Consider the following 70098-nt stretch of genomic DNA (forward strand, 5'->3'; position numbering starts at 1 on the left):
ATCACAGATGGTATAAGGAACTGGATGAGCTTTGCAAAACGAGTGCGGCATTTTCACTTAACACTATTTTACCCTTGACATGTTTGAGTTCTTCCAATGCCACCCTTGAATGCTGCTATGGTATCACCTAGTACCTTCCTTAATCCGCCTTCAGCTGACTTTACTACCGGGAATGTGGCATGCAAATGGTGGATGGACCTCCAATCGAGTTGTAGTTTTCTCTGCCATTCATGTCTCCACAATGCTTGCCCTCCTGTTTTTACCACATGCACGCCCAATGTGGCTTGTTGGTTGTTGTATTTCACTGTTATGGATATCATTCCCACAGGAGTTATTTTTTCTGTGGTACAAGTTCTTAGTTGGATATCTGCAGGCTTCAGTTCAGTATCTTTGAAATGACGTTCAAACTCATTTTGTGGAATGACTGAAACAACTGAGCCAGTGTCCAATTCTATTTTAATTAATTTGCCATTAATTTCTGGTGTAAGCCATATTGCTTATCTATTGTTAGTTTTCACATTGTAAATCTCAATGCTCTTCAGTCCTGTGTTATTCATCATTAGCAGATATTTCACAAATAGCATGCAGGTTAGTGCTCTTTTTTAAACTGCAACTTGACTTTTTATCTTTTTTGCTTCCCCATCCAGTCCATTTATTTTTGTCTGCCTGACACACCCCTTGTATGTGTCCTACTTTGTTGGATTTTCTGTAAGTTTTACCTTTAAACCTCCATTAATCTGCTGAATCTGAGCCCCTGCCACGAAGATAACACAATTTGTTTGACCAGGCACAGATCTGTTTATACATAGCAAGTTTATTCACACTCACTTTCACTCACTCACTTTGTAACTCAATTGCATTTCTGGCTGCTGTTTCCATTAATACCGCTTTTTCAACTGCTCTTTTTAATGTAAGTTCTGCTTCAGTTAGGAGCCATTTTTGGATGATTGCTTGTAAGATTCCACAAACTAAACAATCTCCATAAGATCATAAGACCATTGGACATAAGAGCAGAATTAGCCAATTTGAAATACCCATCAACTTCTCTGCCATTTCATCACAGCTGATCCTTTTCCCTCTCAACCCCATTCTCCTGCCTTTTCCCCATAACCTTTCACACCCTGATTAATCAAGAACTTATCAATCTCCACCTTAAATAAACCCAATGAACTGGCCTCCACAGCTGCCTATGACAATGAATTCCACAGATTCTCTATCCTCTGGCTAAAGAAATTCCTCCTTACCTCCGTTCTAAATAGATATCCATCTATTGCAAGGCTGTGCCCTCTGGACCTAGACTCCTCCACCATCGGAAACATCTTCTCCACATCCACGCAATCTAGGCCTTTCAACATTTGATAGGTTTCAATCAGAACCCACCCACCACCACCCCCCTGCAAATTCTTCTAAATTCCAGTGAGTAGAGGCCCAGAGCCATCAATAAATAGTCCTTATATGATAATCCTTTCATTCCTGAAATCATTCTTGTGAATCTTCTCTGAACCCTCTCCATGTCAGCACAACTTTCTAAGGGGCCCAAAACTGCTCACGATACTCCAAGTGAAGCCTCACCAGTGCTTTAAAAAGCCTAAAAACTACATCCTTGCTTTTATATTCTGGACCTCTTGAAATGAATGCTAACATTGCATTTGCCTTCCTCACCACCATCTCAATCTGCAAATTAACCTTTAAGGAATCCTACACGAGGCCTCCCAGTCCCTTTGCACCTGGAAATTTTGAATTTTCTCCCCATTTAGAAAATAGTCTACTCTTTTATTCCTTCTATGATAGCACATAATCATACACTTCCCAACACTGTATTCCATCTGCCACCTCTTGCCCCATTCTCCTAATCTATATCCTTCTGCCGCCTCTCTGTTTCCTCAACACTACCTGTCTCTTCATCTGTCTTTGTATTATCCACAAACTTGGCCACAAAGCCATCAATTTCATCATCCAAATCATTGACATATAACTTAAAAGGTAGTGGTCCCAACACAGATATCACTGTTTATGACCCCATGAATTCGTCCATTTCTAGCCTTTCTTTTTACGTGATTGACTTTACTTTTGCAAAGAAAATCTGCTGCTCCGAAGGAAAAGCTTGCTGCACTGTTTTTTTTTTTAACTCGACTGTTTCTTGCTGTGCTTGTTTTAAACCATCGTCTCGCTGTACAGGTAGGAAGTTGTCTTACATTCACTGAAAACCTCTTCTCCACCACTGTTATGTTATGTTATGTTATGGCTCCCCGTAGCTGTTTGCATGCGACAGCGGCCACACCCCGGGCAACAGCTTCGACAAGCCGGCTAAACCAGGTGAGGGTAGCTGACGGGTCTCAAACCCTCGGTGAGATAGGGAGTTGTCTATCCCAGCATGTGAAGACAGACTCTGGCGGATTGAGCGGACGAGACCAATGGAAGATCCAATGGTCAAGAAGGCGGTCTCTGTAAATGTCATGGAACGTGTAGAGCAGGACAAGACACAGAAGACGTCCTGGTCATCCACTGCGCCTAGTCCCATCTCCAGCCATCTCGTCTCTGTCTTGCCACTGGATCCAGATGGGAATTGGGAAGGGACAGTGAGGCTGACGCTGCGCAACTCTCTCTCACTTAAATCCAAATCCAGCGCTGGTCGCGACACCATCATAATGGTGCTGAAGTCCTCATCGACGTTGACGATGGACGAACACACATGTTTCCTACCTCCAAAACATAAAACTAATTGAAAGGAGAGTTAAAATAATTGGCAGGAGTCTGAAATGTGAGTCTAACTTTGCTTTTTTTCTTTAAGCAAGGTGCACATCTATCATGTGGTTGCACAATGACACATGCCAATTGTATACTTTTACATATAACCCACATAAACAACAAAGAAAGCTTAATTGAAAAATATATTTACAATATTACTGAAATACTAAATATGCAACAATAGATGAGGGTTCAATTGCAACATTTAAGAGAAGTTTAGATAGAATGGGAGGGGTTTGGAGAGATATGGCCCAGCTGCAAGTAGATGGGACTAGGCAGAATACCAGGTTGCATGGGCTGGATGGGCTGAAGGGCCTGTTTCTGTGCTGTAGTGTCCTATGACTATGGCTCCTAGAGAGGGTGGTGGATAGGTGGAATGGCCTTCCAAAGGAAGTGGCAGAAGCAGGTACAATTACAGCATTTGGACAGGCGCATGGATAGGAAAGGCATAGAGGAGTCGGGGTCAAATGCAGTGGACCCCAACCTTTTTCATGCCATGGATCCCTACCGTTAACCAAGAGGTCCATGGACCCCAGGTTTGGATCCCCTGGATGGATAGACATCTTATCGGCATGGTTGAGGTGGTGAACCTGGTGCTGTGCTGTACAATTCTATGATTCAATAAAGGATTGACCATGGCCTCATTGAACGCAAAGCAGTCTTAAGCTGTTTCTGCCAGTCTTAATAGTCTTGTAATCCTAGCTGGTTAAGGAAAGGTAAAATGGGCCACAAGGGTATTACTAAACTTCTAAGTGGTTCTTGAAATCTTTTCAAAATGTTTAAAGAGAAAATTCCAATGAATAGGTTTTTCTGTCTAAACAACTCTCTCTAACCCCTGCAGAATTAAGCAGAAATCCATTGCTGCCAAAAGGGATTGCCAAAGGAACCTTCAAAGGGCTGAAATCTCTGTATTACCTTCGGATTACCGGGACAGGGCTTGCTGAAATTCCAAAAGGTGAGCTCTGGTGTTTGCTTAACACAGAAATTCATTTAAAGCATGGATCGGACCAGACTTGGAATATGGTGACTAGTTTTGGGCCCCTTACCCAAGAAAGGATGTGTTGGCACTAGGGAGGGTTCGGAAGGGGTTCACAAAAATGATCCCAGGAATGAAAGGGTTAACATATAAGGAGCATTTGATGGCTCTGGGGCTGTACTCACTGAGAATTTAGAAGAATGAGGGGAGACCTCAGTGAAACCTATCAAGTATCAAAAGGCCTAGATAGAGTAAATGTGGAGAGGTTATTTCCTACAGTGGGGGAGTCTCAGGCCAGAGGGCACAGACTCAGAATAGAGGGACATAACTTTAGAACAAAGATGAGGAAGAATTTCTTTAGCCGGAGGATGGTGTATCTGTAGTATTCATTGCCGCAGATGGCAGTGGAGGCCAGGTCCTTTGGTGTATTTAAGACAGAGGTTTATAGATTCTTGATTAGTAAGGGTGTCAAAAGTTATAGGGAGAAGGCAGGAGAATGGGGTTGAGAGGGATTATAAATCAGCCATGAAATAAACGTGGAGCAGATGTGATGGGCTGAATGGCCTAATTCTGCTTCTATGTCTTAAGGTCTTATTATTGTCACATGTACTGAGTCAGAGGGTGGTGAGGTGAAGATATGTCTCTACTAAAGGAGGTGTAAGGCGCTCATTCCCTCTGCTAGCCTGCAGGTCACCCTTGGGCAAGGTGTAGCACCTGCTTAGCCCCCGATCAGGATCACATGAGGACATGGGAGCAAGTGGTGGATGGTCATATGAGCAGCTGGTGCAGATCACAATTCCTGGTTATGTGACACTGGTGCCATGCAGACAATCTCTGAAGAGTATTGATCATGTCTGGGGTCACCCGTCTTGTAAAGACACTGCCCAGAAGAAGGCAATAGCAAACCGTTTCTGCAGAAAAATTTGCCAAGAACAATCATGGTCACAGAAATACTTCACGGCACATAAGGAACAAGCTGAGACAGAGTGAAATTGTTTTTGCTTGTGTGCCATCAGACAGACCATTCCTCACAAAGGCACATCCAGGTAGCATCGAGAAAAGTAGAAGCAGAATATAGTGTTACAGTTACAGGGAAACTCCACTGCAGCTAGACAGTAAGGTGAAGGGTCACGTCAAGGCAGATTGAAAGTTCATGCAAGAGGCCCACTTTAGATTCTGAACACAGTGGGGTAGAAGCTGTCTTAAGCCTGGTGGTACCTGCATTCAAGGCTTCGTATCTCCTCCCCTATGGGAGGGGGTAGAAGTGAGAATGACTGGGGAGGGAGGGGTCCATGAGCTTGTTGGCTGCGTTCTCAATCAGTGGGAACTATAGAGTCAACAATAATTCCGCACAGAGGTTAAACCACTGGATAGACCCAGACTACTGAACTGGAAACAGTTGGTCTATATCACATTACAACAGTTGTGGGGGGTGGGGTTTATCCTGAAATAAAATCTGGAATACAGTATCTAAAGAACCTAATTCCACAAAATCAAACAAAACCACATTTGGTTCATGGAATGAAGTTTGCCTTCCTTAGTCATTTGGGCCAGTTTGATTTTAAACCTCTAACGATGTGGTAAGCTCGGAATTTCCTGTGAAAAGCACTTCTTAAGTCAAAGAATGATCAATAAACTAATCTGTCTCCAATCACTGAGTGGAATTAACTCTTCTATATTTATAGTTCTTTCCATATAATCACTGTTCCCATTAATTAAACATTGATATGCTCTCGGTTGTTTCAATGTTGTTTTCAAGACCTACCAAGTTCAATATCTGAGATACATCTTGACCGCAACAGAATTCTTAAAGTGGAAATGGATAATTTCAATAACCTCAGCAGTTTGATCAGGTACACCTTCAAAATCATCTCTGAAATCTGACTGGTCGAATGGAGTTGGTCAGGGATGGTGATGGTGGTAAGAGAAAGTTCAAAGTTCAAAGTGCACTTATTGTCAAAGCATGTATACATTATTCAACCTTGAGGTTCGTCTCCTTACAGGCAGCCACATTAAGATAAAAGAAGGCAGTCAAACACCCAATGTGCAGAGTGAGGATAAAAAATACATATTGTGCAAACAACAGAAGAATATTACGGGCCAGTGAACAAACTGTCAGTGAGACCCAGCAAGTCAAACAGTATCTGTGGAGGTGTAGGGAGCGGTCGAGGTTTCAGGTTGAGACCCTGCATCAGACCATTTTGGATAAATCCTCCCCTAGATGAGGCAAATCTAACCTGCCCTCCCTTCTCCCTCTCCCCACACAATTTATAAGAATCTGAGAGACAAACACAGAGTAGATGGCTGATATCTGGTCCCCAGGGTTGAAATGTCTAATACCAGAGGGCATACATTTCAGGGGGAAACATTAAAAATGGGAAACAATACAAGAAGGGCATAATGCTAGGTGTAAGCATAATGATAAGGAGTAACAATACCTAATACTGTATAATCATAATTGTGCATTAGTGATATTAGACAGGGCAGCATGATGACATAATGGTTACCACAATGTGTTACAGTAGCAGTTGTAATGTATTATGTGAGTATTCGTAGCGTCAGAGTGCGTATGACGTCAGGACATAGAGAAGTAAAATGGAAGTCTGGTGAATAAACGTGGTTGTTCAATCTACAGCGGTGTCCGAGTCACAACAACATTACATGGTGTCAGAAGAAATCGCGAAAAAAAAAGGAAGAGAAGACATGTAAGAGATGTCACAGTTACAGTCACCGTCAGGTTTAAGCCGACGAGGTAATCTTGCTGAAAACTGGAAAATATGGATCCAGAAGTCTGAGCTGTTCTGCACCGCTAGCGGCGTAGCTGAAAAGACGGAGAAAGTGCAATGTGCTACGTTTCTGCATGTGGCGGGAGAAGAGGCGATAAAGGTTTGCAACACGTTTGTCTTCCAAGATGATGAGCAAGAAAAAATTGAAGAGTTGAAGAAAAAGTTTCAAGCTTACTGCGAACCGAGAAAAAACCTACCGTACATCCCACACAAGTTTTTCCCGAGGGCTCAAGGACCAATAGAGACCATAGACGCCTATGTAACAGATTTGAAGAGCAAGGCAAAAAACTGTGAATTCAGACAACTGCATGACTCTTTAATACGTGATAGGATTGTATGCAGCATATGAGATGATCAAGTGAGAGGCAGGCTATTGAGAGAGGCAGATCTTACATGAGAAAAGGCAATTGATGTTTGCCGTGCCAGCGAGATCACATCAAGTCAGGTTAAAATGCTCAGTGAAGTGTACAAAATAAAAACTGTGAAAACTGACAAGAGTGGGACAAAGCCAGCTCCACAGGATGATCAAAAGGAAGTTAACTGCAACAGATGTGGTTATAACCATGGATACAGAAAATGTCCAGCCTTTGGTCAGACATGCAAGTTATGCCAGAAAAGAAATCACTTTGCAAAGATGTGCAGGTCAAAGGAGCACGCAAGGAAAATGCATGCTGTGGAACAGAGTGAGGGCAACAGTGAGATGTTCATTGGCACAGTTGAATTGGAACAGGAGGTATGCATCAAGAATATTGACAATGCAGAGATGGAGGATGAAGATGATCGGACTCAAGATCTGATAATAAACAGGAGGAATGTGACATTTAAGCTTGACACTTGGGCAAAGTGCAATGTAATGTCAGCAGAAACATTCAACTCACTGGACATCAGAGGAAGACTGAAAAAATCCACCTGCAAGCTTGTTGCATATTTCAGCCACAAGATGGCGCCACTGGGCAAAAAAGCACTCACCTGTGTGTACAAAGATCGACAATACAAGATTGAGTTTGAAATAGTACAGCAACATGTTCCAGCAATACTGGGCAAAGCAACATGCACAAAGCTAGGCCTGGTGAAGCGAATCTATGGTGTTGAAAAAGAAAATGACATTCTCAAAGACTTTTCTGGATGAGGATGTTTACCAGGGAAACACCATAACCAGATTGATCCAACTATTGCACCAGTCGTGCATGCCCCGAGAAAGATTCCAGTAGCTCTCAGGGATCAGGTAGTGGAGGAGCTACACAGAATGGAACAGATAGGAATCATAATAAGACAAATAGAGCCGACCGACTGGGTGAATAGTATGGTGACAGTGGTCACAAAAAAAAACGAGGATTTGCATGGATCCACAAGGTCTCAACCAAGCCATCAAAAGAGAGCACTATCCTCTCTCTTGGCGGGAGGAGAAGATGGCAGCGCGGCGCAGCGCGCGCAGCTCTCCAGTGAAATGATATCATATCTGTTAAATAGGGGCCATGGACAATTCTCATTTGATGAAGCCAGACGTGAGAAACAGAGGAACATCTGGAGAAATTTCTGGAATGCCTGGTTCGCTGCTGTTGTCACTGTGCGATCAAGAATTTCCGAAGGGTAGACCCCAAAATCCCCGGCTTTGCCTGCTGCTGGCGTCTGAGGCTGAGGTCGAAGCATTCGGATAGAGATGGTGCTCGGTACTCGGTGTCAGAGAGCTGATCAGAACTCGAAGTTTTCGGACGACTCAGAGTCGGACTGTGGTCGGACATGGCAGGGAGAATTTTCTTCCTTCTCCCGTCTGCATGAGATGTGGAACTTTCGAGAAACTTTGAACCTTTTTACTGTGCCATGGCCTGTTCTTCATCAAGTTATGGTATTGTTACACTGTTGTAACTATATGTTATAATTATGTGGTTTTGTTAGTTTTTCAGTCTTGGTCTGTCCTGTGTTTTTGTGATATCACACCGGAGGAATATTGTATCATTTCTTAATGCAAGCATTACTAAATGACAATAAAAGAGGACTGCGTGTCCTCATAATCTAATCTAATAATCTAACTATCTGCTGCTCACGGTTGAAGAGGTTGTCTCCTGCATGCCTAATGCGAAATACTTTTCAGTATTAGACGCAAATCAAGGTTTCTGGCAGATCAAGCTGGATGAAGAGAGTTCCAAATTATGCACTTTTAACACGCCCATCGAGTCCCAGGTCTCGGCCCGAAACGTCGACTGTACCTCTTCCTAGAGATGCTGCCTGGCCTGCTGTGTTCACCAGCCTTTTTTGTGTGTACAATACTCCAATGTAGTCTAAGCAGAGTTTTATAGAGGTGCAACATTGCCTCGTTGCTTTTAAACTCAGTCCCCCTACAAATGAAGACCAACACAACAAACACCTTCTTAATCACCTGAGCAACTTGTGCAAGAACTTCGAGGCACCTATCATATTTGGTATCAAATTTGGAACCTGGTTTATATTGTCCTGTCTCTCTATGGATGGAAAAATAAAATTGCAATGGAAAGATTGTAGTGAAGATTCACATAATTTATTATTGGGATAGGAAGAGCATTCTCCGAGAAGATTAAAAACAAGAAGCCTAATACCTTTGGTTCTGGGCTCACTATCCAAAGGAAGAACCTCTCAGCCCTTCACTATCTAATGAGTCAAACTTCCTCTGTAGTTTATACCTTTCCTTTCTCAATACGTCCAAGTCCCTAATAAGGCTGACATCCCAAAACATCCCCTGCTCCTGAATAATGCCAGTTGTACACAATAAAATACACAAAACAAAACATGTTGGCTTCCCTCCTGTCCCTAGTCTCCTTCTCACCTGCCCATCACCTCCCTCTGGTTTCTTTCCACTTTCATTTCATGGTCCTCTCTCCTCTCCTATCAGATTCCTCGTTCTTCATCTAGTTACCTCATCCACCTATCACCTCCCAGCTTCTTACTTCACCTCCCCACCCCCATCCACCCACCTTCCCCTCACCTGGTCTCACCTGTCACCTGTCACCTGTCAGCTTGTCCTCCTTCCCCTCCCTCACCTTCTTATTCTGGCTTCTGCCGCAACACCCCCCCCCCCAACTTTCCAGCCCTGATGAAGGGTCTTGGCCCAAATATTGACAGTTTATTCCCCTCCACAGATGATGCTGCCTGACCTGCTGAGTTCCTCCAGCATTTTGTGTGTGTTGCTCAAGAATTCTAGCATTTGCAGAATCTCTCGTGTCTTACACAGAAAGAATCCTTGAATCTCCCGCAGCCATGTTTTATCCCAAACAAAAGTCATCTAAAAAACCCATTTTGGAAAGATCTAATATTTTTATTGGGTGTTGCACTTATTTTCGTATTTTATAGTAATTTTATGTCCTTTTGTACAGCTGCCACGAACAACAAATTTCACAACATATAAGTCAGTGATAAAAACTCTGGCCCTGATTCCGATTTTGACATGGCTTGCATCTACTGTAGAGGAAATCCACTCAGACAGAAACCCTATTAATATCTAAACACAATAAGTTCTGCAGATGCTGGAAGTCCAAAGCACACAAAATGCTGGAGGAAGTCAGCAGATCAGACAGCATCCACAGAAATAAATCAACAGTCAATGTTTCAGGCCAAGAACCTTCTGTGGGACTGGAAAGGATTGGGAGAAGTTGCCAGAATAAAAATTTAGGGGAGGGGAAGGAGGATAGTTAAAAGGTGATAGGTGAAGTCAGATGTCGGGAAAGGTAAAGGGCTGGAGAAGAAAAAATCAGCTAAGAGAGGAGAAAGGGAAGGGGGGGGTACCAGGATAGGCGGGTGAGAAGAGGTAAGAGGCCAAAGTGGGGAATAGAAGAAAAGAGGAGGGAAAGGAAAATTCTTTTTGTACTGGAAGGAGAAATCAATATTTATGCCATCAGGTTGGAGGCTACCCAGAAGGAGGAGAAGATGGCGGCGCGATGCAGCATGCGCGGCCTGTCCGGTGAATGATATCTGTAATCTGTCAAGTAGGGGACCGTGCACAGTTCTGATTTGATGGAGACAGATGTGAGAGTACGGAGAAACATCTGGAAAACTTCTGGAATGCCCGCTTCGCTGCCGCTGCTACTGTGTGGTAACTGGAATCTCCGGAGCAGAAGGCCCCAGATCCTCAGCTTTACTTGTTTCAGTGGCCGGGGAGAGGTTGAAAGCGCTCGGCAGAGGATGGCGCTCGGGAGGGCTGTATCGGAGGGGCTGGTTGGAGGCTTGAAGTTTTCGGACGGATGGACTCAGTGTCGGCTGTGGTTCAGCTGCTTCCAAGGCATCGGCAAGTTGACGGTGCCCGGAGGTTTATGGCAGGGAGTTTCTCCTTTTTGCCGCCTGCTATCGGGGACTTGGGAGTCGATTGGAACTTTGAGACTTTTTTTTACCGTACCCATGGTCTGTTCTTTATCAAATTATGGTATTGTTTTGCACTGCTGTAACTATACATTATAATTATGTGGTTCTGTCAGTGTTAGTCTTTGGTTTGTCCTGTTTTCTGTGATACCACTCTGGAGGAACATTGTATCATTTCTTAATGCATGTATGCATTACTAAATGACAATAAACGAGGACTGAGTGTCCTCATAATCTAATCTAATAAAGTGTAGCTTCTCTATCCTAAGGATGGCCTCACCTTGGCTCAAAAGGTGGCCTTGGACTTGCATGCCGGAAGAGAACGGGAATCAGAATTAAAATTTTTGGCCACTGGGAAGTTCTGCTTTTGGTGGATGGAGTGGAAGTGCTCGACGAAGCGGTCCCCCAGTTTACGACAAGTCTCACCAATGTAGAGGAGGCTGCATCGGGAGCCCGGGTACAATAGGCGATCTCAGCAGGTTCGCAGGCGAAGCACTGCCTCCTGTGTTACTTCTCAATCTCTCATGAAGTATCAGGGCCATATCTTCAAAGGATGAAAAGTCATTAAACTTGTATAAAACTTCCTTTTAAACAGAAAGGCAATGTCATGTGAAGCTATGCAAAACAAATGAACTCTTTGCTCGCTACATGTGGTGCTTACAAGTTCAGAGATACTGCACTTCAGGGGAACTAGAATCAGAATCAAATTAAATATCATGGGCTTTTATCGTGAAATTTGTGGTTTTGCAGGAACAGTACTGTGCAATACATAAAAAACAATAAATCACAGTAAGAAATATACAGTATATATATTAAAAGATTAAATTAAATAAATAATGCAAAAAGAGAGCAAAAAACAGTAAGGTAGTGTTCATGGGTTGGTTCATTGTCCATTCATCACCAGAGTGAAAAATAAGAGCTGAAAAAATTACTGCTGATCCCACACAACTAGCAGTCACCAATTCACCAAATTGCCATCAAGGAGATACTACAAGTCCATCACCACTGGGGCTAACCTCATCTCCAAAGCTTCTTCTCAATAAATCTCACTGAGGTTATACCCTAACTGTCCCTTCAAAACATCCATTACCTGGCCTTTCCTGCTCTCCTTGTTTTGTTGATAATTATAATTATTATAATTATAACTCAATTATTATTGAGTCTGTTCATATGATCACATTTATTTAAGTTTGACTTTTGACGTTTGCACATGAGACCATTCTGCTGATTGTTGATTGCTCATGGCTGTTTGCCCTATTGTCTTGTAAATTGTTGCTGCTATCGTGTTGTCTGTTATGGTAAAAAGGGGTGTATGGGGTGTCAGAGAGGGGTAGCACCCCTGGTGGGGGAACATGTCACGTCCTTTTCAAGGCGGTTAGTCCACCTTTGGTCCCCACCTGGTACTCAGCTCTCACCTTTGGCTCCCCGTAGCTGTTTGCATGCAACAGCGGCCACACCCCGGGCAATGGCTTCGACAAGCCGGCTAAACCAGGTGAGGGTAGCCGACGGGTCTCAAACCCTCGGTGAGATAGGGAGTTGTCTATCCCAGCATGTGAAGACAGACTCCGGCGGATTGAGCGGACGAGACCAATGGAAGTTCCAACGGTCAAGAAGGCAGTCTCTGCAAGCGTCGTGGAATGTGTAGAGCAGGACAAGACATAGAAGACGTCCTAGTCATTCACTGCGCCTAGTCCCATCTCCAGCCATCTCGACTTTGTCTTGCCACTGGATCCAGATGGGAATTGGGATGAGAGAGTGAGGCTGATGCTGCGCAACTCTCCCTCACTTAAATCCAACTCACGCACTAGTCTCGGCACCATCATCATCATCACCCTCAGCCGGCTGGTGGCGCAGTGACATCAGCGCCGGACTCCGGGAGCAAGTTCGAACCCAGTCGAGCCGCACCTGGGCATGCTTTCTATCCGTGCTGGGTTGAGTGTCGAGCTAGCAGCTCGATCTTGTGAAAAGTACTAATGGTGTCGAGGTCTTCATCAGTGACGATGGACAAACCTTTTTTTTAGAAGCATAGAAAACATTATCACTTTGCAGGCCCTTCAGCCCATAATGTTGTGCTGACAATGTAACCTACTCTAGAAACTGCCTAGAATTATCCTACCACACAGCCCTCTGTTTTCCTAAGCTCCATGTAACTATCTAAGTCTCTTAAAAGACCCTATTGTATCTGCCTCTACCACTTTCACTGGCAGTGCATTCCACACACCCACCACTCTCTGTGTGAAAAACTTACCTCTGACGTCCCCCTTGTACCTACTTCTGAGCACCTCAAAACTGTGCCCCCTCGTATTAGTCATTTCAGACCTGGGAAAAAACACTTAAAAAGTGCCCCTGGCTATCCACATGATCAATGCCTCTCATCATCTTATAATCTTATACACCTCCATCAGGTCACCTTTCATCCTCTGTCTGATGAAGGGTCTCAGCCCGAAGCGTCGGCTGTTTATTCCGCTCCATTGATGCTGCCTGACCTGCTGAGTTTCTCCAGCAATCTGTGTGCATTGCTTTGGATTTCCAACATCTGCAGAATCTCTTGTGTCTATGATTGTCCTGTGTTTTACGTTCGGCACTGAACCACAATCAATTTTGGGATGTTTCACAGACTGGCAATAAAGTGATTCCAATGCTGATTCTGGCTCAGAAATCTGGTGGCAGAGGGGAAGAAGCTGTTCCTAAAATGTTGAGTGTGTGTCTTCAGGCTCCTGTGCCTCTCTGCGATCGTAGCATTGAGAAGAAGACATGCCATGGGTGATGTGTGTTCACTAGAATGATACCAGGAATGAGAGGGTTAACATATGAGGAACGTTTGTCCGCTCTTGGACTGTATTCCTTGGAGTTTAGAAGAATGATGGGAGACCTCATAGAAACATTTCGAATGTTAAAAGGCATGGACAGAGTGGATGTGGCAAAGTTGTTTCCCATGATGGGGGAGTCTAGTACGAGAGGGCATGACTTAAGGATTGAAGGGCGCCCTTTCAGAACAGAAATGCGAAGAAATTTTTTTAGTCAGAGGGTGGTGAATCTATGGAATTTGTTGCCACGGGCAGCAGTGGAGGCCAAGTCATTGGGTGTATTTAAGGCAGAGATTGATAGGTATCTGAGTAGCCAGGGCATCAAAGGTTATGGTGAGAAGATGGGGGAGTGGGACTAAATAGGAGAAAATGGATCAGCTCATGATAAAATGGCGGAGCAGACTCGATGGGCTGAATGGCCTACTTCTGTTCCTTTGTCTTATGGTCTTATGGTCTTAATGATGGATGCCACTTCTTTGAGGCATCACCTTTTGAAGATGTCCTTATTGTCCAGAGCAGGTGTGACCATCAACACAAGTGTGCAGGGAGAAGGAGAAGATAGCTGAAAAGTGGAAAACTCAGTCAAACAGGGATTTCCTGAAAGCCTGGGTTAGTCTGCTCTGTCTGTGACTGCAAGAAACTGCAGAGTTGTGGACACAGATCGGACATTTAAGGGACTCTTAGAGGAGAACATGGAGAAAAGAAAAGTGGAAGTTTGAGGGCTATTTAGGAGGAAAAGTTTAAAGTTTGACACTGCATTGTGTGCTGAAGGACCCGTACTGTTCTATGTTCTATCACAGAAACCAATTACCCCTCCACAGACTCTGTCTACATTTCACATTGCCCTGGTAAAGTAACCAACATAGTTAAAGACCCCAACCACCCCAGATAGTTTATTTTCTCCCCCCTCCCATTGTACAGAAGATACAAAAGCCTGAAAGCAAGAGCCACCAGGCTCAAGGACAGATTCTACCCGACTGGTATAAGACTCTTGAACTGACCTATTGCATGGTAAGATAGAACTTTGACCTCACAGCCAACCTCATAACGAATCAGCACATAGGAGGGAGATTGAAAATCTGGTTGAGCGGTGCCACAACAACAACTTCTCACTCAACGTCAGCAAGACCAAGGAGCCAATTATTGACTTGAGAAGGAGGAAGCTGGAGGTCCGTGAGCTAGTCCTCACCTGTGGATCAGTGCAGAGGGTCAGCAACTTTAAATTCTTCTGTGTAATCATTTCAGAGGATCTGTCCTGGGTCCAGCATTTAAGTGCCATTATGAAGAAAGCACAGCAGTGTCTCTACTTTCATAGAAATTTGCAAAGATCCAGCATGTCATCTAAAACTTTGACAAGCTTCTATAGAGGAGTGGTGGAGAGTCCTGACGAAGGGTCTCGGCCTGAAACGTCGACTGCACCTCTTCCTAGAGATGCTGCCTGGCCTGCTGCGTTCACCAGCAACTTTAATGTGTGTTGCGTGGAGAGTATATTGGCTGGTTACATCACAGCCTAGTATGAAAACACCAATGTCCTTAAATGGAAAAGCCTACAAAAAGTAGTGGATAAAGCTGAGTCCATCACGGGTAAAACCCTCCTCACCATTGTGCACATCTGCATGGACAGCTGTCTCAGGAAAGCAGCATCGATCATCAGGGAACCCCACCACCCAGGCCATGCTCTCGTCTTGTTGCTGCCATCAGGTAGAAGGTACAGAAGACTCAGGGCCCTTACCACCATGATCAGGAACAGCTATTACCCCTCGACCATCAGGCTCTTGAACCAGAGGGGCTAACTTCACTCAACTTCACTTGCCCCATGATTGAACTCTTCCCACTGAACTAGACACACTTTCAAGGACTCTTCATCTCATGTTCTCTATTTTTATTGGTTTTTTTTATTATTATTATTATTAATTATTATTATTAATTTTTTCTCTTTCTTTTTGTATTTGCACAGTTTGTTCTCTTTTGCACGTTGGTTGTTGTCTGTCCTGTTCGATGCGGTCTTTCAATGATTCTGTCGTGCCTCTTGTATTGAGTGTGGTTGCACGCAAGAAAGTGAATCTCAAGTTTGTATCTGGTGACGTATATGTACTTACTTTGAACATTGAACTTTGTAATGGTCTTGCATTTTATTGTCTGCCCACACTACAAGGAGCCTTTGCTTGGACAAGGCATTGAGGATGATTCGGATGTTGGTTTGGTTGTAAATTTAGTAAATTGGTTTATTATTGTCACATGTGATGGGTACAATGAAAGGATTTTTGTTGCTTGCCATCCACAGAGATTATTTCATCAGTATGTCAAAGTAGAACAAGGGAAAAACAAAAACAGAATACAGAATATCCCTTCCCTCCTCTCTTCTTCTATTTCTCACTCTGGCCTCTTCCTCTTTTCTACCTGCCTATCACCTCCCCTGGGTCCTCGCCTCATTCCCTTGTGGTCCACTCTCGTCTCCTATCAGATTCCTTCCTTTCCAGCCCTTTACCTTTCCCAGTCCCTGTCCAGTCCCACTCCCTCCTGACTTCACCTATCACCTCCCCTGGGTCCACTCCTCATTCCCTTGTGGTCCACTCTCGTCTCTTATCAGATTCCTTCCTCTCCCAGTCCCTGTCCAGTCCCAGTCCCTTTACCTTTCCCAGTCCCTGTCCAGTCCCAGTCCCTCCTGTCTTCACCTATCACCTCCCCTGGGCCCTCCTTCCCGTCCCTCACCTTTTTTGTTTTAGCATCTTCCCCCTTCTTTTCCCGTCCTGAAGAAGGGTCTCAGCACAAAACATCGACTGTTTATTTGTTTCCATAAGATGCTGCCTGACCTGCTGAGTTCCTCCACCATTCTGTCTGTAGTACTACAGAATATAATGTTACTATTACAGAGAAAGAGTAATGTAGATGGATAATAAGGCGCAAGGCTATTACAAGCTATTGTCCAAGTATCCACTCTTGGAAATATCCTCTCCATGTCCACTCTACCTTGGCCTTTCAATATTTGATAGGTTTCAATGAGATCTCCTCATTCTTCCAAACTCTTTCAAATACAGGCCAGAGCCATCAAGCACTCCTCATACATTAACCCTTGGTAAGTCAAAGGGTAGCTGACTGGTGGTGTAGTGACATCTGCACTGGACTTCAAGGTGAGTGGTGCCGGGTTCGAATCCGGCCGGCTCCTTGTACACTTTCCATTCCTGCTGGGGTGAGTGTCAAACTAGCAAATCGGCCTCGTAAAAAACAGACAAATGCTAAAGAAATGGCAAGCTTGCCGTCTGATATGCCACAAGGTCTGAAGAGGAACGACAACAAGTCAAAGGATACATACGAAATTTCTTTTGCTTCCTGAGGAACTAAGGTCATTGGGTACACGGTTATTTAAGAGACACTGAGAAATAGTTTGTATTGGCTGGACACTCTGGGACTAGGTGTTCCATGAAACTCTGGACACGAATTTCTCCTTGAATCCTGCCCAGTTTTGGATTTAACCCTGTGCTAATCTAGCGCTGTCAAAGTTCCCTCTCCGTGGTCAAATGTAGTGGCTGGCTGTGGGAGGGGAGTGGGGCTGAGAGCATGGAACAGAGAGAGTGAGGGGAATACTGAATCACCCAGGACAGACCCACAAACATACCCCCTCAAGATACGGAGCTCTTTGATTGTTAGATTTGATTAGAAAGTTTAGAATTTCTTTATTTGACACACGTACACCGAAACACATTGAGAAATGCATCGTTTGTGTCAAGTCAAATCAGTGATGATTGAGCTGGTTAACCTGCAAGTGTCCCCTGGCCCAGGCACTGTAATCAAAGTGACCACTGGGCCAAGGGTCTGGGAATGTTGTGCAGACAAAGTCAAATCTAGATGTTTGCCACAAACAAAGAACAGTACAACACTTCTGCCCACAATGTCTGTGCTGAACGCTATACTAGATTAAACTAACTCCCTTCTGCCTGTATAGGAAGCACATTCCTTTATTCCCTGTATATTCACATGTCTAACAGCCTCTATTGTACGGAAAGCCTTGCAGCCATGGGGAGAACGTACAAACTCCTTACAGACAGTGGCAGGAATTTAACCTGGGTTGCTGGGACTGTTATGCCACTGGTGTTCAGGGCAGCAATGAGGGTCCTCTAACTCTGATGGCGTTCATAATGTCAGTAGCTTCCTCTCAGTTTTCAGTTATGCAAGGTCCAGCTGGAGTCTCAGGAATACCGTCACACTCAGATGTAGAAAGATTCTTCATTGCTGTTTCTGTAACAATTTTGTTTGATCAGTCAGGTTTGTTAGCCCTGAGCTGAACCCCTGGCTGATTGACCACTCTTAGTCTGGCCTCTACCCTTTGACCTGTTTGGCATGGGTGACCCTACCAAGAGCCAAAGCATAAAAGCCCTGACTCCAGCCAGCATAGCTCTCCGGGTCACTGAGGCACACAAGCCTCCAATACCAGCGATGAGGTTGTGGTCCTCTTGGAGGGGTGCTTAATAGTCTATGTTAACCACTACACCACCGTGACACCCTTGGGGGAGGGGGGGGAGAACGAAATGCCAATCATCACATGATGGGACTGCCATAAACATGTGCGAAACATACAGAAATCATAACGGTGAAGACTGGAATTTCTCTATACTTCATATTACTGTAATAAGTAAAGGATACACTCTTAAAAGTTACTCCCTAAATCAAAACTTTCTCACAGATGCCAAAGCCGTCTTTAAGCACTCAGGGATCTTCATTAACTGGAGATGATTGATCTGTTTCTCTGCAATGATGTACAGCATTATTTCTGGAAGCTTCTGCCAGATGGATTTTTTCATTCAAAGTCCACAGTGAGGTGGAGCATTATTGAAAAGTTTGGCTAAAGCAGGGAATCATTTTCAATCAAAACATCCACCACACAGTCAGAACTGAAAGAGACAAGAATGAGATTTTGAGTAAACAGCACACTTTGTCTTTGAAAGGTAAAGTGATATACTTTGGCAGGAAATATGATGTGTGCAGAGGCAAAAGGAGATGAATATTGATGTGTATAACTGCTTCAAGTGGCCAGGGGTGCTGACAGATGCATATGAGAGTCTGGAGTCTGTAAACAGTGGCAAAGACTACAAAACGAGGTGGTTCTTTGAACCTGTATAGTCAAGTGAAGTATATTAGGAAGGGTGTGAAGATCCTGGAGAGGGTGTAAAAGAGGAATCGATTGTAGATTTCAGGAAGGGGAAGTCAGGAGAACACACACCGGTCCTCATTCAGGGGTCAGCAGCTTCAAGTTCTTGGGCATCGATATCTCAGAGGATCTACTCTGGGCCCAAGTTATTGATGCAATTACAAAGAAGGCGTGGAGCAGGAGGAGAGTCCAGCAAATTTACCGATGTCCATGGAAAGTACTCTGACTGGTTGCATCACCAGTCGGGTTGGCAGGCTCCAACGCACACAATCAGAAACAGCTACAGGGGTTGTAGACCTAGCCAGCTCTGCCAAGGACTCCACCCTCCCCACCATCAAGGTCACCTTCAAAAGGAAGTGCTGCAATGAGGTGGTATCCGTTATTAACCCTCACCGTCTATGACATGTCCCCTTCTCATTACTACCGTCAAGGAGAAGCTCCAGGAGCCTGAAGACCCATACTCGATATCTTAGGAACAGCTTCCCCGCTCCCGAACCCATGAACGCTACCAGACTATCTTGGCTCTTTTTGCACGTTTTTATCTCTTATTGTAACTTGCGGTAATATTTATATATGATACTGAAATTCTGCTGCAAAACCGCTGATTTCATGACATACAGTACGTCACTGAATCTGTTTTTGATTCTGATTAAAGACAAGGTTAAAGTCCTGGTCAAATGAACCTCAGTAAAGCCTTTGATCAGGTTCCACATGGTACCTCATGGGATCCAGGCATGTCTTAATGATAAGAATCAGAAGGTGATGGGGGAAGATTTTTTCTTGGGCTGGAGGCCCACAGTTATGGTGATCTCCAGGAGCTGGTGTTAGGTCCATTGCTGTCAGTCTTCCCTGCAACTCGGATGAGAATGTACAAGACATGGTAAGCAAGTTCACAGATGACACTGAAATAGGTGTCATTGTTGACAATAAGATGGTTATCGGGACTTACCGGGGGATTTTGATCAGCTGGGTGAGTTGGCTGAGGAATAACAAATGGAGTTTCATTTGGTTACATGTGAGGTGTTGCATTTTGGGAAGACTTATGAGGGTAGGACTTTCACGGTGAACAGCAGGACCATGGGAAGCAGTGTTGAATAGAGGAATCTAGAAGTACAAGTACATAGTCCCCTGAACGTGGCATGTCAGTAGACAAGGTGGGTGGTGAAGAAGGTGTTTGGCACACTGGCGCTCATCAATCAGGAGAAGTTGGGATGTTATATTGCAGTTGTACAAGATGTTGGTGAGACCGCATTTTGAATAACAACACACATCCAAGTTGCTGGTGAACGCAGCAGGCCAGGCAGCATCTCTAGGAAGAGGTGCAGTCGTCGTTTTGGGCCGAGACCCTTCGTCAGGACTAACTGAAGGAAGAGTGAGTAAGGGATTTGAAAGAAATTGAGATCTTATTAGCTTTTCCTTCAGTTAGTCCTGACGAAGAGTCTCGGCCCGAAACGTCGACTGTACCTCTTCCTAGAGATGCTGCCTGGCCTGCTGCGTTCACCAGCAACTTTGATGTGTGTTGCTTGAATTTCCAGCATCTGCAGAACTCCTCGTGTTTCCGCGTTTTGAATATTGTTTTCAGTTTCAGTCGCCCTGCTATAGGAAAGAGTGAAGAGGAGATTTACGAGTTGATTGCCAGGACTCGACGGGGTGAGGTTATGGAGAAAGTCTGGGCAAATTGGGACTTTTTTCATTGCAGCATTGGAGAATGACAGGTGATCTTATAGAAGTGTATAAAATTATGAGGGGCAGAGATAGGGCGAAAGTGTACAGTCTTTGTCTGAGGGTTAGGGAATCAAGAACTGGGGGCATAGCTTTAAGATCACAAGGAAAGATTTATTAGGAAAGTGAGGGGTAACCTTGTCACCTAGAGCATGTCAGAATGTGTATGGGGTGCTGAGGAAGTGGTTGAGGCAGGTACATTAACAGCATTTAACAGGTAGTTGGACAGGTCCATGACAGGAAAGGTTTAGAGCAGTGGTTCTTAACCTGGGGTCCACAGACCCCTTGGGGATCTTTGGATAGATTTCAGGGGGTCCGTGCATTTGGATAGGGAAAAAAATACATCTTTGTTTTCACCAAACCGTCACTGAAATTTAGCATTCCCTTCAATTATGAATGCAGGCAACAACACACCTTTATGAATCAGGGTTTACAGCACTTGTAACCATTGAAACAAAAAGTTGAAATCGATCGGACATCCAACATGACTTGCATGTTACTTTATCAAAGATCACCCCACAGTTTAATGTTCTTATTCAAGCTGAGCAGAATCAGAACCAGGGTTTAATATCACTGGCATGTCGTGAAATTTGTTGTCTTTGCGGAAGCAGTTCAATGCAAAACATGATAATAGAAGAAAACATGAATTGCAGTAATAATAAGTTAAATAGTTAAATTAAATAAGTAGTAGAAATATGGAAATAAAAAGTAGTGAGGTAGTTTCAATAACAGCCTTCACACTGACATGTCTTTACAAAATAAAATTTAATTTGAACTTGCCTATATTTAAATATATAATCTTATTAATATGTGTTAATAAAGAAGCAGATACATTACTAGATCACAAATTTGTTTTTTAACATTTGATAACTGTATTTCAATATCATCAGTTTCTTTTGTAATCCTAGCTATTTTATTTTATATATTGAAATACGTTATTCTGAGAAAGGGATCCATAGGCTTCACTGAGTGACAAAGGGGTCCCTCGGCTTCACCGGACTGACAAAGGGGCTCATGGCGTAAAAAAGGTTAAGAATCCCTGGTTTAGTTGAATATAGGCCAAATGTGGGCAAATGGGATTTTCTTAAATGGAATTCTTGTTTGGCATGGACCAGCTGGTCCGAAGGCCCTGGTGTCGTGCTGTATGACTTAATGACTCTGAATCTATGGTCTATCTGGCCTTTGGAAGGAACTGAGCAGGCCCTCAATTTGCCAAGTGTGTGAATTTAGAGCTGTGAAATGTTTACAAATGATTTCCTTGTCTGCACAGGGGCCAGCACAGACACAGTGGGCAGATTGGCCTCTCTCTTAGCCAAAACAATCTCACACCCGTGGAGAACAGTGTTGGCATGTCAGATAATGACAGCAACCAACAGCCCGCTGGGAGAGCACAGCGGGTCGAGCAGCATCCGTGGGGGCAACGATTCGCTGACGTTTGAGGTCAAGACACAGACTCAGCGGCTAGATTGTGCGCTGCTCCAGATTCCAGCATCTGCGGCCTCCCGTGTCTCCAGATAATGATAGTATCAGCTGGGCTCCCCTACACAGGTCAGGGCCCAGGGACTGGAGATCTCATTGACCAGAGAAAGTGAAGGCAAGACCGTAAGACAAAGGAGCGGAATTAGGGCACATCGAGTCATTTGATCTTGGCTGATTTACTTTCCTTCTCATCCCCATTTTCCTGCCTTCTCCCCATAACCTTTGCTGCCCTTACTAAGAGTTGCAGTTATGGTTCAACTTTCACTGTTGTCTATAAGAAGCTGTACTTTCTCCCTGTGTCCTTTTCGATTTCCTCTGGGGGCTTCAGTTTCCCCTCACATTTCAAAGATATATATGGTTTAGTAATTTATCAAACAGGTGTAATTCGCACATGGTCACATTGGTCACACCGGACAGCAGGCACCCATGGAGAGGAATGAAGAGTCGGTGTTCTGGGCTGAGACCCTTCATCAGGATTGTTTACTCCTCTTCATAGATGCTGCTTGAACTCTCCAGCATTTTGTGTGTGCGTGTGCGTTACTGAGTCCAGGGGATGTCTTTAACTCACTGCCCCGGTCAGAAGCCAGAACTCCATTCCGCCCCCACTACCTGCCCTAGCTGTTAACATGATCTGCTGGGGAGCTGTCCCTTTAACAGGACCCTCTTTCATAATGCTCCGCATGTGCTTGGCAACTCCCGTAACTTTTTAAAATATTTCTGGGCACAGATCAGTGACAGTTTGAAGCATGTGTGAATTTAACTGGAAAAAATGTTTCCACAGAAACAGCTTCCAAATGGGGACTGTTGTAGTACCTTTAAGAAGCAGCGCTTTCAATAACGGACATAGCTTCACGCCACATTTTGCAACTTCAAGATAAACAAGCTTCACAAACCGTCCTCCCTGGAGGAAGCTGTTGCCCAGGCGTTGAGCCGCTGCATGGTTCAGTGGGGGACGCAGTGATCCCTGGGTCAGAAGCTGTTGGGTCAGTGCCCCAAGTTAGAGACAAATGTCTGGACTAAGTTTTGCATACCATCCAGACGTATCGTTGCAAACAGAACACCATCAAGTTAGTACAGAGGGAAACCTATAACAGAATGTAGAATGAAGTGTTACAGTTACAGAGAAAGTGCGGCGCAGGGAGTCAATAAGGTGCAGGGGCCATGACAAGGTAGATTGTGAGGTCAAGAGACAATTTTTATCATACTAAGGGACCATTTATTTGATAGTACAGAACAACAAAGATTTTGCTCCTTGAATATTTGAAATTTTCCAGTCCTCTGGAACCATGCCAGAATCCAGTGATTCTTGAAAGACCATGACTAATAACATAGAACATAAAACATAGAATAGTACAGCACAGTACAGGCCCTTCAGCCCACAATGCTGTGCTGACCCTCAAACCTTGCCTCCCATATGCCCCCACCTTAAATTCCTCCATATTCCTGTCTAGTAGTCTCTTAAACTTCACTAGTGTATCTGCCTCCACCACTGACTCAGGCAGTGCATTCCACACACCAACCACTGTCTGAGCAAAAAACCTTCCTCTAATATCCCCCTTGAACTTCCCACCCCTTACCTTAAAGCCATGTCCTCTTGTATTGAGCACTGGTGCCCTGGGGAAGAGGTGTTGGCTATCCACTCTATCTATTCCTCTTATTATCTTGTACACCTCTATCATGTCTCCTCTCATCCTCCTTCTCTCCAAAGAGTAAAGTCCTAGCTCCCTTAATCTCTGATCATAATGCATACTCTCTAAACCAGGCAGCATCCTGGTAAATCTCCTCTGTACCCTTTCCAATGCTTCCACATCCTTTCTATAGTGAGGCGACCAGAAATGGACACAGTACTCCAAGTGTGGCCTAACCAGAGTTTTATAGAGCTGCATCATTACATCGCGACTCTTAAACTCTATCCCTCGACTTATGAAAGCTAACACCCCATAATCTTTCTTAACTACCCTCCACAATTTCTTCAGCTCCCTTTTTCAGAACATTGGGGTGAATTCACCTGTTCTAGGTGACTTAACTACCGTCAGACCTTTCAGCTTCCCAAGCACCTCCTTAGTAATAGCAACTGCACTCACTTCTGACCTCGACCCTCTCAAACCTCTGGCATAATGCTAGTTTCCTCCACAGTGAAGACTGACACAAAATACTTATTCAGTTCATCCTCCATTTCCTTGACCCCATTACTACTTCTCCAGCATCACTTTCCAGTGATTTGATATCCACTCTTGCCTCTTTTTCACTCTTTATGTCATACGGAGGTGGCTGGGAACGGATCCAAGTGCAAGACACAGACACTGAAGTACTAGGGACAGGACTAGGATACAGGGCAATTGCAAGGACATGGACAGGAAAACCAGGAACCTGGAACAGGACTGGACAAAAGAGCTAGGAGCCCGGGCTTGGACTCCGAGCCAGAGACTGGACAAGGACCCAGTACCTGGGTCTTGCCTCTGGCTCGGACCCCAGAACTAGGCAAGGACGAGGCTTGGCAGGCAGGCAGGATGAGGTTGGAGTCTTAGAGGGTTGAGGCGAGGCTTGGCAGGAGACAGGAGGCTGGAGACTTGAGGTGAGGCTTGGCAGTAGGCTGGAGTCTTCAGGTTTGAGGCTAGGCAGTAGGCTGGAGTCTTCAGGTTTGAGGCTAGGCAGGAGGCTGCAGTCTTCAGACTTGAGGCTAGGCAGGAGGCTGGAGTCTTCAGGCTTGAGGCTAGGCAGGAGGTTGCAGTCTTCAGGCTTGAGGCTAGGCAGGCTCCTTCGGGGCAGGGCGCGGATCACCTGGGCAGGGCGCGGTTCACCTGGGCAGGGCACGGTTCACCACCCGATGGAGGCATGGGACAGGAAGGGACAGAACCAACTGTAGGTAACGGCGAGACAGCCTGGCTTACCAGACGGAGGCAAGGGACAGGAAGGGACAGAACCAACCGCAGGTAACGGCAAGACGGCCTGGCTTACCTGGGCGGAGGCAAGGGACAGGAAGGGAGCTAGGTACAGGGTGGCTCCAGGACAAGACTGCAGGTGAGACGAGGCGAGAGTTACCAGCAAGACAAGGCAGGGCTTCAGGCGAGGAAACAGAAGGCAGAGGAAGGGATACAAGGAATAAGGACAAGAACGATCCAGCCACCACGCCCTGGTTCTGGAGGTATTTATGCAGTCAGCCCCAACGAGAATCAGCTGCCTCAATTAGCTCAACAAGAACAGAAACAGGGTAGATAGGAAAACGTGGAGTAAGAGTCAATGGACCAGACCGTGAACTGGAATACGGACATCACGGACCGGACCATGACATTTTATATACCTGAAAAAAACTTTAATATTATTGTCTAGCTTACCTTCATATCTCATCTTTTCCCTCCTTGCAGCTTTTTAGTTGCCCTCTGTTGACTTTTAAAAGCTTCCCAGTCCTCTAATTTCCCATTAATTTTTGCTCTATTATATGCCCTCAATTTTGCTTTTATGTTGGCTTTGACTTCCCTTGTCAGCGACAGTGGTGTCATCCTGCCTTTTGAATACTTCTTCGTTGGAATGTATCTATATTGCGCCTTCCTAATTGCTCCCACAAACTCCAGCCATTGCTGCTCTGCCGTCATCCCTGCTGGTGTTCCCTTCCAATCAACTTTGGCCAGCTTCTCTCTCATGCCTCTGTAATTCCTTTTACTCTACTGTTATACTGATACATTTGCCACCCAGAAATCCCCAAATTTAACCCTAGACTAATCATGGGACAATTTACATTAACCAATTAACCTACCAACTGGTACATCTTTGGACTGTGAGAGGAAACCAGGGCACTTGGAGGAAACCCACGCGGTCACGGGTAGTACATTCAAACACCTCACAGACAGCAGTGGGTATTGAGCCTGGGTTGCTGGCACTGTAAAGAATTGTGCCAACAACTACACTACTCTGCCGTCCCGTCGGGTCTTTTTACCCTTGCAGTTCCTTAATTCTGCCCACAATGATTGTACATTTTCGATTGTATGTCATCTCTTTCTAAGGATTTGATTTGATTTTTTTTTTGACTGAAGGAGCCACACCACCCCTCTGATTTCCTGCCTTCTCTTTCGGTGCAATGTATACCCTTGGATGTTTAGCTCCCCCAGTGATATTCTTTCAGCCTTGACTCAGTGATGCCCACGACGTCATACCTGGCAATCTCCAACCGCACTACAAGATAATCTTTGTTATTATGTATACTGCATGCATTCAGATATAACACCTTCTGTCCTGTATTCATCACACTTTTCGATTTTGTCTCCTTGTCACACTGCCACTCATCCCACTGTCTGCAATTTTGCCCTATTCTCAGCCTGTCCTTCCTGACAGTCTCACTACACACAGCCTCTGCTTGTACACCAACCGCCCCGTCCTCATCTCTATCACTCAGTTTCCATTCCCCTGCCAAATTAGTTTAAATCCTCCCCAACAGTTCAAGCAAACCTGTCTGCAAAGATATTCGCCCCTCCCCCTTGGGTTCTTAACAGGAAGGACACGGTCAGTCCACGCTGGCAGCAACATCTCTCGTCCCATTACGCTGAGCACTGGCGCTCCCCAAGGCTTTGTGCTCAACCCGCTGCTGTTCACACTGCCATGACTTCAGTTCAAACCATGTCATCAAGTTTACAGATGACACAACAGTGGCTGGCCTTATGAAGAATGAGGATGAGACGGAGTATAGAGGGGAAGTGAAGCAGCTGGTGGATTGGTGTGAGAACAACCCAAGCCTGAAAGTGGAGGAGACAAAGGAAATCATTGTGGATGTCAGGAAGGAGCAGATGAACCATCCCCCTCTGCAAATACAAGGCTTCTCCGTGGAGAGAGTTTAGTGCACCATGTTCCTGGGAGTTCACATCACAATGGTATCTCCTGGTCCCTTAATATCACCTCCCTGAACAAGAAGGCACAGCAGCCCCCTAAAGAGATTGAGGCGTGAGGCCCCCACCCCCCATCTTAACTGTGTTTTCCAGGAGCACCATTGAGAGCATCCTGACAAGTTGCTTCTCCATCTGGTACGGGAGCTGCCGAGCATCAGACCGGAAATCCCGACAAAGGACTGTGAGAACAGCTGAGAAGATCATAGGGGTCTCCCTACCATCCATCAGGGACACTTACCAGGAGTGTTACGTATGCAGGACCCTTAATATTATTAAGGACCCCACCCACCCATCCAGCATCCTCTTTGACTTTCTACCATCAGGCAGGAGACTCCGATGCATAAAAACAGGAACGGTCAGGATAGGAAACAGTTTCTTCCCTCAGGCCATTAGGCTTCTTAACTCCCTGCTGTATCATATTCGGTGTCACTGGATAATTGGTTATCAATATTTACAATAGTTAATATTAATGCATTTTAGTTTGTTATTTATGTGTGATTCATCTGTAGACTTCATCCTTACTTTCATAAATTATTGTGTGTTATGAGTACTGCTGTGCTTTACAGCCTGGTTGGAAGAAACGGTGTCTCATTTCTATATGCATTATGTGGTTCTATACATTATATATGGTATATAGTTAAATGACAACAAACTTCACTTCACTTCAGGTGTCACCCATCCCTTTGGTACAGGTCATACCTTCCCCAGAAGAGATCCCAATAATCCAGAAATCTGAAACCCTTCACCTGTTCCAGCCACACATTCATCTGCCAAATCATCTTATTCCTACCCTCACTGGCACATGGCACAGGCAGCAATCCAGAGACTACTACCCTGGAGGTCCTGTTCTTCAGCTTTCGAACAAGACCTCTAAACTCTCTGTTCAGGATCTCCTCACCTTGTCTACCTATGTCATCGGTGCCAATTTGTACCAAGATTTCTGGTGATGCCCCCTTGCCCCAGGGAAGGTGAGCAGCCTGAAGTCACCCTCACCCAGTTAGGACAAGGGTTGTTGTGATGGGAAACAGTTTCTTCTCCCAGGCCATGAGACCACTGAATGCCCTGCCACCAACCAGATCTCGTCAGGTACGAAGCGTCAGTGGTGTTATACAGTTCATGTTTTAGCTTGGGCCATAAACGCTCCTTATGTTAAATATTGATCTTCTGGAATAGCGCTTATTTTATTATTTGTTAATTTATCTGTAGAAATGGTAGGGATCCATGGTATGAAAAACTTTGGGGTCCCCTCATTTGACCCCTACTCTTCTATGCCTTTCCTATCCATGTGCCTGTCCAAATGCCCTTTAAACATTGTAATTGTACCTGCCTCTGCCACTTCCTTTGGAAGGTCTCCCACCATCCTCTCAAGGAGCCATAGAGTCATAGGGCACTACAGCACAGAAGCAGGCCCTTCAGCCCATTTAGTCCATGCAATCTGGTATTCTGCCTAGTCCCATCTACTTGCAGCCAGACCATATCTCTCCAAACTCCGCCCATTCTATCTAAACTTCTCTTAAACGTTACAATTGAACCCTCATCTATTGTTGTGTATCTAATGTTTCAGTAATATTTGAGTAATATTGTAACTATATTGTTCAATTAAGCTTTCTTTGTTGTTTATGTGGGTTATATGTAAAAGTAAATGGTATACGTCATTACGCCACCACATGATACATGTGCACTGTGCGTAAAGTAAAAAAGCAAAGTTAGACTCACATTTCAGACTCTTGTCAATTAGTTTAACTCTCCTTTCAATTAGTTTTATGTTTTGGAGTTACGGAACATAACAGTGGTGCGTGAAGATCCCAGAAGTTCAGCAGCTTCTGAGGTACTCAAACCACCCTGTCTGGCACCAATAAGCATTCCATGGTTGAAGTGACTCACATCACATTTCTTCCCCATTCTGATGACCTATCATCAAGGAGAAAGCATAGGAGCTTGAAGACACACACATATTTCAGGAAAAGCTTCATCAGATATCTGAATGGACAATGAATCCACGAACACTGCCTCACTATTCTCTCCTCTCTTATGACACTACTTATTTATTTGTTATATATCCTTCTTATCGTAATTTATCGTTCTTTTAATATTATGTATTGCAATGTATTGCTGTCAAAAAACAACAAAAATTTCATGACATATACCAATGAACACTGCCTCTTTAATATATCTTATTTCTGTTTTTGCACAATTTTTAACCTATTCAATATACATTAACTGTAATTGATTTACTTATTTTTCTCTTCTATATTATTTATTGCATTGAACTGCTGCTGCTAAGTTAACAAATTTCACAACACACGCCGGTGATAATAAATCTGATTCTGATTCTGATGTTAAGCATGATTTTGACATTCTTTACACTTCCTCCAGTGCAATCACATCCTTCCTGTAGGTACCAAACAAAATGGCCACTGAGTGTACCTTCATGGTCTTCTACTGCTGTAGCCCGTCAACTTCAACGTTCGACATGTTGTGCATTCAGAGATGCCCTTCTGCACACCACTGTTGTAACGCGTGGCTATTTGAGTTACTGTCGCCTTCCTGTCAGCTTGAACCAGTCTGGCCATTCTCCTCTGACCTCTCTCATTAACAAGGTGTTTTCACCTACAGAACTGGCGCTTACTGGATGTTTCTTTTTGTTTTTCACACTATTCTCTGCAAACTTTAGAGACTGTTGTGCATGAAAATGCCAAGACATCATCAGTTTCTGAGATATGCAGACCACCCCATCTGACACCAACAGTCATTGAATGGTCAAAGTCACTTAGATCACATTTCTTCCCCCGTTCTGATGTTTGGTCTGAGCAACAGCTGAACCTCCTGACCATGTCTGCATACTTTTATACATTGAGTTGCTGCCACATGATTGGCTAATTAGATATTTGGGTTAACAAGCAGGTGTATACAGTAGATGTACCTAATAAAGTGGCCACTGATTGTATACAGCCAGCCAAAGACTATCAGGTTCCACGCTATCTCATGGTGCAAGTTCCTTGGAAACTTTACCGAAGTTAATGCTGCTATAAAAAGCAAACCAAGAATGATTTCCGTGAATAAGATCACCATGTTGTTTTTCCTCCAGTTCTTTTTGTTTATTCTTGCGTCACCTTTCCCCGTTTCTCTTGGGAGCCGGTGTGGGTCAGGAAAAGATGCGGCCAAGGTTTGACTGGGAACATCAGCCTTCCTTTGACTGCCTCTAAGCAGATCTGTCAGCATAAACCTGCAGGTAATCTCTGCTCTTTAGCATGCAGCAACAAACAACTAACCAAAGGCATCTCGAACGTGTGCTGGCCATATTTCACCATGGACACCTGAGGGATGTGTTCAAATTAAATTCAGGAACACATTCCCACTGGGACAGGGCTTGACTGTGTAGTTAAAAAGCTGGAAGCAGACACCAACAAATCAGAAAGGCAAACTTTGATAGCCTCTGTAACTAATAAACCTACCATAAAACCCCAGAGATTAAAGGAGGCGAGCCAGACTGTTCCATCCTTGGGCTGAATTATCAAACAGCCCTGTGTTTTATTGTTGTACTTCTGTAAACACAGGGTGATTTTGTTAGTTCAGAACCCATCATTGTTCTGCCATTTGATCACAGCTGATCCATTTCCCTCTCAACCCGGTTCTCCTGCAGTCTCTTCATTGCTTTGTACTGACCATACTGAACACCTGTACCAACACGTTGAGACAACAAACCATTCATTTTCATGATGTTGTTTGATGCCACCCCTCTCTACTGATGTTGCATCACAGGAGAACACGAGAAAGGGAGAGCGGGAGAAGGCCAGTCAGCCCCTCTAGCCTGCTCCTGTATAAGACAAGCATGGCTGATCTAGCCCAAGTCTCATATCCTCTTCATTGTTAACTCCTCATATCCTCTTTACTGTTAGTTCCTCATAGCCCTCAGTTCTGTGATCGACCACTCCATCGACCTTCACCCAAGGGTGACAAGCTCAGGATAAGGACTCTCCCTACAGGACAAGAGAAGGACTCTTGACTTCACTGTCATGGCTCTTGCTCCTTATTGTCTGCCTGTACTTCACCTTTTCTGGCTGTAACACTTTATTCTGCATCCTGTTACTGCTTTTCCCTTGTACGACCTCAGCTGTGATATCATGATCCACACTACTGTGCAAACATCGGGTTTTTATATGGTTTCAGATGAAAAGGCCTCCACACAGCCCTGATCTCAACACCATCGAGGCTGCCTGTGGGATTACCTGGAGAGACAGAAACAAGGGAGACACCCAAAGTCTGCAGAAGAACTGTGGCAACTTCTCCAAAATGCTTGGAACAACCTTCTAGCCGATTTTCTTATAAAACTGCACGACAGAGAATAGTTGCAATTTTAAAGGCAAAGGATGGTCACACCAGATATTGATTTGATTTAGTTATTTTTGCTGATTACTGTTCTTTAGAGTAATTCTTTTGATATGAAGAATCTTCGCATTTCATTATTTTTGAACGCATCTACACTTTACTGAATTTTTTTCACATGTGCCGAAGACTTTTGCAGGGTGCTGTGTGTGGGTGACAAAGTTTATTACTGTACATGTGCACTGTATTGGCGCAGTTGTAACTGTAGCTTGCCTTTGAGCTGGGAGTTCCTCTGATAATAGAAAAAAATAAGTACACAATGTTTCTGTACTTTATATTTCTAGAGGTGGACACATAAAGTGCTGGAGGAACTCAGCAGGTCAGGTAGCATCTGTGGAGGGGTTTTGGGCTGAGACTTTTCATCAGGATTGGAAAGGAAGGGGACAGATGCTAGTATAAGAAGGTGGGGGGAAGGGAAGGATCATAAGCCGGTAGGTGATAGGTGTGGCCAGGTGAGGCGGGAGGTGGTTGGATGGGGGATAGGTGGATGAAGTGAGAAGCTGGGAGGTGAGAGGTGGAAAAAGTAAAGGGCGGAAGAAGAAGAAATCTGAAAGGACAGAAGAGTCATCATCATGGCTTGTCACACTAGACAGCCAGCCACTCTAGTGTTGTTTAGTTAATGTTGAGCAGGTCAGTGTCAGTTGAATCAGGTGAGAGTGGACAGTTGCGCAGAACGTGTTCAATATTCTGCACCCTTTCTCCACACTCACAGGATTCACTGGTCTTTAAACCCCACTTCACCATATTGTCTCCCGTCCTACAAACTCCCGCTCTCGCTCTGTTGAGAGTGCACCACTTCCGTCCGTCAAGCAGTGCCCCGTCTGGCAACATTTCTGTGGGGCCTTGCACTGTATTGTTTGGTGGGGTTCTGGCTTCTGTTTGTTGCCAGAGGTCAATCCTGTGTGTTTGGGGGGATGTTCCGTGCGGTAGTTCCTCCACTGTAGCAAAGCTTCTCCTCGATTTTAGGCGGTTGAAAACTGATGATGTAATGGGTGTCATGGATCCGAGTTCTGTTTATCTTTTACATTTTTTGTTGTAGTGTGTCTTCAGAGCAATGCCTGCAAGTCTGTAAATGATGTTAATGGGTGTGGGGCGCAGTGTGCCTGTGATTATTCGGCAGGCTTCGCTAAGCAACGGGTCTATTTTCTTCACATGGACTGATCTGCCCCACACAGGTGCACAGTGGTGCATAGCAGAGTGCTAGGGCAGTTGATCTACATGTGTGAGCATTAGCTCCCCATTTCATGCCTGCTAATTTTTTCAAGAGAGAATTGCGAGAGCCAACTTTCCCTCAGAGTGTTTGGATGTGGGTGGCAAATGAGAAATTCCTATCCAGTGCCACGCCCAGGTAAATTGGAGTCGGATGGTGTTCGAGCTCCTTCCCACACCGGAAGATCTTGAGTTTCCAAGCTGCTTCTTGATTCCTCAGGTGGAATGCACACACTTGAGTTTTTGATGGATTTGGGTTCAGAGATCATTTTTTCATAATACTGCCTCATTGCTTCGAGGACTGCTGTAAGTCTTACTTCAGCTTCTTGGAAGGAGTTAGCTTGTGTTGCTATGCATAGGTCGTCTGCATAGACAAACCTGCGTGTGTTAGGAAAGGTTGGTTGGTCGTTTGTGTAAACATTAAATAGTAGAGGTGCCAGGACTGATCCCTGTGGTAGTCCGTTCTTTTGTGGACACCACCTACTCTTAATTCCATTCATTTCTACATAAAATCTGCGATTTTCTAGGAGGCTTCTTATTACTTTGACTGTGGTTTGGTTCTTTAACGTTTTAGATAATTTCAGTAGAAGGCCTCTGTGATTCACAGTGTCGTATGCTGCTGTTAAGTCAACGAATACTGCTCCTGTAATTTGTCGCATTTCAAAGCCATCCTCAATATACTGGTACAAACACGAGGAAATCTGCAGATGCTGGAAATTCAAGCAACACACCCAAAATGCTGGTGGAACGCAGCAGGCCGGGCAGCATCTATAGGAAGAAGCACAGTCGACGGTTCAGGCCAAGTCCTGACAAACTGTCGACTGCGCTTCTTCCTATGGATGTTGTCTGGCCTGCTGCGTTCCACCAGTATCTTGTGTGTGTTGCTCAATATACTGGGTTAAGTTCAGGACTGGATCGCAGCAAGAGCGGCCTGGCCTGAAACCCGCTAGGTTTGGCATTAGAAGATCATCGACTAAGGGGGATATTCTTTTCAGTATGGATCTCTCGTAGAGTTTACAGAGGGTGCAGAGCAAGGAAATCGGTCTGTAGTTTTTAGGAATGTTAGGGTCTTTACTGGGTTTTAGGAGAGCAACAACTTTGGCTCTTCTCCACTTTTAAGGTATTTTTAATGATCTTAGGCAACAGTTAAAAAGGGACAGAAGCCAGTGGAGTGCTTTAGGTCCAAGATGTTTAAGGAATTCACTAAGAATCTCATCTATGCCAGCAGCTTTGTTGGATTTTAGCTGTGATACTTCATCCTTTAATTCTTCTAGGGTGAGAGGTGGGAAGTTGTTATTCTCGTTTGAGAGAGCTGACTCCATCTCCTGATGTTGCTTTTTCTTTTGCCTCCATTCCTTGTTATTTGGTCGACCATTTAGTATCAGTTGGTGGGCAACCTGACTGGGTGTTACAGCAGCAATTCTCTGTGATGGTCTATTGTCTGAGTTGAGTTTCCCAACAGTTGCCCATGCCTTCTTACTGTCCTTGATCATGTCTGTGTTTTCTATCAGTTCCTGCCAACACTATTGTCTCTCTTGGCTCAGTAGGGACAGGACTGACTCTCTCATTTCAATTGTGTCTTGACCAAACGGATGTTGGTCGTATAAGTTGACATACTCATCATAACTTTGCTTGATATCACTAGTCAATCCCTGAATATATTTGGTTCTGCAGCCTCTTGGTATGTTCTGCTGGGCTACTTTCCAAATTAGTCGGACAAATTCACCATAATGATCAGGTTCTGGTGGTATGGGTATCGATAAGTTGATCAAGGGATTCTGTGAAAGATGTCCAATTTGCTTTTCTCAGGTTAAATCTTGGTAAGTACTTTGATGGTACAGGTCTCAGAACTGGAAGGGATTCTAACCGGACTGGATGATGTTGGGATTTGGCTATATGTTGGAGGACTGTTCGTGTGAAGAGGTAACAAAAGCAAGGTCTGGGTTGTATCCTTTTCACTTGTGAAGGTGGGGGTGCCCTTTGATTCGTATAGTAGCTCGAGGCTGTTGTTTAGAGCCCATGATACAACTTCTTCTCCAGTTACATCGCTCATCTTCATATCTCCAGTTGGGGCCATGGCTATTAAAGTCACCAATAATGAGGTACATTGTGTCCTGGAGAGCTATGTTAGGTGGCCACATGAATGGTTCATTAGGGGACTTGTAGACAGAGATGATATTTATGTGTTTTGTTTCAACTTTCAGAAGTTTCATTGAGCCAGCTTGGATGTTTGCTGTGCTCATTACAATAGATTTCTCTTAAACAAAGATTGCACTTCCATAACTTTGGCTTGGGGTGTCAATAGCCAAGTGCATTCCTGGCACATAGGGTTGGTTGTTCAGCCTAAGAGTTTCTTGTATGCACAAGATGTCCGGTTTTAAGTTTGCAAGGATTTCTGTTTTACTGTGGCTGAAGCCTTCGATGCTGTGGCTAACGATTTTCATGATTTCCAGTGGGCTGAGGGTTTATCCTTTTACCACCCGCTGGATCACTTGGTCTGGCGTGGGAGAGCCGACCGTGGGAGAAAGGGAAGGAGGTGGGGAACCAGAGATAAGTGATGTGCGGGTGAGGAGAGAAGAACCTGTAAGGGGAGGAGCCAGAATGGAGAATGGGAAAAGAGAGGCCGTCAGGTTGGAGGCTACACAGACAGACAGAATATGAGGTGCTGCTCCTCCAACCTGCACGTGGCCTCACAGGCGGCAGACTGGAGACATCGTTGCTGGGTGTCATTAACCCCTGCCTTATGTGGTTATTTTCCTTCCATGGCAAAGGCATAAAACAACATGAAACCTCCCCATGTGTTTGGTTGCTTGCCTTGTTTCTAATGAGGGGAGAGGGTTAATCATGCAAAATAAGGAGCAAAACTAATAATCCCTTTTTTGCAGACAGCTCACATTCTTGCTGCACAAAGTTGACACAAGGGGACAATTGTTTATTTCAGCTGGAAACTCTCCAGCAGTCGACTATTCACTGTCACTGGCGTGAATTCATTCCCAAGCTGGTCGAACTTGAAGCACCTTCTGCAAATGAAACACCTTAGTTAAATCACCAAGAAGTTAGCATTTTTATCGGAATTATCAGGTAGGCACTGCAGAGTCTTTATGTATTCGTGTTACTTGCATTTATATTTGCTCATCGGGAATATCTGGATAATTGGATGGATTAATGCATGAATACTAGGGAAATCACTCGCTCTCCGTAAAATATACTATTATAGATCTTTAAGCTTTGTGGGCATATATTTTCTTAAATCAAGTTGGGTGCACTTTGTATTTCTCAGCAGGATCACATCTGTGGAGTTGCAGAGAGAAAGGTGGTACTGAGAGCAAACTGTGATTTATTTTACATATCACTAGCCTTGCCTAGGGGACATTTGGTACTTGACCCTTTATCTGCTACTCCAAACATGAGATTCTGCAGACGCTGGAAGTCCAGGAAACACACACAAAATGCTGAAGGAACTCAGCAGGTCAGGCAGCATCTAAGGAAAGGAATGAACAGTTGACAATTCTGGCCTGATGAAGGATTTCAGCCTCAAACTTCAACTGTTTATTCATTTCCATAGACGCTGCCTGATCTGCTAAGCTCCTCCAGCACTTTGTATGTGTTATTCTGCTACTGGACTTGGAGCATTTGTGCAAGTCCCGCTTGAAGCCCAGCAACTTCATAACAAGTGCCTCTGCCCTCCTTAAAAATAGATTGTCAATGTGTTCTGATGACAGAAACATGGGGAGCTATGTGGAAGGGAAGGATTAGACTGGTCTTGGGTTAAAAGTTCAGCACAACATTGTGGGCTGAAGGGCCTGTACTATGCCATACTGTTCTATATGCTATGTTTCTCAAAAACAGCAAAGCGTTCCTTGAGATGGAACACAAAGTAGGATTTGCATTTGTTATGGGCAGAGTCAAGTGAGGCAGTAGGGTAGCGTAGTGGTTAGCACAACGCTTTACAGTACCAACAACCTAGGGGTTTCTATGTCCTCCCCACAACCATGTGGGTTTCCTCCCAGTGCTGCGGTTTCCTCCCACAGTCCAAAGACGTACCGGTGGGTAAGTTAATTGGTCATTATAAGTTGTCCCGTGATTAGGCTAGGGTTAAATCAGGGGGTTGCTGGGCAGCGCGGCTCAAAGGGCCAGAAGGGCTTATTCCACGTTTTTTCTCAATAAATACAAAAGCACTAGCTAGATGGACCAAATGGCCCATAAACCTGGTGTAGTTTGAATCATCTGGTGATTAAACACTGATGTTACAATGGTTTCAGGGCATTTTTCCGTAAGCTCTGCAGCTTTTTAAATGACTAGCAGGAGTCCACTATAACTAGAGTGTACGCTTTCCCTTAGAAGGGAGGATTTGGAAAGTTATTTAAAAACTGAATGAATGGACAAGTGTTCCTTCACTGAGGTACAAGGCATGAGTTCTTTGGCAATGAGATCACTTCTTATTGATTATGTCCAATGCTACAGACAGGGTTCTGGATGAGGTAGATGCTTCACACTAGAATTTGGTTGTAGAATTTTTAAAGGCATGGAGGCACAGAGAGTTACAGAACAGAAACATGCCCTTTGGCCTGCCGGCTTTCTGCTGACCATCAATCACACATTTACACTATTCTCCTTTCATTCTCCCCACCAGACCATTAAACCATAAGACATAGGAGCAGAATGAGGTCAATCAACTCTGCTCTGCCAATCTATCATGGCTGATTTATCGTCCCTGCTATCAACCCTATTCTGGTGCCTTCTCCCAGTAACCTTTGACATCCTTACTAATCAAGAAACTCTTAACCTCCTTTTTAAACATATCCACTGACTTGGCCTCCAATGCTGTCCATGGCAATGAATTCCACAGATTCACCCTCCTCCAGCTAAAGAAATTCCTCCTTGTCTCTTTTCTAAAGGAATGGTGTTCTATTCTGGGGCTGTGCTCTCTGGTCTTAAACTCCCCCATTATTGGAAACATCCTCTCCACATCCAATCTATCTAGGCCATTCAATATTCAGTTGATTTCAAGAAGATCAAACTCCCCAGCCCCATTCTTCTAAGCTCCAGAGAGTACAGGCCAAAGCCATCAAACATTTCTCATACATTAACTGTTTCATTACCAGGGTCATTCTCTCGAACCTCCTCTGGACCTTCTCCAAAGCCATCACATTCTTTCTCAGATAAGGGACCCAAAACTGCTTATCAATTCCTCCAGAGTTGTCCACTAACCTTCACACTAGGGGCGACTTACAGCCACCAGTTAACCCACCAACTCACGCCTCTTTGGGATGTGAGAGCGAAGCGGGGTACCCGAGAGGAATCTGCATGGTCACAGGGGAACAAGCAAACTCCACGCAGACAGCTCCCATTTATTAAAGGTTAGCTCTGTTTTGCCACGCGTGCAATGAAATATTGAATCATCCAGTGAAATGAATCTCTTGCATCAAAGACCAACACTGTCCAAGGACGTGCTGGGGGCAGCCCGCAAGTGTTGCCCAGGTCAGGATTGAACCCAGGACTCTGACACCACGAGGCAGTATCTCTACCAGCTCTAGCCCTGTACTGCCCAGAGCTACTCCACCTAAATCGGGCATGGCCTGGGCGAAGAAAACCTTTTGAAAATGTGATCTGTCATTAATACGAGACATGCAGGCCAGTGTTGCACAGCAGAGTCTCTGAAAGGTGTATTAGACTTCCTCCACATTGGCAAGTCCTCACAATGAGAGTAATTTATCCAAAACAGGATTAGACCGTCAGGAAGGAGGTACAGAAGCCAGAAGGCACGCACTCAGCGATACAGAAACACTTCCTCCCCTCTGCCATCCGATTTCTGAATGGACATTTTACCCGTGAACACTACCTCACTCCTTTTTTATTATTTCAGTTTTTGCACTACTTTTAATTTAACTACTTAATATACATATATATACTTACGCTAATTGACATACTTATTATTTTTTCTGTATTATCATGAATTGCATTGTACAGTACTGCTGGCACAAAGTTAACAAATCTCACGACGTACGCCGGTGATACTAAACCTGATTCTGATTCTGAGAGTTTCAGAATTTCTGCAGATGCTGGAAATCCAGAGAGACACACACAAAGTGCTGGAGGATCTCAGCAAGTGAAGAGTCTCAGCCTGAAATCTTGTCTGTTCTTTCCTCTCCATAGATGCTGTCTGACCTGCTAAGTTCCTCCAGCATTTTGTGTGTATTTCTCTAGAACAGGGTTTCCCAATCTCAGGTCCACAGACCCTTTGCTTCATGGTATTGGACCATTGCATAAAAAAGGTTAGGAAGCCTTGCTATAGAAGGATTTAAATATCCATGGTTAAGATTCTCTTCCTTTGAATAATCAAAGGGAGATTTTCAAACTCCCCAGAAGCCTGAGTCAGACTCACTCTTGTTATGAAAGGACTGAGTTTTCCTCCTACTGGGTCTCAGTTCAAAAATAACAAAATCCAAAATCTTCCTGTGAGTATTAAATTCACACTGCACCTACTTAAAAAAAAAATCTGACAGTGTATATTTACTTTATATTTGGGTCTTCTAAAGACTTTAAGACCATAAGACACAGGAACAGAATTAGGCCATTCAGCCCATCGAGTTCGCTCTGCAATTCCATCATGGCTGATCCCGGATCCCATTCAACCCCATACACTTTGTGATATTTTAGTTTTAAGTCTGCCTATAGCAGGGACTCCCAAACCAGAGTCTACAGAACCCCCCCCCCCCACCGAGATAATGTTCGAAGTCCATACCATAAAAAAAAGGTTGTGAACCCTGGTCGATAGACAGATTGAAGCTTTGGGATAAATTGGTGGGAGTTAAGAATATTGGTAAATTAAAAATTCACACTAATTATGTTGAAGGTCTCATGTCCTTAATCTGAGACACCAGAGACACATCTCTATTTCCTTCATCCCAGAAATTAAGACTCAGTTTGGCATTAGGATGGGAAACAGCTTCTTCCCCTGGGCCATAAGACTGAACTCCCTGCCTCCTCCCAGGTCTCATCACATGTGAAATGGCAGTAGTGTCATACTGTTTACTCTTTAACTTGTGTCATAAATGCACTTTATTATTTGTTAATTATTTGTGGCCATATGACTTTATGTGTTGCGTGTGTGAGTGGTAAATACTGTGGTGTGCACCTTGGTCCAGAGTAGGGTTGCCAACTTTCTCACTCCCAAATAAGGGACAGATGCAGCTGTCAAATACGGGACACTTGTGTTTACCCCAAGAAAGACTACCATGACCATGAAGCCTTGCGCAGGCACCTGTGTGCACATGCGTGACGTGCACATGTGTGTACGTGCCAATTTTTTTCTCTACAAATCGTTTTTGGCGATTCTGTTCAGTGGAACTACACTGCACATACATTATTTCTACTTTATATTGGCTGTGTATTTATCATATCATTCCTGCTTTTACTATATATTCGTGTTATTTTAGGTTTTATGTGTTATTTGGTATGATTTGGTAGGTTACTTTTTGGGTCTGGGAACACTCAAAAATTTTTCCCATATAAATTAATGATAATTGCTTCTTCGCTTTACGCCATTTCGGCACGAAAGGTTTCATAGGACCGCTCTACCTGAGCAGGGGAACTACAGGACAAGGGCGGTCCCGTATGGGACAAACCAATTTAGCCCAATATACGGGATGTCCCGGCTAATACGGGACAGTTGGCAACCCTAGTCCAGAGGGACACTGTTTCATTTGGCGGTATACATGTATACGATTGAATGACAATAAAATCATCTCAGCCTTGAACTTGAGACACTTTGTCACCTGCCAGATGTGACCTTAGACATAAAGGTCTGCTTGCACAGTGGCTCAACTTGTCTAATCCCAGGCACCACCTCTAAGTTCCAACCATACCCAACCAATCCATTCTTCTCAGACAGAGGTTAGTCTGCAAGAGAACACCGACCCCAGCTGGCCAGCCTGCAGAGGCCGAGACTTTGTCTTCCATGGAGCGGTACAGACCCAGTCGTACCTCCAAATTAAGGCTCAAAGTGCCAGTCATTTCACCTCCAGCCGCAAGCAGGAGGTCGGAGGAACTCGGCGCATCAGGCAACCACGTCTGGAGAGAAATGAGCAGCCGAAGCAAGGGGTAGATTCTGGGGAGAGTTGGAATCTGAGAGGAGAATAAAATGAGATTACTGGAGGTGGTTTAGGGTCAGCATGGACTCGATGGGCCGATGTTTTCCTGCTGCATTTTCTATGACTCAGTGAATCTTGTGAAGGAAATTCCCAGCAGCGCATGGTGGAAACTTCATTTTCTGTTTCACTCAAAGTGCAGCATTCACCGGCTAAAGTGAAACTGCAGCTGGTAAATGTTTTTACTTCCTTGCTGGTTAAAGGAGTCATTATGTCTGTGGGTTTCCCTCAGTAAACCTACAATGAATGCCTCAGTATGTTTCACATTTTTGGATTTTTTAAGAAACCTCTTGTCAAGTTTTTTTTTAAAAAGCCAAAATACACACACAGGAGAAACAGAAAGCTGTGGCTGGGTCAGGACAGATATTTAATTGTTCTTTTCTCCCCCACTGCCACTGTTCCCTGACTGAAAAAAAGACAGAATCCTGTACCTGAATACCAGATTCATTTGGTAATTCCACTAATGAAGCATTTGTTAATGAAGAGAATTACTACAACAGCTCAGGAACAAAGAACAAGGTCCTTATACTCTCAGTGGCCACTTTATTAGGGAGCTCCTGTGCCTAATAAAGTGGCCACTGAACGAAAGTTTGTGCTTACTGCTGCGGAAACCCATCCACCTCAAGGTTTGATGCACTGTGCGTTCAGAGATGTTCTTCTGCGCACAACTGCTGTAACACGGTGGATATTTGAGTTACTGACATCTTCCTGTCAGCTTGAACCAATCTGGCCATTCTCCTCCGACCTCTCTCATTAACCAGGCATTTTCACCCGCAGAACTGCTGAGTTTTTGAGATACTCAAACCACCCCATCTGGCACCAACAATCAAAATCATTTAGATCACACTTCTATCCCATTCTGTTGTTTGGCCTGAGCAACTGAACCTCTTGACCATGTCTGCATGCTTTTATGCAATGAGTTGCTGCCACATAATTGGCTGATTAGATATTTCCATTAACGAACAGGTGTACCTAATAAAGTGGCCACTGAAATGTTATTGTTTCTATTTAATTCAGTAAGCAAAGGCAGATCCTGAAATCAGTCAGGGAAAGGGTCTGATGGGTGGTCCCGGCCAGTAATGTCGGCTCTGTATGATAATGTTAGGGCGCCTGTATGGGACACTGCAGTTAAACTCTACCCAAATTAAGGACTTTTGGATTAAATACACAGACTGCCCCAATGCTTTCTTGTCATAAGGACACTAAGTACTACAACACAGAAGCTGGCCCTTCAGCCCGTCAGGTCGATGCTGACCATAGCATCCAGAAGACGTTGGAGGAACTCAGCAGGTCAGGCAGCGTCTATGGAGAGGAATAACGAGTCGACATTTCAGGACTGTTGATAATCCTTTAATTTGCAATGGGTTCTGTGGGCGTGCAGCTGGATGGTTCGCCCGCACTCGGTTTATTTTGAGTGCGTGGGAGAGTGCAAAGATGGGATAGGGACCGTCCCTTCTGCACCTCTCTGGTCTTCCCTTCCAGCATCTATGGGGTTAATTCCAGCCGAGACCTCTCATCAGGTTCGTTCTACTCTGTAGATGCTGCCCAACCTGCAAAGTTCCTCCAGTATTGTGTATGTATTACTCTGGATTTCTAGCATCTTGTGTATATCGAAAAGGTCTTTGTGGAATTCAGTGTCAGTAATGGAATCTTGAAACTATTGGCTTCAGAGGAGGGATCTGGTGCTAACTTCTCCAAAAACAACACGGATGAGCTGGTACCAGATACTGGTAAAGGCTCAATGACTAACTTTACTCACCATGTATATTTACATGCATTAGGAATTCACTGCGGTGTTTTGCCGTAACATGCAACTAAAAGCAACAGCATTCAACAACTATAAAGTGTATAAAAGATAAACTTAGAGGTTAAAGTACGAATACAGAATGAAATAGACATAAATACCAGCATGTATTTACAATGTAAACAGCATTATAAATGTAGTTTAGAGTGTTTACAGTACTGTGTAGTGACTCAGGTCATAGATAGAGGGGGTGGGGGCTAACTAGAATGGTTGATCAGATGAACTGCCTGGGGGAAGAAACCTTTACAATGGTGTGAAGTTCTTTGTTTTAACAGCCCTGTGGTGCTTTCCAGAAGGGAGCTTTTGGAAAAGGCAGTTTACTGGGTGGGTAGTGTCTGCAATGATTTCATACCTCCTCCTCCTCCTTTGTCCTGCACACGTTAATGCCGCGATGGTGGAAAGCAGCCAGTGACCCTTTCTGCTGTTCTGACTGGAAGCTGTGCCAGACCAGACAGGAGGACGCTCTCTGTGGCGGCAGTGTGGAATCGTACTAGTAGGTTCGGGGGAAGATGGGATTTTACCAGGTTCTGCAAGAGGCACATTCTCTGCTGAGTGTTTTTGTTAATGTGCGGGATTATGGTTGTCCCACACGAGGCCCTGTGAAATAATGGCAAGGTCTCATTTGGAACGTTGTGTTCAGCTTTGGTCAGCCTGCTATCGAAAAGATGCCAGAAAGGACGCAGAGGAGATTTACTCGAGGTGTTGCTGGGACTCGAGGGACCGAGTCACGGAGAGAGGTTGAGCAGGACGGGTCTCATTCATTGGAACATAAGGGAATGAGCTGTGTGATTTTACAGAGCTGTGTGACATCATAGACAGAGGGAATGCACTCAGTCTTTTTCCCAGGGCTGGGAAATCAAGAATTAAAAGGCAGACACTTAGGTGAGTGGGGAGGGGGTTTAAATAGGAACCTGAGGGGCAACTTTTTCATGCAGAGGATTGTCGGTACATGAGAGTGGTAGATGTAGTTAGGAATAATGGGGAGATAGTGCCAGATGGGGGCGTGGGGAGGGTGGAGGCAAAGACAGAGTATGGAAGGTGATAGATGGAACTAGACAAGGGAGGGGTGATTGAGCAGATGGAGCCAGGTGGAGGAGGGTAGGACAGGGGAGAAGAAATACAGGTGGATAGGTGTGCACATGAAGGGCAGATGGGAATGGGTAGGGGGCCTGATGGGGAAGGCGATGAAGACTATGAAAAATACTTGTAGATAATGGAGGAGAGGAAAGGAAAAGTTGAACAAAGACAGAAAATCCGGTGTGGACCAGAAGGAGTGGGAAAGGATCACAGGGAGTGAGTCACCGGAAACTGCAAATTCCAATGTTCACTGAGCAACACACACATAATGTTGGGAGACAAGGTCAATGAGAGGAGATCTCCTTGAAACCTGTCAAATATGGAAAGGCCTAGATAGACTGGACATGGAGAAGATGGAGGAGTCTTGGACCAGAGAGCACAGCCTCAGAACAGAAGGACACTCCTTTAGAACAGAGAGTAGAGATACTTCTTTAGCCAGAGTGTGGTGGATCTGTGGAATTGTTTGCCACAGATGGTTGCTAGGTTCTTGATTGGTAAGAATGTCAAAGGTAGAAGGCAGGAGAATAGGGTTGAGAGGGTTAATAAATCAGCCATGATGGAATAGCAGAGCAGACTCGATGGGCTGAATGGCCTAATTCTGAGCCTATGTCTTGTGGTCTGAGCCCAATAAATTGACTGTTCATTCCCCTCTATAGATGCTGCCTGACCTGCTGAGTTCCTCCAACATTTTGTGTTTGTTACTCTGGATTTCCAGCATCTGCACATTCTCTTGTGTCTGACTGGAGGCCTGGGGGCCTGCCCTGGAGTTGGACGACTGTCCGTGTGTGCGTGTGAGTGGGTGGGAAGGGGGAGAGGGGGGCCTGTTTTGCCATTGTCACTTTGTTGCTTGTTGTGTCATTGAGTTCAATGGGTTGTGGGATCCTATTTTACCCGTCCCCCTCACCTATTTCTGAATTCTCCCAGAGACGAGGTGAGAAGGGAAGGAGTGACAGGAGAGGTGTTGTTCCTCCGGTGGCTGTGTGGGAATATGTCGGGAGAAGGAGATTGTTTGGAACAGTGGAAGGGAGGAACAGGGAGGAGCAGAAGGAATAGTCCCTTCAGAAAGCTGATAGGGGGAACAGTGGTGGGGAGATGGGTCCAGTGGTGGAATCTGTGGAGGCTGATAGAAATGATGGGGTATGATCCATTGTATGTGGAAGCTAGTTAGGTGGAGGGTGAGGACAAGAGGAACCCTACTCTGGTTCCTGCTGGGAAAAGGGAGGCTGTGATCAGAAGTGGTAAATTGGTAACATGATGAATTAGTTACATTAGTAAGATTCCACCTATCACCTGCCAGCTTCTCACTTCCTCCTGCTCACCCACCCACCTGGGCACCTATCACCTGCCAGCTTCTCACTTCCTCCTGCTCACCCACCCACCTGGGCACCTATCACCTGCCAGCTTCTCACTTCCTCCTGCTCACCCACCCACCTGGGCACCTATCCCTGCCAGCTTCTCACTTCCCCTGCTCACCCACCCACCTGGGCACCTATCCCTGCCAACTTCTCACTTCCTCCTGCTCACCCACCCACCTGGGCACCTATCACCTGCCAGTTTGTACTTCCCCCTCACCACCCCACCTTCTTATTCTGGCTTCTCCCCACCCCCCAGTCCTGATGGAAGGTCTTGGTCCAAGAGGTTGCCTGCTTATTCCCTCCCACAGATGCTGCCTGACCTATTGAGACCCCCCAGCACTTTGTGTGCGTTGCTCAGAATTTCCAGCATCTGCAGAACCTCGTGTGTTTTGGTCTGTTATTGTCTCATGCACTGTTTTGCTTGCCTTTCTTACAGATCATTTCATCCCGGCAGTGCATCGAGGTAGCTCAGGGTAAGACAGTAACAGAATGTAGAACGAAGAGTTTCAGTGACAGAGAGATTGCAGTACCGGCAGACAACAAGGTGCAAGGCCATAAAGTCCATCTTATCTCACTAGGGGACTGTTCAATAGTCTTGTAACAGTGGAAGTACAAGCCGTCCTTGAGCCTGGTGTCTCATGTTTTCGGGCTTCTGTATCTTCTGTTGGGTGACGGGAGAAGAGAGAATGCCCAGGGTCGGGGGGGGCAGGGGGGAGGTAGTCTTTGATTATGTGCACTGCCCCTCCTCCCTGAGGTCAATGCTGACTCTTTAGTTGCCCTGGGAAAAGTCGTTGTCATGACAGCACCTCACTAGGCTCTCTGTCTCCTTCCCGCATCCAGATCGTTGTCATCTGAGACCTGACCCACTGTGATTGTGTCATCTGCAAATGTGTAGCTGGGGTTAGGGCAAGATCTGCCCACACAGTAGTGAGCAAATACAAGAAACATGTAGAATCACAGAGCAACTAAAACACACAGGCAGTCTGCCCAGCCCATTTACTCCAGGTCTAGTCCCATCGACCTGCACCAGAACCATAGCCCTTCATACCCTCCCAATCTTGTACCGATCCAACCGTCCCCTAAATGTTACGGTCGAACCTGAGTCCACTGGCGGCTCACTCCACGCTCCCACCACCCTCTGAGTGAAGAAGCTCCCCTTAAACATTTCACCTTTCATCCTTAACCCATGACCTCTAGTCCGAGTCTCACCCAACCTCCGTGGAAAGAGCCTGCTTGCATATACCCTCTCTATACCCCTCATAGTTTGTAATTTGCCAATACACCAAAGGATTTTTGAACAGCTGGAACCCAGTCAGCTATACAGGAGGGGAAGGAATGACTGAAGCAAAGGCTTCTCAGACACACTGGTACTGTAAATCTCCCATCAAAACAGGTATGACAGAGCTGGAGAAACTGAGGGAATGGAATCAGGAAGCAGAATGGGAGGAGGTATAGCCTAGATGCTTGTGAGAGTCTCTGGGCTTCTAATAGATCATGACCACTAACTCATCCCCTGAGAATTTTTGTTACAGAATCTGAAAGTGCTTATAGACCGACTGGTAAGGCTGTGCTAATATTTACCAGGGTGTTTTTTTTTCTCTCTCTCTAACTCTGTGAGTTCTTTTTCAGTCCACACTCCAGGGTGAAGCAGACAGTCACTGGTTATTGACACAGCAGCTTCCTCCACACAACGCTCTCTGCTCGCACCTCTCCCAGACCGTCTTTGCACTCTTCCACCCCGGGAATGAAGCTAATTGGTCTGCTGCTGCTCGTGGCCCTCTTGGAGGGTGCCGACGGTCAGTACACCTACGGATATTTCAACTGGCTGGCACGCATTCTGGGATACTCTCGGTCACGACAACAGCACTACGGTGGGGGTGATCCTGTCACTCCGATGGCGACGGATTGCCCCGAGGAGTGTACGTGCCCTCCCATCCTGCCCACGGCCATGTACTGTGACATGCGCAGGTTAAAGTACATCCCCAGTATCCCTGCACGCATGAAGTATGTTTACCTGCAGGACAACCAGATCGAAGCTGTCCCTGACGGTGCCTTTGACAACGCCACGGGCTTGGTCTGGATCGTCCTGCAGAGGAATAAGATCTCCAGTGAAAAGATGAGCAATCAGGTCTTCTCCAAGCTGAAGAACCTCAAAAGGTTGTACTTGGGCCACAACAACTTAACCAGCATCCCCCACCCCTTGCCGAGATCGCTGAGGGAGTTGAGGGTTGCCGGCAACAAGATCTCCAAGGTCCAATCCAACAGTTTAGAAGGCCTTGACAACTTGACCGTGCTGCTTCTGAATGACAACCAGCTGGAAGATGTTGGTAGCTCTCTCAGAGATCTCAAATCTCTGTCTATCCTGGACCTTAGCAACAATCATCTGAGGAAGGTTCCTCAGGTGCTTCCAGACACAGTCCATCAGCTTTACCTGGACTTCAATCACATCAGCACCATTCCCAGCGAATACTTCAAGCAGTTTCTCAAACTTCAGTATGCACGGTTCTCCAACAACCAGCTAACAGACCAGGGCATTCCTTTGAATGCCTTTAATGTGTCCAGCTTAATTGAGCTGGATCTTTCCCACAACAAACTGAAGACCATTCCTTCAGTGAATGAAAACTTGGAAAACCTCTACCTCCACGCCAACAGGATTAACGGTGAGTGAGATCTGATTCCACCACAAAACTCTCGCACATCCGTAACTTGAAGAGTTTACTGAATGTTTAGTGTCTTTCTTGCCCTGTAAATAGATAGTTAACCTACTTATCGGTAGTGAGTGTCTTCTGTTCACACTCACTGAACCCGCAAACCTGATTTATCACAATTATTGGCACTGATTTATTGTTCATAAAACTTTGAGTGTGCAGCTCCTGCTTGATGGTAGCATTGGGAAGGGGACATCTCTTGGGTGGTGGGGGCCCTTAATAATCGATGCTGCCACCTTGGGGCATCGCCTTCTGGAGCTGTCCTTGATGTTGGCGAGGCTAGTGGCCATGATGGATCTGGCTGAGTCCACAACGTTCTGCAGCTTTTTCCGATCCTGTGCAGTGGCCCCTCGATACCACGTGGTGATGCAACCAGTTAGAGTGCTCTGAACAGTGCATTTGTAGAAATTTGCAAGTGTCTTTGTTGACATAGCAAATCTTCTCAGACTCCTAATGAAGTGTAGTCACTGTCTTGCCTTCTTGGTAATTGCATCAATATGTTGGGCCCAGGTTAGATCTTCAGAGATATTGACACCCAGGAACTTGAAACTGCTCTCCCTTTTCCACTTCTGATCCCTCGATAAGGACTGGTGTGTGTTTCCCTTCCTAAAGTCCACAATCAATTCCTCGGTCTTACTGACGTTGAGCTCACGGTTGTCGTTGTGACACCACTCAACCAGATGATCTATCTTACCCCTGTACACCTCGTCATCGTCTGAGATTCTGTCAACAATACCTGTGTCAAAGACAAGTTGATAGATGGTGTTTGAGCTGCGCCCAACCACACGGTGGGCTAAGCATGCATCCTTGAGGTGCACCAGCACTGACTGTCAGTGAGGAAAAGATGCTATTTCTGATCCACACTGGTCACCTGGTGAGGAAGTCAAGGATCCAGTCACAGGGGCCCAGGTTTTGGAGCCTGTTGATTAGAACTGAGGATATGATTGTGTTGAGCGCTGAGCTGTAACAATAAACAGCAGACTGAGAAAGGTATTATTATTGTGCAGGTGATCCAAGGCTGAGTGGAGAGGCAGTGAGATTGCATTTCTAGACTGACTGTGGTGATAGACAAATTGCAGCCGGTCCAGATCCTTGCTTAGGCAGAAGTTGATTCAATAGACAATAGACAATAGGTGCAGGAGTTGGCCATTCAGCCCTTCGAGCCAGCATCGCCATTCACTGTGATCATGATCAGTACCCTTTTCCTGCCTTCTCCCCATATCCCTTCACTCCGCTATCTTTAAGAGCTCTATCTAACTCTTTCTTGAAAGAATCCAGAGAATTGGCCTCCACTGTCTTCTGAGGCAGAGCATTCCACAGAACCACAGCCCTCTGTGTGAAAAGGTTTTTCCTCAACTCCATTCTAAATTGTCTACCCCTTATTCTTAAACTGTGGCCTCTGGTTCTGGACTCCCCCAACATCGGGAACACGTTTCTTGCTTCTGGCGTGTCCAATCCCTTAATAATCTTATATGTTTCAATCAGATCCCCTCTCATCCTTCTAAATTCCAGTGTATATAACCCCAGTCGCTCCAATCTCAGATTCGAAACATGACCAACCTCTCAAAGTACTGCACCACAGTAGATGTGGGTACCACTGGGCGATAGTCATTGACGTAGCTCACCCAGCTCCTCTTGGGCACTGGTATGCTTGTCACCCTTTAGGAGCAGGTGGGAAACTCCGACTGCAGCGGTGAGAGATTGAATAAGTCCTGGACAGCCCCTGCCAAGGTTTTATTGCCCCACCAGTTCCACCATCAGGGCCTGACACCTTGCAAGGGTTTGCCCTCGTGAAACATGATCTAATATTGGCCTCCAAGACAGTTACTGCAGGGACCTGTAGTTTTATTCTCCCTTTCAACGTGTGCCTGAAAGGCATTGAGCTAATCTGGGTGAAGCATCACAGACATTCGTGAAGTTAGGTTTCGCTTTGAGGGAAGTAATGGCCTGCAACTTTTGCCAGAGCTGATGTGCATCCAATTCCGCCCCTAACCTCAATAGGAAGTATTTTTTTCACTTTTATAATGGGCTTCCTTGTATAGTTCTGATCACCAGTCTTGAATGCCATGGATTGAGCCCTCAGGAGAGTATGAATCTCCTGGTTCATCCATGACTTTTGGCTAGGGTATGTCCGGTATTTTCTTGAAAGAACACACTCATCTGTGCAAGTCTTGATGAAGTTGATGACAACTGTGGCGTAGTCATTCAGAGTCAAAGATGAAACCCTGAATGTTGTCCGTTCCACCAACTCAAAGTCGTCCGCAAGTTTTCCTCCACCTGCATCGACCATACCTTCCTGGTGCTGCAGTCTTTAGTCTCTGCAGATACACAGAAGCGCAGCCAGGTGATTGGAGGTTGCAAAGTGTGTGCGTGGGATGGCACGGTAAGCATTCAAAGTGGTGGTGTAACAGTGGCCGAGTGTGTTGGTTCCTTTGGTTCCACAGGTAATATAATTGAAATATTTTTGGTTGGTCCCAAAGCCAAAAGCGATAAACTTCTAGATAAACTTGGGAACGTGGCTCCCCTTGTAAAATCAGAAATAACTAGCCTGGGTGTTATCCCTGATTCAGATTTGAATTTTAAACCCCGCATAAAGAAAGTGACTAAAGCAGCATTTCTACACATAGAAATATTACAAAGGTACGTCCATTCCTGTCATGTAATGACATAGAAACATAGAAAACTTACAGCACAATACAGGCCCTTCGGCCCACAATGCTGTGCTGAACATGTACTTACTTTAGAAGTTACCTCGGGTTACCCATAGCCCTCTATTTTTCTAAGCTCCATGCACCTGTCCAGGAGTCTCTTAAAGGACCCTATCGTATTCACCTCCACCACTGCCGCCGGCAGCTCATTCCACGCACTCACCACTCTCTGCATAAAAAACTTAACCCTGACATCGCCTCCCTACCTACTTCCAAGCACCTTAAAACTGTGTCCTCTCGTGTTAGCCATTTCAGCCCTGTGAAAAAGCCTCTGACTATCCACACAATCTTATACACCTCTATCAGATCACCTCTCATCCTCCGTCACTCCAAGGAGAAAAGGCCAAGTACACTCAACCTATTCTCATAAGGCATGCTCCCCAATCCAGGCAACATCCTTGTAAATCCCCTCTGCACCCTTTCTATGGTTTCCACATCCTTCCTGTAGTGAGGCGACCAGAACTGAGCACAGTACTCCAAGTGGGGTCTGACCACAAACCTAAATAGCTGCAACATTACCTCTTGGCTCTTAAACCCAATCCCACAGTTGATGAAGGCCAATGCATCGTATGCCTTCTTAACCACAGAGTCAACCTGCGCAGCAGCTTTGAGTGCCCTATGGCAGGGGTGCCCAACCATTTTTGCACCGTGGACCGTTTTAATACTGACAATATTCTTGCGGACCGGCCGACCGGGTGGGGGGGGGGGTATTCAAGTAGGGTTAAACTCACTTCAGTCTTTTACTGTTAGGGTTGCCAACTTTCTCACTCCCAAATAAGGGACAAAAGTAACAGTCAAATCCCGGGACACTTGTGTTTACCCCAGGAAGAACTACCATGACCATGAAGCCTTGCGCGGGCACCTGTGTGGGCATACGTGACGTGCACATGCGCGTATGTGCGGATTTTTTTCCACAAATCGGTTTTGGCTTAATCTTCCTGACTACACTGTACATACATTCTTTCTACTTTATATAGGCTGTGCATTTATCATATCATTCCTGCTTTTACTATATGTTAGAGTTATTTTAGGTTTTATGTGTTATTTGGTATGATTTGGAAGGTTTTTTTTATGGGAACACTCGAAAAATTTTCCCATATAAATTAATGGTAATTGCGTCTTCGCTTTACGCCATTTCGGCACGAAAGGTTTCATAGGAACGCTTTACTTTAGTGGGGGAAATACGGGACAAGGGCGATCCCGTATGGGACAAACCAATTTAGCCCAATATACAGGATGTCCTGGCTAATCAGGACAGTTGGCAACCCTATGTTCAAGTTCAACAGTGCGTGACAGGGAATGAGGAAAGATGCAGCTGATTCATATCATTTCCTCGCGGCCCAGTAGCACGTGCTTTGTAGCCCGGTACCGGTCCGCGGCCTGGTGGTTGGGGACCGCTGCCCTATGGTCTTCGGATGCCAAGATCCCTCTGATCCTCCACACTGCCAAGAGTCTTACTATTAATATTACATTTGCCATCATATTTGACCTACCAAAATCAACCACCTCACACTTATCTGGGTTGAACTCCATCTGCCACTTCTCAGCCCAGTTTTGCATCCTATCGATGTCCCGCTGTAATCTCTGACAGCCCTCCACACTATCCACAACACCTCCAACCTTTATGTCATCAGCAAACTTACTAACCCATCCTCCACTTCCTCATCCAGGTCATTTATAAAGATCACGAAGAGAACTGGTCCCAGAACAGATCCCCGAGGCACTCCACTGGTCACCGACCTCCATGCAGAATATGACCCATCTACAAACACTCTTTACTTCTGTGGGCAAGCCAGTTTTGGACCCACAAAGCAATGTCCCCTTGGATCCCACGCCTCCTTATTTTCTCAATAAGCCTTGCATGGGGTACCTTATCAAGTGCCTTGCTGAAATCCATATACACTACATCTACTGCTTTACCTTCATCAATGTGTTTAGTCACATCCTCAAAAAATTCAGTCAGGCTCATAAGGCACGACCTGCCTTTGACAAAGCCATGCTGACTATTCCTAATCATATTATGCCTCTCCAAATGTTCATAAACCCTGCCTCTCAGGATCTTCTCCATCAGCTTACCAACCACTGATTAATTTCCTGGGCTATCTCTACTCCCTTTCTTGAATAAGGGAACAACATCTACAACCCTCCAATCCTCCTGATCCTCTCCCGTCCCCGTTACTGATGCAAAGATCATTGCCAGAGGCTCAGCAATCTTCTCTCTTTCCTCCCACGGTAGCCTGGGGTGAATCTTGTCTGGTCCCAGTGAGCTATCCAACTTGATGCTTTCCAAAAGCTCCAGCACATCCTCTTTCTTAATGTCTGTATGCTCAAGCTTTTCAGTCTGCTGTAAGTCATCACTACAATCACCAAGATCCTTTTCTGTAGTGAATACTGAAGGAAAGTATTCATTAAGTACCTGTGCTATCTCCTCCAGTTCCATACACACTTTTCCACTGTCACACTTGATTGGTCCTATTCTCTCACCTCTTATCCTCTTGCTCTTCACATACTTGTAGAATGCCTTGGGTTTTCCTTAATCCTGCTCACCAAGGCCTTCTCATGGCCCCTTCTGGCTCTCTTAATTTCATTCTTAAGCTCCTTCCTGTTAGCCTTATAATCTTCTAGATCTCTATCATTACCTAGTTTTTTTAACCTTTAGTATGCTTTTCTTTTCTTCTTGACTAGATTTTCAACAGCCTTTGTACCCCATGGTTCCTGTACCCTACCATCCTTTCCCTGTCTCACTGGAATGTACCTATGCAGAATGCCACGCAAATATCCCCGAATACTTGCCACATTTCTGTCATTAATTTCCCTGAGAACATCTGTTCCCAATTTATGCTTCCAAGTTCCTGCCTGATAACTTCATATTTCCCCTTACTCCAATTAAACACTTTCCTAACTTGTCTGTTCCTATCCCTCTCCAATGCTACGGTAAAAGAGATATTGTGATCACTATCTCCAAAATGCCCTCCCACTGAGAAACCTGACATCTGACCAAGTTCATTTCCCAATACCAGATCAAGTATAGCCTCTCTTCTTGTAGGCTTATCTACATGCTGTCAGGAAACCTTCCTGAACACACCTAACAAACTCCACCCCATCTAAACCCCTTGTTCTAGGGAGATGTCAATCAATATTTAGGAAATTAACATCTCTCACCACGACAACCCTGTTATTATTACACCTTTCCAGAATCTGTCTCCCTGTCTGCTCCTCGATGTCCGTGTTACTATTGGCTGAAGAAGAAGAAATCCGATAGGAGAGGAGAGTGGACCGTTTGGTGAAAGGGAAGGAAGGAGAAGATTGGCAAGTCATGAGAGGAAGAGAAGGCGTGAGAGGGCCGCAAGAATGGAGGAAAAGCAAAAATAAAGGCAGGCGAACAGAGGTGGATAGTTGGTACCCTTCAGACAGAGCAGCCACTAGCTGGATCTTGTGACTCCTGAGCTACCAATAACCTTGACTCAAAAGCCCAACAAGCTACTTGGTCTTAAGGCCAGTTAGGGAATAGACATTGGCCTCAGCTAGAAGGACACATTCTGAAAAATAAATCTGTGTACATTTTGGTCCAACACTTGATCCTCCCTGCGGCTGCCTGCAAGGTACGTGTGCCTCTGATCTTTGTGTTTTTGTGGTGTTTGCAGAGATCAGAATGGACAGCTTCTGCGGAACCATGGGGATCATGAACTTCTCCAAGATAAGGGTGCTCCGCCTGGATGGGAACAGCATCAGACACGAGACATTACCGGACGAAATCCATCACTGTCTCCGTCAAGCAAGAATTATAGACATTTAGCACATGTTCACCTAGCGCACTGATGCAATCTCTCCTCTGTAGCCGAGCGCATAACAGCTAGCTAGCTTGCCTGTTATTCCTGTAGCATGGGGTCTGATACAAGAAATAAAAAATAGTTTTCTGTGCATCCTCTCAATTAATTCCAGATCTGGAACCTTTTATAAAATGTTGCATGGCTCATCGAGACCATCTTGCCCCGGGCGATGTGTGTTGTATATTGTTGAGCAGAGCTCTGAGAAAGTCATTCCCATCACATTCCCCTTGATGATCAGAGCCTCTAGCTGACGTGGGTAGTGTTTTTACGCCTCCCTGTCTCATTACTGCCTGAAGGGATTCACAGATTCAGTACCTTTATTATCGAAGAATGTGCAAATTATACACCTTGAGATTTGTTTGCTTACAGGCAGCCAACAAAGCAAGGAACCCAATTTTTAAAAAAGACCGTAAGAGAGGGGAAAAAAACAAACAAGAGAAAGAAACGACATCATTCTAAACCAGAGTCCCTGGCTCTGCTTCCTGGAGCAGGCCCAAGCCTACTCATATTAGCCATCTCAGTTCACCACATTAGCAGGGCAAAAAACGCCCATTGTCAGCAAGGAGATATAGGAACAGGCCATTCAGCCCATCAAGTTCATGCTGACCATCAACCATCCATTTACACTAATCCCATTTTTTATTATTTATTTATTTATTGAGCTACAGCACGGAATAGGCCCCTCCAGCCTTCAAGCCGTGCCACCCAGCAATCCTGGCCTAATCCCGGGACAACTTACAATCACCAATGAACCTACCAACCGGTATGTGGGAGGGAACCGGAGCACCTGGGGAAAATCCACACGGTCACAGGGAGAACGTACAAACTCCGTACATGCAGTGACAGGAACTGAACCGGGGTCCCCTGTACTGTAAGATGCTGTGCTAAACGCTACGCAACCATGCCTCCTGTTCTCCCCACATTCCCATCAGTTCTCCAGCCCTCCGACACACACCATCTTTGCGATGTGAGTGGGAAAACTCTCAGGGAGAATGCACAAACTCCACACAGACAGCGATCGAAGCCAGGACTCTGGCACTGTAAGACAGAAGCTCCACCACTGTGTCACAGTGCCACCCAGTCACATCATCTTTCCCCAAGTGCCATTCAAAGATTACAGAGAGCATCCGCGGTTGTATTCCGAGACATTAGAAAGTCAAGGGTGACTTAGCAACACTTTTTAGAGTATTACTGAGTGGAATCAAGTACACATGAACCCAGCAGTCAGAGGAGGTGGTACAATAATATCATTTAAGAAGCACTTGGATAGGTAGCCTCGAGCCTCAGCTGTGGCAGCGTGTTTGTGCCCTTGAGCAAGGCACTTAACCACACATTGCTCTAGTCTGTGCGAGGAGTGGCGCCCCACTCAGACTTCCAATCTGCACCTTCTAAGGCATGAAAATGCACGACGCAGGCCTCTCATGGACTGAGTCGACATTCCCTCCCCTTGGATAGGTACATGGATAGGGGTTCCTTGAGGGATATGGGCCAAGTGCAGGAAATCAGGACTAGCTGTGCGGGCTCCACGGTCAGCATGCACCCATTGGGCCTGTCTCTGTGCTGTGTTGCTCTGTGACTCTGTCCTGATGAACGGACTGGATGGACGATTCATGATGGTCAGGGAGACAGTGACTCAAGACTCAAAATTCAGGGTCCAGGTTTTCCAAAGTGAGTTTACAACCCGTTACCTGATCATATGTGCATGCAGACATAGACACACACTCACACACTCACACATACTCTCACTCACACACTCTCTCATACGTATCCACACTCTAAAAGAGATTTAAACCGCGTGAGCCCCTCTGTTTAAATCGAAGATTGATACCTAAGCACAAAATAATCTGCAGATGCTGGGGTCAAAGCAACACTCACAACATGCTGGAGGAACTCAGCAGGTCGGGCAGCATCCGTGGAAAAGATCGGTCGACGTTATGATTGATAGCTTTCAGTTTACCAGGTACTAAGAGCCACGGGAGTGGGGGGGGGAGGATGAGGAAGAGCCATGGGGGTGGGGGGGGGAGGATGAGGCAATGGAGAAAGGTGACAAAGCACCTATGATTTCTGTGAATGTCAGACGGGGTCTGAGGGGCTGAATGGCCCTCTCCCACTCCCCTTTCTCTTTGTATCACACAACCTCTGAGGGCACAGCAGCCAGGAGCAAAGCAAAAAGCATGTCAAAGCAATTCAGAATCAGGTTTAATATCACCAGCATGTGCTGCGAAATTTGTTGTTTTGTAGCAGCAGCACATCGCAATACATCGACTATTAATTACAATCAGAAGTAAATATATATAAAAAATAAATTATATGAGTAATCTAAAAAGCAGAGGTGGTGTCCATGGGTTCATTGTCCGTTCAGAAACCTGATGGCCGAGGGGAAGAAGCTGTTCCTGAACCGTTGAGTGTGTGCCTTCAGGCTCCAGTATCTCCTCCTTGATGGTAGCAGTGAGAAGAGGGCCTGTCCTGGGTGACGGGGGTCCTTAATGATGGACGCTGCCTTTCTGAGGCATCACCTTTTGAAGGTGTCCTCGATGTTGAGAAGGAGGCTGCCCATGATGGAGCTGGCTGAGTTTACAACTTTCTGCAGCTTTTTCTGATCCGGTGCAGTGGCCCCCTCCACACCAGGTGGTGATGCAGCCAGTTAGAATGCCCCCAGTGGTACATCTGCAGATATTTATGAGTCCCTTCAGAGATATACCAATTCCCCTCAAACTCCGAATGAAGTATAGCCACTGTTGTCCCTTCTTTGTAATCGCATCAATACGTTGGGCCTAGGATAGATCCTGAGAGATGCTGACACCTAGGATCTTGAAAATGCTCACCCTATCCACTTCTGATCCCTCGATGAGGACTGGTGTGTGTTCCTTTGAGCTATCCTTCCTGAAGTCCACAGTCAATTCCTCGGTCTTACTGACATTGAGTGCAAGGCTGTTGCTACGACACCACATGACCAGCTGATCTATCTCACTCCTGTATGCCATCTGAAATTCTGCCAACACCAGTTGTGTCATTGGAAAATTTATAGATTTATAAAGTCTCTGCTGTTCCTTTGGATTCATCAGATGCGTGGAGAGGTGGGGCTTGCTACATGGGAAACAGCTTGCTCTCCATATCGTACTGCCCTGGCTTGCATATCTAGACAGCCGGGACGCAGCATCCGTGGTCGATCCTGACCGACAGAGACCTCACTAACTCACTCATTCTACATAGCTGTTTGATCTTGTTCTACCTCAACGCACCGTGTACTGACCCAATCTATATGAACACTATGCAAGACCAGCTTTTCACTGTGACTCGGTACAGGTGACAGTAATAATCCAATAACAGTAAACTATAAACCATCCCACCCCTCCTCAGTGCACCAGTCTCCTTGGGCTCCTGTCTCACCCACCCCTCCCTCCTCTCTGAACCGGCCACCTCCCCTTCCCACTCTCAGTCTTTATGCAGGGTGTCAACCTGAAACGTGAATGATTTTCTACCCCCCCCAACCCCCCACAGACACTGCTCACAGTCACAGACAAAGTGAACTTTCTACTAAAGTATGTGTATAGTCACTTTGTTCGTTCATTATGTGCTGTGTTGTATGACGTCATCACTGTGTGCCGTGGCGTATGACATCATCATTATGAGCCAGGTTGTATGACGTGGGCGATCGTGGTCTTTCCATGACCATGGCTGCTCTTGGCAAATTTTTCTACAGAAGTGGTTTTCCATTGCCTTTCTTCTGGGCAGTGTCTTTACAAGATGGGTGACCCCAGCCATTGTCAATACTCTTCAGAGATTGTCTGCCTGGCGTCAGTGGTCGCATAACCAGGACTTGTGATCTGCACCGGCTGCTCACACGACCATCCACCACCTGCTCCCATGGGTTCTCGTGACCCTGATCGGGGGGCTAAGCAGGTGCTACACCTTGCCCAAGGGTGACCTGCAGGCTAGCGGAGGGAAGGAGCACCTTACAGCAGCTTTGGTATAGACACATCTCCACCCCGCGACCCACATACATCAGTGGCCACATTATAAGTACAGGAGTGGAAACCAGTGTGGTTGATGCTGTTGTAGCCCATCCAGTTCAAGTTCCATCATGTTGTGCATTCAGAGATGCTCTTCTGCACACCACTGTTGTAACGCATGGTTATTTGAGTTACTGTCACCTTCCTGTCAGCTTGAACCAGTCTGGCCATTCTCCTCCGACCTCTCTCATTAACGAAGTGTTTTCCCACCGAACTGCTGCTAACCGGTTGGTTTTTCTTGGCGCCATTCTCTGCAAACTCCGTGCATGAAAATCCCAACAGATCAGCAGTTACTGAGTCACTTAACCACTCCCCACCCCATCTGGCACCAACAATCATTCCACTGTCAAAGTCACTTCGATCACATTTCTTCCCCATTCTGATGTTTGGGCTGGACAACAGCTGAACCGCTTGACCATGTCTGCATGCTTTTTTGAGTTGCTGCCATATGATTGGCCGAGTAGATATCTGCATTAACAAGCAGGTGTACAGGTGTACCTAATAAAGTGGCCACTGATTACTACCGTGAACTACCCTGAGATTCATTTTCTTGCAGGCACTTTTTTTTAGATTATGAGAACACTCAGTCCTCTTTTATTGTCATTTAGAAATGCATACATGCATTAAGAAATGATACAATGTTTCTCCGGAGTGATATCACTGAAAACAGGACAAACCAAAGACTGACACTGACAGAACCACATAATTATAACATATAGTTACAGCAGTGCAAAGCAATACCATAATTTGATGAAGAACAAACCATGGGCAAAGTAAATAAAGTCTCAAAGTTCCCGAGTTGATCGACTCCCGAGTCCCTGATAGCAGGCGGCAAAAGGGAGAAACTCCCGGCCATAAACCTCCAGGCACTGTCAACTTGCCGATGCCTTGGAAGCAGCCGACCCCAGCCGACACTGAGTCCATCCGTCCGAAAACTTTGAGCCTCCGACCAGCTGCTCCGATACAGCCTCCCGAGCGCCATCCTCTGCCGAGCGCCTTCAACCTCTCCCTGGCCGCTGAAACACGCAAAGCCAAGGATTCGGGGCCCTCTGCTCCGGAGATTCCGGTTACCACACAGTAGCAGCGGCAGCGAAGTGGGCATTTCAGAAGTTTTCCAGATGTTCCTCCGTACTCTCACGTCTGTCTCCATCAAATCAGGATTGCGCACGGTCCCTTACTTGACAGATTACGGATATCACCACCGGAGAGGCCGCGCGCGCTGCCATCGTGCCGCCATCTTCTCCCCCCCCCTTCCTTCCTGTATTTACAGGAAAATAAAGAAATACAGTAGAATTTATGGAAACTATACATAAAAACTGGCAAGCAACAGATGTGCAAAAGAAGACAAATCACTTCTCCCTCTCTCCTTCCTCCAATGAGTGTAGGCCAATCTTCCTCAGTGCCTCCTTCATGGGGTGGTACCCGGATTCCAGAGCTCAGTCCGCGAGTCCATCCTGTACTGACCCCAGCTCAGTGTGTCTCTCCTGAGGCGCAGGCAGAGTTGTGGACATTCTCACTCCCTCTTGAACTCCTCCATGCATTCTGGAAAATTTGGTTCCAAAGTAGTTGAATAATATTAAAAATGTCAGTTCTGAAGAACGTCTCATTCCTCGACTCTACAACTGGAACTCTGTCGCCCCCTGCTGGTATAGATGTGACACTGTCGTTGCAGCAAGTGTGTTAGAGTCACTGGCGAAAGTCATGAAATTTGTCTTGTGGCAGCTGTACAGTGCAAAACATGAAAATATCTATAAATCATAAAAATAGACAGATAGATACATAGATAGACAGACAGACAGAGAGAGACAGATAGACAGACAGATACTTAGATCAGAATCAGAATCAGATGTATTATCACTGGTATGTATCGTGAAATTTGTTAATTTAGCAACAGCAGTTCAATGCAATACATAATACAGAAGAAAAAACACAAACTAAAATAGTAATAATAAATGAATAACTAAATCAATTACAGTTTATTTATAATGAATAGATGTTAAAATGTGCAAAAAAACAGAAATGCTATATATTAAAAAGTGAGGTAGTGTTCACAGGTTCAATGTCCATTTAGGAATTGGATGGCAGAGGGAAAGAATCGCTGAGTGTGTGCCTTCAGGCTTCTGTACCTCCTACCTGATGGTAACAGTGAGAAAAGGGCATGCCCTGGGTGCTGGAGGTCCTTAATGATGGATGCTGCCTTTCTGAGACACCGCTCCCTGAAGATGTCCTGGGTACTTTGTAGGGTCGTACCCAAGATGGAGCCGACTAGATTTACAATCCTCTGCAGCTTCTTTCAGTCCTGTGCAGTAGCCCCTCCATACCAGACAATGATGCAGCCTGTCAGAATGCCCTCCATGGTACAACTATAGAAGTTTTTGAGTGTATTTGTTGACATGCCAAATCTCTTCAAACACCTAACATAGCCACTGTCTTGCCTTCTTTGTAACTGTATCGATGCGTTGGGACCAGGTTAGATCCCCAGAGATCTTGACACCCAGGAACTTGAAGCTGCTCACTCTCTCCACTTCTGATCCCTCTATGAGGATTGGTATGTGTTCCTTCGTCTTACCCTTCCTGAAGTCCACAATCAGCTCCTTCATCTTACTGACGTTGAGTGCCAGGTTGTTGCTGCGACACCATTCCACTAGTTGGCATATCTCACTCCTGATATCGTATAACAGACAGACAGACAGATAATCAGTGCAAAGGAGGAACAGTGAGGTGGTGTTCACAGGATCATGGACTGTTCAGAAATTTGATGGCGGAGAGGAAGAAGCTGTTCCTAAAACACTGAGTGTGTGTCTTCAGGCTCCTATACCTCCTTCCTGGTGGCAACAGAATTATACAGAACAAACTTGCCCATTTGGCCCAACTCATCCATGCAGACCGAGATTCTAACCCCCTCTGCCTGCATTTTCCCCTGCATCCTCGAAATCTTTCCTACCCATGAAACAGTCGGAATGTCTTCTGAATGTTGCAATCATACCCGTCTCTACCACCCCCTCTGACAGCTCGCTCCGTGTACCCGCCACGCTCTGTGAAAAACCTGCCCCTCAGGTGTCCCTGAAATCTCTCCCCTCTCACCTTGAAGCTTCTGGTTTAAGAACGCCTCCACACCGAGAAACAGACTGTGACCATTCTCTTTACCTATGGCTCTTATAATTCTGTAAAGTCTCCTTCAGCCTCCCTCACTCCAGGAAAAACACTCCCAGCCTATCTAGTCTCTCCAAATAATTCAAGCCTCCCAGTCCCAGAAACATGATTGTGACTCTCAGGCCTTAGAACCATAAGACATTCAACCCATCGATTCTGCTCCGCCATTGCAACATGGCTGATTTATTATCCCTCTCAATCCCATTCTCCTGTCTTCCCTCCATAACATTTGACACCCTGATTAATCAAAAACCTATCAACCTGCACTTTCAATGTACCAATGAGCTGGGAATGTGGAGAGGATGTTTCCTATTGTGAGGGGAGTCTAGGACCAGAGGGCACAGATAGAGTGGATGTGGAGAGGATGTTTCCTATCATGGGGGAGTCTAGGACCAGAGGGCACAGATAGAGTGGATGTGGAGAGGATGTTTCCTATCATGGGGGAATCTAGGACCAGAGGGCACAGATAGAGTGGATGTGGAGAGGATGTTTCCTATCATGGGGGAATCTAGGACCAGAGGGCACAGATAGAGTGGATGTGGAGAGGATGTTTCCTATCGTGGGGGAGTCTAGGACCAGAGGGGACAGATAGAGTGGATGTGGAGAGGATGTTTCCTATCGTGGGGGAGTCTAGGACCAGAGGGCACAGATAGAGTGGATGTGGAGAGGATGTTTCCTGTAGTGGGGGAGTCTAGGACCAGAGGGCACAGATAGAGTGGATGTGGAGAGGATGTTTCCTGTAGTGGGGGAGTCTAGGACCAGAGGGCACAGATCGAGTGGATGTGGAGAGGATGTTTCCTATCGTGGGGGAGTCTAGGACCAGAGGGCACGGATAGAGTGGATGTGGAGAGGATGTTTCCTATCGTGGGGGAGTCTAGGACCAGAGGGCACAGATAGAGCAGATGTGGAGAGGATGTTTCCTGCAGTGGGGGAGTCTAGGACCAGAGGGCACAGATCGAGTGGATGTGGAGAGGATGTTTCCTATCGTGGGGGAGTCTAGGACCAGAGGGCACAGATAGAGTGGATGTGGAGAGGATGTTTCCTGTAGTGGGGGAGTCTAGGACCAGAGGGCACAGATAGAGTGGATGTGGAGAGGATGTTTCCTGTAGTGGGGGAGTCTAGGACCAGAGGGCACAGATCGAGTGGATGTGGAGAGGATGTTTCCTATCGTGGGGGAGTCTAGGACCAGAGGGCACGGATAGAGTGGATGTGGAGAGGATGTTTCCTATCGTGGGGGAGTCTAGGACCAGAGGGCACGGATAGAGTGGATGTGGAGAGGATGTTTCCTATCGTGGGGGAGTCTAGGACCAGAGGGCACAGATAGAGTGGACGTGGAGAGGGTGTTTCCTGCAGTGGGGGAGTCTAGGACCAGAGGGCACAGCCTCAGAAGGGATGAGGAGGAATTCCTTTAGTTAGAGAGGGGCGAATCTCGGATTTCCTTGCCATGGGTGGCAATAGAGTCCAAGTGTTTGAGGATATTAAAGGGATATTGAGAGGGAAAATAAATCAGCCATGATGGAATGGCAGAGCAGACACAATAGACCAATGGCCTTACTCTGCTCCTAAACCTTATTGGCCTTACGGTCTATGTACTGAGCCAGGAATGCTCTCATATCTAACAGAAAGCATCTCAGACCTGAAGACTTCTCTTTCCAAGTACACTGTTTAACTTTTTGTCTTGAACCACAAAAGATGCCATATCAGATTTTCAGCAGAGCTTTCGTCCACCACTCCCACCCCCTCCCACGTGGAAGGTGGAGAGCCGGGAATGAGACTGCACTGTTAGAATGTCTCTACCGAAGCTAAAACCCAATGAGCCAGGGGCAGAGATGAGGAGGGTTTTATTTAGCCAGCGGGTGGTGAATCTGTGGCACGGATGGTTGTGGAGGCCGAGTCATTGGATATATTTCAAGAGGCATTGAGAGATGGAGAGCCAGGAACAAGTCGGTGGTCTGTGAGTGTCTCCACGGGAACTCCCTGACCTGCCGTTACATACAACAGCTTCCGGAGCAACGCACAAAGCACTGGTGAAAAAACAGCAGGTCGGGCAGCGTCTATGGAGGGAAATGGACAGTCGACAACTTGGGTTCAAGGGTTGAGTCCTGGTGAAGGGTATCGGCCCCAGACGTCGACTGGCCACCCCACTCCTGTGCACGCTGCCCACCGACTCAGTTCCTCCAGTGTCTTGTGCGTTGTCCAGGCGCCTGCATCCGCGGTCTCTCGTGTCTTCAACAACGACTACCTTTCATTCAGATCCCCGCAAGACATCAGATTCTCCGCGCTCCCTCCGACATACTGACGCCCTCGCTGGAGCTGGGCGACAAGCGCCGTGCACAATACTCCGGCTACGGTCTCACCGACCGGCCACGGTGTACAGCTGTGACACGACGCCCACACTTCTGTTCTCTGCGTCCTGATCGCCGAAGAGGGCAAGTGCAGTATGCCAGGCGCCCTCTCCACCACCCTGCCCACCCTCACCACCACTAAGTGGGCGGTTAAATCAGCCAGAGATGAGCCCGTCTGCCCACGGACCGCTCGCCACCGCGTCTTCCACACCCAACTGGGAAGGTCTTCTTTAGGCCTGATTGGAGGTCGGAGGCGCTAGATCAGTGAGCCTCGGAGTCTGGGGCCAAGGACTGTCGTGGGTGCGTGTGTTATGGTAGGGAAGGGGCTTGTCTTGCTGCCGTTGCCTTGTTTTGGTCTGTTGCTGCTGCTGCTGTTCCTCGGGTTGATCGGCTGAACCTGGCGGGTGTCGGGATGTTTGGAGACACCTGGGGGCTGCCCCCGGCACATCGCTGCCTTCTGACTGGTGGCATCACTGTCTGGTACTGGAGAGCCAATGCACTGGGCCAGAGAAGGCTGCAGAGGGGGGTGTGTGTGTGTGTGTGTGTGTGTTTGGCGGCGGGTGGGCAGTGAATGGGTGGGTGGGGAAGGGACCTGTGTTGCTGTTGTCGCCTTGTTTTATTCTGCCATTGTTCTGCTGACTATCGTGGGTGTGATATGTTGACGGCAGAATGTCCGGCTCACTGTATGCAAACACGAGGAATTCTGCAGATGCTGGAAATTCAAGCAACGCACATCAAAGTTGCTGGTGAACGCAGCAGGCCAGGCGGCATCTCTAGGAAGAGGTACAGTCGACGTTTTGGGACGAGACCCTTCGTTCACTGTATATTTCGATGTGATAAAATCTGAATCTAAATCCGAACCCACTTCCTCTCTAATTTGCTCTCTTTTTGCACTACTTATTTTTTATTTCTTATTGTAAATCAGAAAACTTTTTATATATTGCACTGTACTGCTGCCACAGAACAACATATATATGTCAGTGATAATAACCCTGATTTGATTTTGATTTTGTATAGACATGCATTGTGCATGTGATAATAACGTTAAATTTGACTTTGACTTTGACTTTGACTTCATCACAAGAGTTTCACTTGCTTCGGTCCCTTCCTCTGCCAGTTGGGAGGTTTGGAGGATCGCCATACATTAACTGTAAACTGTAAGCTGACTGTAAACTAATTGGCTCCTCCACCATTGCGGGTATGGAGATCAGCCTGGTGGTGATTCATGCTCTGGCCACCAGATGGCGCCATAGACCAGCTTATCAGGAAACAGGCTGGTCCCGGCATCTCATCAGAGATCAAAACTTTTCAAACCAATCAACACACCTCAGCTCCAGGTTTGGAGCAGGGGACTAAAGCATAGACTCTGTAAAATATTACATCAGGCCAGGGATATGAATCATTCCCCACAACCATCAGATTTCTGAGCTTTCTATGAACCCATGAACTTATTACCATTATGTGGCTGGCATTTTGGGCAGCAATGAAGGTCCTCCATCTCAGAAGGCATTCAGGGCTTCCTTCATCGTGTTATAGCTCCCTCTCAGTTTTCACTACTGTCAGTCATGCAATTCCCGGGTGGAGACTCAGGAATACTGTCGCACTCAGATGTAGAACAATACTTCATAGCTGTTTCCATAACAATTTTGTTTGACCAGTCAGGGCCATTAGCCCTGAGCTGAACCCCACAATCTGCAAGACTGGTGGACCACTCTTAGTCTGGCCTCTACCCGTTGACCTGTCCAGCATGGGTGACCCTACCAAGAGCCCTGACTTCGGCCAACATAGCTCTCTGGGTCTTTGAGGCACAGAAACCTCCAAACCCTACGAGAAGTTTGTGGTCCACTTGGAGGAAGCACATGAACAGCACCTCACTATTCCTTTATTCACACTATTTTATAGTAAAGTTATGTCTTTGCTCTGTTCATTCATTCGTTATATGCCGTGTCGTATGACGTGGGTGATTATGGATATTGACTGTGAGTGTTCTTGGCGAATCTTTCTACAGAAGTACTTTTCCATTGTCTTCTTCTGGGCAGTGTCTTTACAAGATGGGTGACCCCAGCCATTATCAATACTCTTCAGAGATTGTCTGCCTGGTGTCAGTGGTCACATAACCAGGACTAGTGATATGCACCAGCTGCTCATACAACCATCCACCACCTGCTCCCATGGCTTTATGTGACCCTGATCAGGGTCTAAGCAGATGCTACACCTTGCCCAAGGGTGACCTGCAGGCTGGCAGAGGGAAGGAGCGACTTACACCTCCTTTGGTAGGGAGAATCTCCACCTTGCGACCCATTTAAGGTGATTGAAGGAAAGTATAGGGAGGATGTCAGGTGTGGTGTGTGGAACACACTGTCAGTTATGGTGGTAGAAGCAAATACAATAGAGACAATTAGGAGACTCTTAGATAGGTACATGGATGGTAGAAAAATGGAGGGCTATGTGGGAGGGGAAGGTCAGACTGGTCTTGGAGTAGTTTAAAGGGTCAGCCCGGCATTGTGGGCCGAATGGCCTGTACTGCGCTGTAATGTTGTTGCATGTTCTGTATTTTACAGGTTTTTATCCTGGCTTCTTCCCCCTTCCTTTCTGGTCCTGATAAAGGGTCTTGGCTAGAAACGTCAACTGTTTATTTCCCCTCTGTAGATGCTGCCTGGCCCATCGAGCTCCTCCAGCACCTTGTATGTGTTGCTCTGAACTTCCAGCATTTGTGAAGGTTCTCCACTGTAAGATCATCTCTCAGTGTCCTACGCTCCAAGGATGAAAACCAAGTTCAAGTTCAGTTTATTGTCATTCAACCGTACACATGTACACAGCCAAACGAAACAGTGTTCCTCCGGACTGGGCACACAACACAGTACATGTAACTCACACACAACACATAAAGTAATATTCCCGCAAATCAATTAACGGATATTAAAAAAGATTCCAGAAGATTGTCATTTATCATAAGGTGCATTCATGACACAAGTTAAGGAGGAAACAGAATAAGCCTACTGGAGCTTCATAAATGAAGAGACCATGGTGCTGGCGTAGGGGTTCAGTCGTCTCCCAGCCTGGGGGATGGGGACGTGGGGAGAAGCTGTTTCCCATTCTAACAGTCCTTGCCTGGTTTGGAAATTTCACCATCTCGGATCGCAAGACCCTGCAGCAGATAGTGAGGTCAGCTGAGAAGATCATCAGGGTCTCTCTTCCCGCCATTAGAGATATGTATACCACACGCTGCATCCGCAAAGAAAACAGCATTATGATGGTGTCATAAGGTGGTAGCTGGGAATGGACCCAAGTGCAAGACACAGACACTGAAGTACTCCGGACAAGACTAGGATACAGGCTGATGGCAAGGACATGGACACAATAACCAGGAATCTGGAACAGGACTGAACAAGAGAGCTAGGAGCCCGGGCTTGGACTCCGAGCCAGAGACTGGACAAGGACCCGGTACCTGGGTCTTGCCTCTGGCTCGGACCCCAGAACTAGGCAAGGACGAGGCTTGGCAGGCAGGCAGGATGAGGCTGGAGTCTTCAGGCCTGAGGCTAGAGGTGAGACTTGGCAGGAGGCTGGAGTCTTCAGCCTTGAGGCTAGAGGCTACAGGCGAGGCTTGGCAGGAGGCAGGATGGACTCCGAGCCAGAGACTGGACAAGGACCTGGTACCTGGGTCTTGCCTCTGGCTCGGACCCCAGAACTAGGCAAGCACGAGGCTTGGCAGGAGGCAGGAGGCTGGAGTCTTCAGGCTAGAGGCTAGAGACTTGGCTTGGCTTGGCAAGAGGCTAGAGACTTGGCTTGGCTTGGCAAGAGGCGAGAGGCTAGAGACTTGGCTTGGCAAGAGGCGAGAGGCTAGAGATTTGGCTTGGCAAGAGGCGAGAGGCTAGAGGCTAGACAGGAGGCTGGAGTCTTCAGGCTTGAGGCTAGGCAGGAGGCTGGAGTCTTCAGGCTTGAGGCTCGGCAGGAGGCTGGAGTCTTCAAGCTTGAGGCTAGGCAGGCTCCTCCTGGGCAGGGCGCGGATCACCACCCGACGGAGGCAAGGGACAGGAAGGGACAGAACCAACTGCAGGTAACGGCAAGACGGCCTGGCTTACCCGACGGAGGCAAAGGACAGAAAGGGACAGAAAACAACCCCAGGTAACGGCAAGATAGCCTGGCTTACCTGGGCAGAGGCAAGGGACAGGAAGGGAGCTAGGTACAGGGTGGCTCCAGGACAAGACTGCAGGCGAGATGAGGTGAGAGTTACCGGCAAGACAAGGCAAGGCTTCAGGTGAGGAAACAGAAGGCAGAGGAAGGGATACAAGGAGTAAGGACAAGAACAGCCCAGCAGCCACGCCCTGGTCTCTGGAGGTATTTATGCAGCCAGACCCAATGAGCATCAGCTGCCTCAATTAGCTCAACAAGAACAGAAACAGGGTAGACAGGAAAACCTGGAGCAAGGGTTGATGGACCGGACCGTGAACCAGAATACGGACCATGACAGAAGGACCCCATGCACCCCTCATACAAACTCTTCTCCCTCCTGCCATCTGGCAAAAGGCACCGAAGCATTCGGGCTCTCACAACCAGACTATGTATCAGTTTCTTCCCCCAAGCCGTCAGACTCCTCAATACCCAGAGCCTGGACTGACACCAACCTACTGCCCTCTACTGTACCTATTGTCTTGTTTATTATTTATTGTAGTGCCTGCACTGTTTTGTGCACTTTATGCATTCCTGGGTAGGTCTGTAGTCTAGTGTTGTTTTGTGTTGTAATTTGATGGAGAAGATTCTGAGAGGCAGGATTTATGAACATTTGGAGAGGCATAATGTGATTAGAAATAGTCAGCATGACTTTGTCAAGTGTAAGTCTGACTGAATTTTTATGAGGATGTGACTAAACACATTGATGAAGGTAAAGCAGTAGATGTAGTGTATATGGATTTCAGCAAAGCACTTGAGAAGGTACCCCATGCAAGGCTTATTGAGAAAATAAGGAGGCGTGGGATCCAAGGGGACATTGCTTTGTGGGTCCAAAACTGGCTTGCCCACAGAAGCAAAGAGTGTTTGTAGATGGGTCATATTCTGCATGGAGGTCGGTGACCAGTGGAGTGCCTCGGGGATCTGTTCTGGGACCAGTTCTCTTCGTGATCTTTATAAATGACCTGGATGAGGAAGTGGAGGATGGGTTAGTAAGTTTGCTGATGACATAAAGGTTGGGGGTGTTGTGGATAGTGTGGGGGGCTGTCAGAGATTACAGCGGGACATCGATAGGATGCAAAACTGGGCTGAGAAGTGGCAGATGGAGTTCAACCCAGATAAGTGTGAGGTGGTTGATTTTGGTAGGTCAAATATGATGGCAAATGTAATATTAATAGTAAGACTCTTGGCAGTGTGGAGGATCAGAGGGATCTTGGCATCCGAAGACCATAGGGCAGCGGTCCCCAACCACCAGGCCGCGGACCGGTACCGGGCCGCAAAGCACGTGCTACTGGGCCGCGAGGAAATGATATGAATCAGCTGCATCTTTCCTCATTCCCTGTCACGCACTGTTGAACTTGAACATAGGGTTGCCAACTGTCCTGATTAGCCAGGACATCCTGTATATTGGGCTAAATTGGTTTGTCCCATACGGGATCGCCCCTGTCCTGTATTTCCCCTGCTAAGGTAGAGCGTTCCTATGAAACCTTTCGTGCCGAAATGGCGTAAAGCGAAGACGCAATTACCATTAATTTATATGGGAAAATTTTTCGAGTGTTCCCATAAAAAAAACCTTCCAAATCATACCAAATAACACATAAAACCTAAAATAACTCTAACATATAGTAAAAGCAGGAATGATATGATAAATACACAGCCTATATAAAGTAGAAATAATGTATGTACAGTGTAGTCGGGAAGATTAAGGCAAAACCGATTTGTGGAAAAAAATCCGCACATACGCGCATGTGCACGTCACGTATGCCCACACAGGTGCCCGCGCAAGGCTTCATGGTAGTTCTTCCTGGGGTAAACACAAGTGTCCCGGGATTTGACTGTTACTTTTGTCCCTTATTTGGGAGTGAGAAAGTTGGCAACCCTAACTGTAAAAGACTGAAGTGAGTTCCTTCAGTTAGTCCTGACGAAAGGTCTCGGCCTGAAACGTCGACCGTACCTCTTCCTACAGATGCTGCCTGGCCTGCTGCGTTCACCAGCAACTTTGATGTGTGTTGCTTAAAAACATTGTCTCGTTTTTACTGTGTACTGTACCAGCAGTTATGGTCAAAATGACAATAAAAAGTGACTTGACTTGACTAAAGCTATGGTACCTCCGGCCTGATGATGGGGGTTGGCGGTTAAAGAGGTTGTTGGATGGATGGGAGGCATGCTTGAGAAGGTGCTAAGAACCCTGCATGTGCCATTCTCCTGGTAAGTATCAGATAGCGGGCAAGTTGTATCCTCCAGTCCTTTCATTCCTGGCTGCATCCTTGTCCGTCTCTTCTACACTCCATCCAGCTCAATGGCATCTTTCCTGGAGCAGGGCGGC

At 46.0% G+C, this 70098-nt stretch overlaps 1 protein-coding gene across 1 annotated transcript; it reads left to right on the forward strand.

Moving 5' to 3' along the window:
* Positions 1–35469: 35469 nt before the first annotated feature.
* Positions 35470–54142, forward strand: LOC140209553 (fibromodulin-like). Its single transcript, XM_072277817.1, has 3 exons — positions 35470–35543; positions 46478–47508; positions 53909–54142. Exons 2-3 carry the CDS (start codon positions 46593–46595, stop codon positions 54058–54060), a joined length of 1068 nt encoding a protein of 355 aa, XP_072133918.1. The 5' UTR covers positions 35470–35543; positions 46478–46592; the 3' UTR covers positions 54061–54142.
* Positions 54143–70098: the final 15956 nt, after the last annotated feature.

The sequence above is a fragment of the Mobula birostris genome, chromosome 14 (assembly GCF_030028105.1).
Source record: "Mobula birostris isolate sMobBir1 chromosome 14, sMobBir1.hap1, whole genome shotgun sequence".
Taxonomy (NCBI): domain Eukaryota; kingdom Metazoa; phylum Chordata; class Chondrichthyes; order Myliobatiformes; family Myliobatidae; genus Mobula; species Mobula birostris.

Excerpts from the sequence above, each read along its gene's own strand:
- LOC140209553 (XM_072277817.1), top strand. The coding sequence starts at position 46,593 with ATGAAGCTAATTGGTCTGCTGCTGCTCGTGGCCCTCTTGGAGGGTGCC. Across the intron at positions 47,509-53,908 it reads CCACGCCAACAGGATTAACG|AGATCAGAATGGACAGCTTC; the intron begins GTGAGTGAGATC and ends TGGTGTTTGCAG.